We start from the raw sequence: 72089 nt of genomic DNA on the forward strand, positions 1-72089 counted from the left end.
CAAGTGTTGCAGGAGGATCGATTAGTAATTCGATTATGAATTCACTTAATTTGATTAAGCCAATGGGCTGAGATTAAGTCTAATTAAATATAATTTAATTAAATTTAGTTTAAGCTTGATTGGATCAAGTCTAATTGGTTTATTGGATAAGCCAAGTGCAAGAAAAAACTAGTCCTAGTTCAATTAGGACTTGGGTCAACCTAATTTCTAATTCGATTAGAAAATTAAATTAGATTTAAATTTAATGTAATCTAATTAAATTAGATTCTTAATTAGATTAAGATCTATTTTAATTGGGTTGATTTGCTTTTGATTTGATTTGGTATGAGAAACCAGATTGGAACAAGACATAGATTGAATCCTAGTAAGACTAGGATTCCACCTTGCGCCAATTTAGCCCCCACGCCCACTCTCTCTTATCCCACACCCACTCTCTCTTATTTTGTGTGACAAAACTTCTCTCCCAGATCTTCACACATGCCCAAAACTTCTCTCTCTTTCTCTCTTACATGGAAAGTGGTTGTGGATTAAGTCAAAGTAGGAATTAGTTTGGATTTCAAATTCTATGAGATAGAATTTTAGGGAACCAAAACTCTTTCATTATGGCACTGATTTTACCCAAATTTTTTCTTGGATTTTCATGGCTTTTATGGAACATAATATGTGCCCTTTTCTGGTGGTCCACACACAAAAAGAAAGAGGGGACGCCCAAGAGTTGGGCGCCCCTTGTCTTGCCATGTTTGGATAATCCTTGACTAGGTATTTGACCTAGACAAGGACTCTATCATATCTCTCTATTTAAAATGAATTTATTCATAAAATTTTCATAAAAAATAAAAAAAAAAGATATCTTTGGGGCATGCAAAAATCAAAGAGAAAGAAGGTTGGAGCATGGAGATACAATAGACACAAGACTAGATGTCTAGGTGAGAGCAAAGAGAAGAAGAAGAGGGTCTTCTTCTAAGGTTGCTGTGTTCACCACTTCTCTTCCTCCATCTTGAGTTTTCTAAGAGTGTCTCAGATATAAAACTCATTCTCCTACTTCTTATCTTTGGAAGAGTCCTAATCAAGAAGAAGGAGGTATCTGATCGACCATCGAAGAAGGATCAGTGCAGTACTAGCATTTTGTGCTGATTTTCTGGACCAAGACTTTTGATCGTGATTCGTAGGCTCGTGTGGATGACTCCTAGAGGCTGGACACATGTGTGGCTTGCAACATCATCCTCAAGCCTAGATCAGCAAAGTTAGAATGTCGAACTTGCAAGGTAATAGATCTGATCTATTATATTTTACATACATTAGATATAGTATAGAAACATGTTGATATGATCAACATGTAGTTCTTGCTTTTTATATTTTAATTTTTGATTTAATATCATGTAATAATCATGTAATAAAATCTTAGATCTAGGAATTCTCTAATTTTATAAGATAAATTTTGATTTATTTTAGTCTTTCGCTGCCTGATCTTGAAAAAGTTTCAAAATCTAACCCTGAAACCCTAGATCTGGTTCCTTCAATTGGTATCAGAGCCTAGGTTGTTTATTACATGATTATTTATACATGCTTAGATTATTTTTTAGATTAGATCTAATTTATAATCTGATTGTTAAATCTGAAATTAAAATTTTTAGATCAATCATGAACTGTAGGTTGTCCTGCTGTAAGGTTTTCCCCTTACAGTGCAAAGGTTGTCCTAGTTCGTGTAGATCTATCTTTAATCATAAATTTGCTAGATATGATCTAGATTAAATTTATAATTTATTAGATTGAAAAGGTATTTAAATCTAAAATAAAATCTTTTTGTTAATAATTCTCACGTAAAGAACCATCATATATTTGTCTGAAAAATTTGCACAGTTCAAAGTTGAAATTATTTCAATTACATGAACCTGTTTAGATTAGATCTAAAATAGTTTCATACTTATTTTACTTGTATTTTGATTATGAATCAAACATGCAACTTGGTTAGTAGAATCATGTTGTAAAAATATTTTACAAATATGAAAATTATTTTCGAAAAGCCGAACCCCAGCCCTCAGCCTAAAACTTAATTGAGAATTAAAAAGTTGTTTGATTAGGTTCTAGGATTATAAATTGAAGAACCTAAGACACAAACTATAACACATTGGGTTAATAGGTTAGTGAGAATTAGGTCCATTAATTGGGTTAGACCTAAGGTTAGATTAAAGATGGACTTAATTAGAGAATTGATAAAATCTAATCAATTGTTGTCTTAGATTAGGTCAAAGATTCTCTAGATCAATTATAATAGTTATAGTTGGTCAAGTTCATGTCTTTAATGAGAACCAAATGGATTTGATTCTTGGCTAAGCGGTCTAGCACGAACTGTTAGGTTGATCTAATCGAAACTAATTAAACCAGTTGGTGTCTAAGATAAACCAGACCGGTGGTTTCTAATTGGGAGCCCGCATACCTGACCATTTCTGATGGTGTCTAAGGCAAGCTTTGGCAGACCCTCCCACCGATCGAACTTACCTGGCCTCTTGGTGAAATTATATTTTGATCAGATTACTTGACTATTCGAGCTGACCCATGTCAGCTAGGTAAATCAGTGTGACTGATTTAGGTGCTCCTAGACCATCCCTTTTAATGGTCTCCCTTAAACTGATTTGGTAAAGCCAGTGGGAGGATCATGATAAGCTGGTTCATTTGACCTCCTCCTCTAAATCAATTAAATCCTCTAAAATTTTGAGATCCTTAAAATGAAATAGTTATGGTGATAACTAGATCATAGCCTCCCATTAAGTGGATGATAATGGGTCCATCAATTGGATAATCATTGGAGGCCCAATGGCCTGGTGCTTATCGGCTGATGGAATTATCATTTATAATATGATTTCTTGACTGCATCTTTTTAAATGGTAGTTAGGTTAGCCTACAAAAGTTGGGCCTAATCATTCATTGGCTAGATGGGCCAAGTATGGTTATGTTAATGGTTGGACCTAACCAGACCTTTTTAGTGGAGGCCAAAGCCTACTGATTAGGAACTGGAAAAAAATTAAATTACTAAAAATTATTTAGAGAAATAATTGGTTATGAACCTACCCATAGATGTACATGGGTTGGCCAACCAAAGTTGAGCTTATATGCAGTCTAAGTAGATTCTAGTACCCACTAAGGAATTAGGATAATTTCTCGAATTGGAGGTAGAGGCTACCAATTCGAATAAAATAGTGGGAGAAACCTTTTGATTAAAGTCCAAATCTCTAGGTTAAATGAATCAATTACTAATTAGGTTATGATTTTTTTTTGTGCAGATATGGCCACTTTTCTATCACTCCGATCATTGTTGGACAATGATAATTTGGTGGGATCCAACTTCAGTAGCTGGTATTGAAAGTTGAAGATAGTCCTGGAGCATGAACGGATCCTATATATCATAACGGATCCTGCACCTGAGGAGCCAGCTGCCAATGCATGTGGAACAGTCAAAGATACTTATCAGAAATGGCTCAGTGATCGGACCACGGTATGCTGCATCATGCTGGCTACCATGAGCAACGAGTTCAGTCGTAGATTTGAGATGGATCAGCCAAAGGACATGCTTCAAGTGTTGGAGGATGCCTTTGGCACACTCGATGACGAGGAGAGGTACAAGACTAATTATGCCATCTTCAATGCCAAAATATGAGATGGTGCCTCTATCACTGATCATGTATTGTACATGATCGAGCTCATGGAGCATTTGAGCAACCTCGACTTTCCCTTGCATGAGCAGCTTGAAAAAGATGCAATACTGAACTCGCTGACTAAGTCTTATCTCCCATTCCTCACTCATTATAGAATGTCAAAGCCTGAAGTAAACTACCATAGATTATTGAGGTTGCTTCAGAACTTTGAGAAGGATCACCAACTCCACAAGGAGTCGGTGAACTTAGTGGGGGGTTCGTCTTCTGGTTCTCAACCCTTTAAGAAAGCGAAGAGGAACAAGAAGAAGAAAGTGAAGAAGGTGCAAGTTCAAGCTAAGACATCTATGCAAGGTCAGACCAGAAAGATCAAGCCCGATAAGAGTCATGTTGAATGCTTCTTTTACAAAAAGCAGGGGCACTGAAAGAGAAACTGTCCTCAATACATTACCTCCCTGGATCCGAACAGACAGAGAAAGAAGCAAGCCATTGCTGGGCAAGGTATTTATATGATAACTCCTTGCAATTTCTTTATTTGTGATATAACTGACTGGGTATTGGATACCGATAGCCCTTACCATATTTGCAATTCGTTGCAGGGGTTGCAGGTCAGTAGGAGATTCGAGCAAGGCGAGAGGTTCCTGAATGTTGGCGATGGAAGACCTGTTTTAGTTCTAGTATTAAAAATCTTAAAACTTGTATTTAAGTCCCATACCGTTGTTCTTAATGATTGTCATTTCTGTCCCAGTTTCTTTTTAAATGTTATTTCTGTAGGCCTTCTGGTCAAAAATGATTATGAAATTTCAATAAAGAAACAAGTTTGTAATATCATTATGAATGGTGTTACTATATTTTGTGGATATTTGAACAATAGTATATATATGTTATCACAACCTGTTAACGTAGTCTATTCTATTGGCAAGCACCCTAGATTAGATAGTGTATCAGATATCTACTTATGGCACTGTAGGCTAGGTCATATAAACAAGAACAAGATAAACAGGTTAACTCAAGAGGGAATCCTCGAAGTCAGTGATTGTGAATCACTTCCAACTTGTGAGTTCTGTCTTCTTGATAAAATGATCAAGTCACCTTTTACAGAAAATGATGAGAGAGCTACTGAGCTCTTGGGCCTAGTACATACTGATGTATGCGGACCTATGAGCACAAGTGCTAGAGGTGGATATTTCTACTTCATCACTTTCATGGATGATCTATCCAGATATGGATATGTCATCTGATGAAACATAAGTCGGATTCATTTGAAATGTTCAAACAATTCCAAAGTGAAGTAGAAAAATAAATTGAGAAGAGTATTAAAACTCTTCGGTCTAACCAAGGAGGGGAATACCTTTCTGGTGAGTTTCTCACATATCTAGGAAAGGATGGGATTCTCTCCTAATGGACTCCTCCAGAAGCACCACAGCATAATGGTGTGTCTGAAAGGAGAAATCAGACTCTGTTAGACAATGTCCAATCCATGATGGATTTTGCTAGCTTGCCGATATTCTTCTGGGGATATGCACTCGAATCGACCTGTTATCTGTTAAATAAGATTCCAAGTAAGTCTGTAATTAAGACTCCATACGAGATATGGATAGGACGTAAGCCAGCACTTTCACACTTTAGGATCTAGGGGTGCCCGACCTATGTCAAATGGTTAGTTACAGATAAACTTGGACCTAGGTCTGACAAATGCACATTATTGATGAACAAAAGGTGTTCGTCAGTCTTAAGGCAACCTTTTTAGAAAAAGAGTTCCTTGGTGAAGGAACCGTTGCCTCTAAGGTTGAACTTAATGAAGTTCAATAGGTAAAAGGACCGACACCAATAGCTAAACCTGAGTTAGATTTGATTAGATCAGATTCGGAGCCCAATGTACCTACACCATTAAGGCGATCTGATAAAATACCACATCAGTTAGACAGATACTACAGTTTTTTGGATCGGGATGGTGATCCCATTGAACTCGATGAGAACGATGAGGATTTGATCACCTATATGGATGCAATGCAGAGATCTGATTCCAAGAAATGGCTTGAAGCCATGAAATTTGAAATGAAGTCCATAAAGATCAATGATGTATGGACATTGGTTGACCCACCTGAAGGGGTTAAACCCATTGGGTGTAAATGGGTCTTCAAAAGGAAGAGGGGCGCAGACAAAAAGGTGGAGATCGATAAAGCCCATCTGATTGCCAAGGGGTATCATCAACATTATGGTATTGACTATGACGAGATATTTTTCTCTGTGATAATGCTCAAATCCATTCGGATAATGCTTGCAATAGCTGCCCATCTAGATTATGAGATCTGGCAGATGGATGTAAAGACAGTTTTTCTGAATGGAGAGCTGATCGAAGAGGTGTATATGAAACAACCTAAGGGGTTTACATCCACAGATGAGTCCAAGGTGTGCAAGCTTCAGAGATCCATTTATGGATTGAAGCAAGCTTCTTGGAGTTAGAACATGCATTTTGATAAGGTGATCAAAATGTATGGCTTTGTTAAGAACGGAGAAGAGCCCTACATCTATAAATGGGCAAATGGTCCAGTTATGGTATTCTTTGTCTTGTACATGGATGATATTCTCTTAATCGAGAATGACATCCCCGCACTACAGAGAATAAAAGTTTGATTGTCATCGCAGTTCTTCATGAAGGACTTGGGTGAAGCATCCTACATCCTACGAATGAAGATCTATAGAGATAGATCTAAAAGGATGCTTGGGTTATCCCAGTCCACGTACATAGACACTGTGCTGAAGAGGTTCAGCATAAAAAATTTCAAGAAGGGCTATCTACCGATAGGCCATGAAATTTCTCTCTCTAAGAAGGATTATTCGACAACTCCTGAAGAGAGAGAGCGTATGAGTAGAGTCCCATATGCTTCGATTGTGAGATCTATCATGTACGTCATGACATGTACAAGGCCAGATGTGGCATACTAAGAACCAATGATTGGTTTATGACGAGTCAGATCTGAAACTTGTGGGGTTCACGGACTCTAACTTTCAATCTGATCATGATGATAGCAGAAGCATGTCGGATTATATCTTTACTTTGAATAGTGGAGCCATCTGCTAGAAGAGTTCAAGCAGCATACTATGGTAGACTCTATTTGTGAGGCAGAGTACATCACAGTATCGGATACCATGAAGAAAGCAGTGGCTGAGAAAATTCATCATCGAGCTCGGAGTAGCACCCTCCCTTGATGGTTCGGTCCTGCTCTACTGCGACAGCACTGGTGCCATAGCTCAGGCGAAGGAACCCAAAGCACACCAGCGGGCGAAGCACATTTTGCGCTGCTTCCACCTGGTCTGGGAGATTGTGGATCAAGGTGATGTTGACCTTCAGAAGATCGACGGAAAGGAGAACTTGGCCGATCCCTTCACTAAAGTCCTGGCAATAAAGGAGTTCGACAATCATAAGTCAAAGATGGGTATTAGATACTGTGCCGAGTGGCTTTAGGACAAGTGGGAGTTGTTGAAAAATATGTCCCAAAAGCCAATCGTCAACATGTTGACGGTTGAGCAATCTTGTATTGCAATTGATTTGTTAATAAATAAAATATATTTTTGATATTTTCATCAAAAGTTTTCATCTTCTAATGAACTCCGTTGTTGTGATGAAGTCCTTAGAACTATTTTGATTTGATAAAGAGAGGATTTATCGATTGGTCCTTAAAACTGTTCACGACCAAATGATAGGCTGTTAATAAGGACAACAACTTCTATCGAGCATAGGTCGTTATAGGCCATATAGGTTGGTTGTTCTCTTAACCAAGGAGTGTGGAGATACTGGTATGGCATACAAATGAGATATAAGGGTACATCATCATTGAATGTGACCAACTCTAGAGCATTCTACTGTCGAGAATGTCTCTAATGGGATATAGGTATAAGTATCCCTTAGACTTGAGATCGCCTCAGTGACTTGTAAGCAACTCACTGTGCTTTGGTACTGGACTAATTGAATTTCTAATTCAGTGACGGAAGGCTTCTGGGCATAGTCAAGTATTTGCGAAGTCAGAGTATGATCGAGATAGGATTAACCACTCTAAGAGTTGGAGAAGAATGAGTCGCTGTATTTCAATTTAGCAAAATCTTGGCCTGGATAATCCATCAGATGGATTTGATATATTGAAATACAATGTGGACAACCTGATCGGAGTTGACAGTTGAACTCTGAGGTATCCTATGAGCATTTTAGTCAAGGGGATGAATTATATGGAAACTATATCTTCATGGGTTCGAAGGATGTTGTTATACACATTCGATCTATCCGACCATCGGGTACCATTGCTAGATGGTCACTTCGACTGGTACAAAAATTTATTCTTGTACTACTGATTTAGGTTCGAACCTATGAGGTCACACACATTAGAGTTCATGATCTGATCGGATGGTTGATCAATGATTAAGAATCGTTCTAGGACTAAACGATCAATATGATTGACATTTAACCTAGTGCAAGTGTTGCAGGAGGATCGATTAGCAATTCAATTTCTAATTGACTTAATTTGATTAAACCAATGGGCTGAGATTAAGTTTAATTGAATATGATTTAATTAGATTTAGTTTGGGCTTGATTTGATCAAATCCAATTGATTTATTGGATAAGCCAAGTGCAAGGAAAAACTAGTCCTAGTTCAATTAAGACTTGGGTCAACCTAATTTTTAATTTGATTAAAAAATTAAATCAGATTTAAATTTAATTTAATCTAATTAAATTAAGTTTTTAATTGAGTTAAGACCTATTTTAATTGGATTGATTCGGTTTTGGTTTGATTTGGTTTGAGAAACCAGATTGGAACAAGACATAGATCGAATCCTAGTAAGACTAGGATTCCACCTTGCGCCAATTTAGCCCCCACACCCACTCTCTCTTATCCCATGCCCTATTGGGTGGATGTCTGGCCAGAACACCATCTCCCAAGATCTTTTCAGTACCACGCGATGCAGCAGGAAGAAAGAAGAAACAAAATAAAAGAAAAACAATCAAAATACATGGATCAGCCACAAAAGGGCTCGCCTCCATGGGGCATGCAAACTTCACTCTGAAAAAAAAAATTTACAAGAGGAGACCTCACCCTCAATCCTTGTACACCCAATTCTCTCTCACTAGAAGTTCCCCTCATAAAAGCTCTCTCTCTCTCGGAAGACCCCCCTGAACCCCTGAAGTGCCTGGCGAGCGCTGTCCAGGAGCCTCCTGCTCCTTCTCTCTAAGCGCTTCCGCCTCTCTCTCGTACGGACTTCGTACAGTGCAAGAATCCGAACCACCCCTCTCTCTGTTACCGATCAGGCCCTTTTAAAGGATTAAAAACTTGATTAGAGATGGATTAGGAGTCCTAAACAAAGCCAGATAACTCCTGGACCGTCAGATCAAGATCGGGAGCCACCCATGCCCTCAGATCACGCTCTGGTCCATGGAATAGTGCCATGGACCGTAAAAAATGCATGGGAAATGCCCACATGGTCCACAGGCCCGGCCGTGGACCGCTCGATCCACGGTGGACTGGGGCAAAGGGCCAGCAGGCCGCGCCTGCACCGGCCCGCTCCTGTGTGTGGGCCTGCGCGCGCCTGGGCTGTGCGCTCGCCTAGGCCACGCACCCGCCTAGGCCGCGCACCCGGCTGGGGTGCCCGACCGCATGGGTCACGCATCCCGTGCGGGCCTGGGTCGCTGTCCCACGCACCGCCGTTTGCGGCCGCACTGCTGCCGCCCGCCGTCGGTCGCCGATGGTCCTCCACCACCTCGAATCTCATGCTAACTTCAAAAGCTCGTATCTCCTCCATCCGAGCTTCATTTCAGGTGATCTTGGTCTCGTTGGACTCTGTTTTTCATTGCGAACCTCACTGTGGGCTCAATGTAGACTAAATCTTGAGGCATCAAATCCTAACAATCTTCACTTCAACTCGATATTCGGCCTCCTCCAAACTCTGAAAGCTTCTGGATCTCCTCGCCCCCATGCCCTGGAGCAATCGCCTGTTGATCATGGATGGGCAAACATGAGAGTCATGCCAGGCTGCTCGATCCCATCTCCATCGTATGCTGTGCTCCTCCTGACCTGAGACCTGCTCGGGGCATCATCCTGCGACAATAGGAATCTCACCTTACGACGTCGCCTCTCGTCCTCCCAAGTCTCCTGTCTTGTGCCTGATCCACCACCTGGAGCTCCACCTCGCTCTGGGCTCTACCTGGCCCCCGAAGCTCCACCTCGCACTGGGCTCCCTGTCAGGTAATAATGTCCTCTGCTCCCTTTCTTCCCTTCCAGCATAATTCTATCGCCGCATAACACCCTCAAATTCCTCCACCAACTACTATCCTGTAGCCTCTTGAATCCAGTCTACTAAGTGAGATAAGATTTTGTCTGAAATTGGATATGTATCAGACCTCCCCCAATCTCCTCACTGCACCATCATGTGTCCTCCACCTGACCGTCCCAATGCCTCTGATCGCATAGCTCGATCCATCCGGCAGATATACAGTGCCCTCACTATTCTCCTTGGAGTCAAACTGCTCCTCTCTGCAACACACATGATAGGGGCATGCAGAATCTAATATCCACTGCTGGGAAGAAGTAGATACCTCGTCAGATATCTCCAGGACATCTCCATCTAAATCACTGCCGGCCGTCGCTACAGCAGCCACCGTCCGATTTTTAAGTTGAGGGCAATCTCTGGCTAGATACCCCAACTCCTCACACCGGTAACACCTGATTTTGCTCAAGTCCCTCCTGGACTTAGACCGCCCTCATTGCGATCTCCTGTCGCTCCGTCTACCGCCTCCTGCTCTTCCAAAAGCCACCAAAGCTGAGCTACCGCCATCTGAGCTCGAAGCTGAGTTCTCCCTCCTGAGAACCTCGTTCTGGAGTATCGCCGCGGTGACCTCGTCCATCTTGATAGTGTTCTTCCCCACTAGAAGAGCAGTCACCAAGGACTCGTATGAAGGGAGAAGTGACGCCAGCAAAACCAGTGCCCTGGTCTTCTCCTCAATGTTCTCGCCAACGCTGAGGCAGTCGGTGAGGATCTTCTGGAAGTGGCTTAGATGCTCCTACACGCTCTGTCCCTCAGTCATCCACAGTTGGTAAAACTTCCTCCAGAGGAAAAGTATGTTAGTGAGAGACTTCGCCATGTACAACTCCTCGAGCTTCGACCACAGCACTATCGGGGAAGTCTCGCTCAGTACATGGATCACCACCTCATCTGTCAGGTAGGTACATATGGATGGTACTCACCGCCTGCATCTGTAGCTGTTTCTAATCCCGCACCTCTATGGTGGTCGACTTCTCATCGCACAAGAGAGCATCGATCAACCCCTGTTGGATGAGCACGTCCTTCACCCTTGCCTACCACAAGGAGAAATTGCTCTTACCATCAAACTTGTTGATCTCCATCTTGATTGTTCCTGTCTTCTCCATCTTCAATCTAGCTCACCACCGCTACAATCTGCATCCTTGTACCATCTTACTCTGATACCACTTGTTGGGTGGATGTCTGGCCAGGACACCACCTCCCAAGATCTTTTCAGTATCATGCGATGCAGCAGGAAGAAAGAAGAAACAAAAGAAAAGAAAAATAATCAAAATATGTGGATCAGCCATAAAAGGGCTCACCTCCATGGGGCATGCAAACTTCACTATGAAAAAAAAAATTTACAAGAGGAGACCTCACCCTCAACCCTTGTACACCCAATTCTCTCTCACTAGAAGTTTCTCTCATAAAAGCTCTCTCTCTCTTGGAAGACCCTGCTGAACCCCTGAAGTGCCTGGCGACCGCTGTCCAGGAGCCTCCTGCTCCTTCTCTCTAAGCGCTTCTACCTCTCTCTCATACGGGCTTCGTACGGTGTGAGAATCCGAACCACCCTTCTCTCTGTTACCGATCAGACCCTTTTAAAAGGTTAAAAACTTGATTAGAGATGGATTAGAAGTCCTAAACAAAGCCAGATAACCCCAGGACCGTCGGATCAAGACCGGGAGCCACCCATGCCCTCAGATCACACTCCGGTCCATGAAATAGTATCGTGGACCATGAGAAATGTATGGAAAACACCCACGCAGTCTACAGGCCCAGCCGTGGACCGCCCAGTCCATGGTGGACCGGGGCAAAGGGCCAGCAGGCCGCGCCTGCACTGGCCCGCTCCCGCGCGTGGGCTTGCGCACGCCTGGGCCACGTGCCAGGCTGGGCCGCGCGCCCGGATGGGTCGTGCGTCCCACACGCCGCCGCCTGCGGCCGCGCCACTGCCGCCCGCCGTCGGTCATCGGTGGTCTTCCACCGCCTCGAAGCTCGTGCCGACTTCAAAAGCTCGTATCTCCTCCATCCGAGCTCTGTTTCAGGTGATCTTGGTCTCGTTGGACTCCGTTTTTCACCACAAACCTCACTGTGGGCTCAATGTGGGCTGAATCTCGAGGCATCAAATCCTAACATGCCCACTCTCTCTTATTTTATGCAGTAAAACTTCTCTCTCAGGTCTTCATATATGCTTAAAACTTCCTTCTCTTTCTCTCTTACATGGAAAGTGGTTGTGGATCAAGTCAAAGTAAGAATTAGTTTGGATTTCAAATTCTATGAGATAGAGTTTTAGGAAACCAAAACTCTTTCCTTATGGTATTGATTTTATTCAGATTTTTTTTGAGATTTTCATGACTTTTATAGCACATAATATGCACCCTTTGCTGGTGGTCTATACACAAAAAGAAAGAGAGAGCACCCAAGAGTTGGGTGCCCCTTGTCTTGCCATGTTTGGATAATCCTTGACTAGATATTTGATCAAGAAAAAGACTCTATTATATCTCTCTATTTAAAATAAATTTTTATATAATTTTTTTGTAGAAAATAAAGAAAAGAGAGACCTTTGGGGTGTGCAAAAATTAGGAAGAAAGAAGGTTAGGGCATGGAGATACAATAGACACAAGACTAGGTGTCTAGGTGATAGCAAAGAGAAGAAGAAGCGGGTCTTCTTCTAGGGTTGGTGTGTTCACCTCTTTGCTTCCTCCATCTTGAGTTTTCTAAGAGTGTCTCAGATCTAAAACTCCTTCTCTTACTTCTTATCTTTGGAAGAGTCCTAATCAAGAAGAAGGAGGCATCTAATCGACCATCGAAGAAGGATCAGCGCGGTACTAGCATACTGTGCTGATTTTCTGGATCAGGACATCTGATCGTGATTTGTGGGGTTATGAGGATGACTCCTAGAGACCAAATGTATGTGTGGCTCATAATATCATCCTCAAGTCTAGATCAGCAAAGTTAGAATGTCTAACTTGCAAGGTAATAGATCTGATCTATTATATTTTACATACATTTGATATAGTATAGAAACATGTTGATATGATCAACATGTAGTTCTTGCTCTTTATATTTTAATTTTTGATTTAATACCATATAATAATTATGTAATAGGATCTTAGATCTAGAGATTCTCTAATTTTATAAGATAAATTTTGATTTATTTTAGTCTTCCACTGCCTGATCTTAAAAAAGTTTCAAGATCTAACCCTGAAACTCTAGATCTGGTTCCTTCACCTTGCACCTCCTTTATCTGCGCCCTCTTATTCTTCACATGAAAAATATTTTATATGATTTTTTCTCATACCTAGGAGTCTTTCCCATATCCTCATCTGAGTCCTTTTGAATTAGAAATTGGTTGGTTTAAATTTGAGTTCAAATTATTTTGAATTTGAATGAAAATCTGGAGTCTAAATTGAGTTGGACTCTCCTCTTCACGCCACCACTTTCTTCATGCACAAAGTATTTTTGCATAAGATTTTTTGCACTATTATGATGTTTGTCAATCCCTCTTTGAGTTCTTAAGGTAAGAATAAAGTTTGGTTTAAAATTTAATTCAAATTTGATTTGAATTGGTGATAAGGATCAACCAATACTTGAATTTAAACCGAAACTACCTTATTCTTATCCTTATCTTCCATGGGGTGCCAACCTTAAAAGGAGATTAGTTTTGTGCAAGATTAGAAGTAATTTTTGGCATGAGAAATCTGAGAGAGGGGACTTAAAAAGTTGAGACTGGGTTGGGTTTTCGTGCATGAGAAATAGAGGAAGTGTTCTTCCTCTCGGGCATAAGCTATGAGTTTTAGGGTTTCATCTCTAGTTTTTATGAGAAGAAAAATACAAGAGTGAGTCTTGTCCAATCTTCCACACCACCACATCCTTATAAAGCTTCATCTTTTGATCTAGAGGAGTCTGGAAGATCCAAAGAAAGGAGCTTGGATCAGCCATCTGAGCCTTCGACATGAGCTAGCACTCCCATGAAGGAAGATCCGATCAGAGCTTCGAGTAGATGATCTGTAGAGGCTGGATGACCTGTACGACTGCTCAGCATCAGTGAGAGCTTCATACCATACTTACCAATAGTGGAGATCATTGACCCATGAAAAGGTGATGAGTTCTGAACTCTACCGATATAATCTAAAAGTTAGATCAAATTCAGAGCATCAATGTGATCGATGCAGTTTTCTATTTTATATCAGAATTTATATATAAATTTTTTATATCATAAATCCTTAATGATAGTTTAGATCTGATCTCAGATATATTTAAAAGATTAAAATATTTAATCTTTTATTATTCTACTATAAAATTGTAAAAATATATGCTTTGAACTATTCATTTTTTCTTCACTGTCCACGTATTATAGTAACACCATTCAAAATGATATTACAAAAACTTTTTTTATTAAAGTTTTATAATTTATTTTGGCCAAAAGGCCTACAAAAATGATATTCAAAAGAAAATTAGAATAGTAATGATATTCATTAAGAGCAATAAACTGAGAATTGAATACAAGCTTGATAATTTCTAAAGCTAGAATTGGAATTGATCTTCCATCTCTAACGTTTAGAAATCTCTCATCGTCTCCAAATCTCCTACTGATCTAAAGACCATATAACAAATTGTAAATATTAATAGGGCTACTGGTATCCAATACCCAGTTCATTGTATCAAAAATTGAGAAGTTACAAGGTGTTATCATATAATTATCTTATCCAGTAACCAATTGCTTCTTCTTCTTTGGCCTATTTAGGACAAGGAAAGCTATATATTGAGGATAGTTCCTCTTTCAGTGACCCTGCTTCTTATAGTAGAAGTACTCTACCTAACTTTGATCACTTTGAACTTGGGCTTTTGGATTTGACTCTCAACACTTTGCACCTTCTTATTCTTTTTTTTCTTTTCTTTCTTAAAGGGATGATACCCACCTGAAAAAGATCCTCCCACTACATTCACCATCTTCTTGTGGAGCTGGTAACCCTTCTCAAAAGTCTGTAGCAATTCCAATAGACCGTGGTAGTTGACTACATGCTTCATCATTCTAAAATGACTGAGAAATGTGAGGTAGGATTTGGGTAGGAAGTTTAGGATCGCATCCTTCCCCAGCTGTTTATGCAAGGAGAAGTCGAGCTTGCTCAGTCGCCCGATCTGTTCGATCATATACAATACATGATCGATGATTGATACTTTTTTCTTCATCTGAGTATTAAAAATGGTACAACTAGTCTTGTACCATTCAACATCATCGAGAGTACCAAAAGACTCTCCCAACACTTTGAGCATGTTCTCTGGCTGAGCTTCTTTAAACTTTCGATTGAACTCGTCATTCATTGCAGCCCACATTATACAATGCACTGTGGTGTGATCGTTAAGCCACTTCAAATAAGTATCTCGAACTATGCCACAGGCATTTGGAGCAGGCTTCTCAAGTGTTGGATCTGTAATGACATATAAAATCCGCTCATGCTCTAAGACGATTTTAAATTTTTGATGCCAATTATCAAAATTAGATCCCATCAACTTCTCACTGTTTAATAGTGATCAAGAGTGATAAGTTTGAGGCTATATCTGTACAAAAGAAATAATCAAAACCTAATCTGTATATGAATTAAGTAATCCTAAAGATATGGACTTTAGTCTAAAGGTTCTTCTATTATTTTGTATGAATTGGTAGCCTCCACCTCCAATTCAAGGAATAACTTTAATTCCTTAATGGCTACTAGAGTCCACACAGACTGCACACAAGTTCGACTTTGGCCGGTTCACCCATGTACATCTATGGGTAGGTTTATTAATCAATTATTTTATCAAATAATTTTTAGTAATTGATTCAGCCCCAGATAACTTTTCAGTTGACTTTGGTCTTCTCCACAAGTCCTAATTAGGTCCAACCATTAATATGATCATACTTACAAATCTAATTATCAAATGATCAGGCCCGACTTTGGTCGGCTAACCTGACCACTAGCTAGAGAGACTCGACTAAGTCATCATATTATGAATGATAATTTTAATAGCAGATGAGCACCAGGCCTTTGGGCCTCCAATGATCATTATACTATTGGACCTATTATCATCCAACTTAATGGAAGGTTATGATTTAGTTATCACCATAACTATCTCATTTTAAGGATCTAATAATTTAAAAGATTTAATTTATAAATTAAGAGAAGAAAAAAAAAGAGATCAACCAGTAAACCATAATCCTCCCACTGACTTCATCAAGTTATTGAATCGGATTAAGGTCATGCTAGTCGAACTGGCACCTAGATCAATCACACTGATCAATTTTAATTGCATGGGTTAACTCGAATGACTTAGCAATTTAATCAAAACATAATTCACCAAATTAGTCAGGTAAGTGAGATTGGTGGGAGGATCTGCTAAGCTTGCCTTAGACACCATCAAAATGTTAAATGTATGTCTTAGAAGCCAATATAGCTGATATATTGTAATAAATCTAGGATACAATTTTATACTTAATATATTAATTTGATCAATAAAAGAGGTAAGTTTATTTTTCATTCAAATGTGATGTGTATTTGAATCATCCATGGAATTAACTTTTCGATACATATTCTCAGAGTGTTGAGAATTGAAGAATGTATTTAATTTTTAAATACTTTCGATCATAGTATCATCATGAGGATAGTGATCGATCTGGATAGACCAACGCACAGATCACTTTCTTCAGTGTAGATGAGTCTCTGATCTATAGTGTAGAAACATTGAGCGACGAGTGCAGATAGTTATTAGAGAACAACTAGTACTGGGTGTGACCATATGAAAGATCACTTGAATTTTTACTCAATCATCAGTGATTGTCTTGATGCTGTAGTTGTGTGAATAGTTCTTTGATCTAAGATGGTATGACTACTCATAGTGAGGCTACTGGAGTTTGAGTGACACAAAAATATGATCTCAATGAGTCCTTATAGTGGATGTTGGCGACAGTTGGTCCACTGTAGGAGTAGGATATGCATCAAAATGGGATCTATCGACCTTGATAGAGAGGAGTAGTTTTATAAAATTTAAGAGGCTAAGTTTGAGAGTCTGTAGCCACAACATAATGATTGATAAAAAAGAATTTTCATAAGATTCATAATTAGACTTGAGCTGATCGAATTTATCATATGACTGATGATGAGATTTGACGATTTATCCATGACCTACCATCTAGTCGGGACTCATGATAGAAGAACTGAATCACATGTTAACTATACCTTAAGATTCATTTCAGTTCTATTAGATTGCCACTATGTACTGCTAGGTGTCACTGGTGGATTGTGAGAGCTCACTAGGATTATTCAGGATCGACAATCCTTGATAGGTGTTGGGTATAAAATACCCTCGGTCGAAGTTCTTGGCGGGATTGACCCTCGCAAGTCTCTTCCGACTTTCGACTGCTGTTGGTGAACTCCCATCGCTCCACTCGGACTCCTACAGGAGCCGGGCTTCATCCTCGACTCCAACGATTGTAGACAGATTTCATCCGGACTCCTACGGGAGCCAGACTCCGCCCACGACTTCGACCGCAAGTAGACTTCGCCCGGACTCCTATGGGAGTCGGGCCCCGTCCTCAACTTCAACTGCTAGTAAGCCTTGTCCGGACTCCTACGGGAGCCAGACTTCGCCTTTGACTTTAATTGCAGAAAGACTCTACCCGGACCCCTACGGGAGCTGGGCTTCGTCCTCGACTCCAACGGCTACAGACAGATTTCATCCGGACTCCTACGGGAGCCGGACTCCGCCCATGACTTCAACTGCAAGTAGACTCCGCCCGGACTCCTACGGGAGCCGGGCCCCGTCCTCAACTTCAACTGCTGGTAAGCCTTGTCTGGACTCCTACGGGAGCTGGACTTCGCCTTTGACTTTAATTGCAGGAAGACTCCACCCGAACTCCTACGGGAGTCAGGCTTCGTCCTCGACTCCAACGGCTGCAGACAGATTTCGTCCGGACTCCACCGAGAGCCGGACTCCGCCCATGACTTCAACCGCAGATAGACTCTGCCCGGACTCCTACGGGAGCCGGGCCCCATCCTCAACTTCGACTGCTGGTAAGCCTTGTCCGGACTCCCACGAGAGCCGGACTTCACCTTTGACTTTAATTGCAGGAAGACTCCGCCCGGAATCCTACGAGGGTCGGGCTCCGTCCTCGACTCCAACGGCTGCAGACAGATTTCGTCCGGACTCCTACGGGAGCCAGACTCCGCCCACGACTTCAACCGCAAGTAGACTCCGCCCGGACTCCTACGGGAGCCGGGCCCCATCCTCAACTTCGACTGCTGGTATGCCTTGTCCGGACTCCTAAGGGAGCCGGACTTCACCTTTGACTTTAATTGCAGGAAGACTCCGCCCGGATTCCTACGGGGGTCGGGCTCCGTCCTCGACTCCAACGGCTGCAGACATACTTCGTCCGGACTCCTACTTGAGTCGGACTCCGCCCATGACTCCAACTGCAAGTAGACTTCGTCCAGACTCCTACGGAAGCCAGACTTCATCTTCTATTCCGACTGCGAGAAGACCTCGCCCAAACTCCTACGGGTACCGGACCTCGCTACCGACTCCAACCGAACTTCAGCCGACAAGTCTGGACCCCCTGGCAGGCCACAGTAACGGACAACACTGCTCCACTCCCTGCGGTGGACCCTACGCAGCTCCATTACTCCCTGGCAGGCCATATTAACGGCCACGATTCTGCTCCACTCCCTGCGGCGGATCCTGTGCAATTCCACCACTCCCTAACGAGTCACGACAGCGGATGCCGCTCCACTCTCCATAACTGATTCCACGTGGCGAGCCACGGTGATAGCCACGATCCCACTTCACTACCCTCTGCAATAAATTCCTCCTGACTCTGGGCGGCCCACTACCAGACGGTTACAGACATCGCTATCAATTCGTTGCCCCCTCCGTCTATAAAAGGGGAACCCCAGATACGTTATTCTATAAGCTCTCATTTTTACCTAGAAACTCTGCTAAAATTTTTATTCGAGCACTCCATTCCTGTTGAGGCAGAGAACTGACTTGAGCGTCAGAGGGTCTTGTCGGAGCAACCCCACCTCCGGTTTAGACGTCTTTTGTAGGTCCCGGTGGCGACCGCGACTCCAGCTTCTCCGACGTAAGCGGATTTTTGCACCAATAGGATTGGCACTAGAGGAAGGGGTGAACCTTCGCGCGGTACCCTTGTTCTTAAAGGAGCACTCAACGGAGCCACCTTCGGTCATCTTCTCCGACACCCGCTCCTCCTTTCCCCCACTGGATCCTCGCCCGATGTCTTCTCGCGAAGCATCCACACGGCTACCCACGGCCTCCACAGCCATATCTCGGGCCCCGATCTTGCCTCTGGTTTTTCGGGCCCTGCATCCTCCGGCAATGGTCACCGGCATGGAGTGGTCGGACAATCGGCCTCCGACGGATTTCGCCAACACCATCTCGGGAGGATCCCGACGGAAGCAACCAACGCACCGGCCATACCCCCCAAGTGGCAAAAGATTGAAGAGCCCATAACCTTTACTGAAGAAGACGCTCAGGGAGTCCAAGTCCCTCATAACGACGCGGTCGTGTTTCCATGAATATAGCAAATTACGACGTCCGTCGCATTCTTGTCGACAATGGAAGCTCGGCCGACATCTTGTTCTACGATGCCTTTTCAAGAATGTCCATCCTTGACGGCCATTTGAGACCGATTAGCTCCCCTCTGGTAGGGTTTACCGGCAATGCTGTTCTGACGGAAGGAATAATAACTTTGACTGTGGCCGTAGGTCGATATCCAAGGCAATCCAGGGCTCTGGTGAATTTCTTGGTGGTGAAGGCGCCGTCAGCCTACAATGCAATCCTCGGCCGACCTGGCCTCAATGCTCTCCAAGCCGTCGTATCAACCTACCATTTGAAGTTGAAATTCCCCACCAACCAGGGGATCGAAGAGGTCCGGGGAGACCAAGCCCTAGCCAGACACTACTACAACATAGCCTTGCAAAGAAGCGACCAATCTGACCCCTGTCCCATCGATGGACTGGATGCTCGCGATGACCTCACCGAAGAGAGGGGCATCCCAATTGAAGATCTGGTACCAATCCCTTTGAATGACGGAAATGCGGAGCATGTAGCGATGATCAGCTCCAACCTGGGAGAGGAGGTGCGGACGCGTCTCATTGATTTTCTATGAAGGAATGTGGATGTTTTCGCTTGGGTTCCAGCAGACATGCCATGGATTGACACGGAAGTCATGGAGCATCGCCTGGCCGTCGATCCAAAGCATCGACTGACGAAAGAAAAAATTCGAGGTCACGCATCGGAGAGGCAGAAAGCGATAGCCGAGGAAGTAGACAAGCTCCTTAAAGCCGGATTCATTAAGGAAGTCAATTATCCTGATTGGATTTCCAACATTGTCCTAGTCAAAAAAGCAAACGGCTAGTGGAGGATGTGCATAGACTTCAAAAAGCTGAATAAGTTCTATCCAAAGGATAGCTACCCCCTTTCCAGAATCGATCAACTGGTGGATGCGACCTCAGGCCATGAGCTCCTCACCTTCATGGATGCGTTCTCCGGCTATAATCAAATCAGAATGGCACCGGAAGATGAAGAAAAAATAGCTTTCATCACTAATCATGGCCTTTACCGTTACAGGGTCATGCCTTTCGACCTCAAAAATGTGGGCGCAACCTACCAACGGTTGGTGAACAAAATCTTCAAGAAGCAGATTGGCCGTAACATGGAGGTCTACGTGGACGATATGCTCATAAAAAGCAAATCTTCCAGAGATCACGTCGCCGACCTCGAGGAGACCTTCGATGCTCTCTGGAAATATAGAATGAAGCTGAACCCAACTAAATGCACTTTCAGAGTAACCTCGGGAAAGTTTCTGGGCTTCATGGTGTCGGGGTGCGGGATCGAGGCCAATCCAAAGAAAATTTGCGCCATCCAGGAAATGGCTGTCCCAAAGTCGATAAAAGAGGTTCAGCGCCTCAAGGGGAGGATAGCGGCCCTGAATCGCTTCGTCGCAAGGTCAGTCGAACGGTGCTTACCCTTCTTTCAAACCCTCAAGCAGCCGAAGAACTTCTGTTGGACCTCTGAGTGCCAATAGGCATTCGAAGAACTAAGGAGCTATCTCGGCTCACCCCCGCTGTTGGCAAAGTCGGAGCCTGGGGAGGAACTATTTTTATACCTGGCGGTCTCTCCCATGGCTCTCGCGGCCGTCCTTGTCAAAGAAGAAGCGAAAGTCCAACAGCCAATCTACTACGTCAGTCGCGCGTTGAGGGACGCCGAGACTAGGTACACAAAATTAGAAAAACTGACTTACGCCTTGTTGATTGCAGCTCGGAGGCTCCGGCTCTACTTTCAAGGGCACACCGTGACGCTGCTCACCGATCAATCGATCAAAGCGATTTTGCACCGGGCGGACACCTCTGGGAGGATGGCAAAGTGGGCGATCGAGCTCACAGAGTTCGACATCAACTATCAACCCAGGCCAGTAGTGAAGGCCCAAATACTGACAGATTTCATAGTGGAGTGTACTATCCCAGAGGAGGCTGAACCTGAACAAAGCAAAATTGACGACCTGAAGTCCCGACCGAACTCCCCCAAAGAAGAAGCAGATCCCTCTTATCGCTTTTGGGTCCTCTATGTGGACGGGTCTTCCAACATGTCAGGCGCAGGTGCAGGCCTGATCTTGGTTAGTCCGGAGGGAATCGTCGTGGATTACGCTCTGCATTTTGAGTTCCCCACAAGAAACAATGGAGCGGAATATGAAGCTCTGATCGCAGGACTAAGGATCGCCAAAGAGCTGGGAATAGATCAGCTCTGGGTCCACAGCGACTCTCAACTAGTAGTGGGACAAGTCAGCGAAAGTTACGAAGCGTGGGAGGACAGTATGGCCAAATACCTTGAAAGAGTAAAGGAGCTCGTCCCCACCTTTAGCAGCTTCAACATCAGACTGATCCCAAGGTTGAAAAATACCAGGGCTGACCTTATCTCCAAGCTGGCAACGCTGGCTCCGGCCGAACTGCCCAAAGGCATTCTCTTTGAAGTTCTAAAGCGTCCGAGTACAGAAGAGTCACGGCCCATGATGGAAATTGACCACGAGCCCAGCTGGGTCGACCCACTGATAATCTATCTCAGAGATGGAGTTCTCCCCCAGGATGCGAAAGAAGCTCGAAAGCTCTGAAATCAAGCCTCCCGATACATCCTTTATGAGGGCAAATCGTACAAGAAATCATACTCCTTGCCCCTGTTAAAATGTCTCCGACCTTCGGAAGCTGACTACGCCTTGTGGGAAGTGCATTAAGGAATCTGCGAAAACTATTTGGGGACTAGATCTTTATCCCACAAGTTGCTCCCACCAAGGATATTACTGGCCGACAATGCATCATGATTTGATTGAATATGTCAGAAAGTGTGATCGATGCCAGAGATATGCCAACATCCAGAGACAGCCTGCCATCGAGCTCACACCTTTGAGTGCCCCATGGCCTTTTGCGCAATGGGGGATGGACATCCTTGGCCCCTTTCACATGGTATCTGGGCAGAGGAAGTTTCTCCTTGTAGCGATCGACTATTTCACCAAATGGGTTGAAGCTGAACCACTAACAAAAATCACAGAAGCAAAAGTGCAAGATTTCGTCTGGAAGTCGATCGTGTGTAGGTTTGGTCTGTCTAGGACCCTAATCACTGATAATGGATGGTAATTTGCAGGAGCGAAGTTCGCCGAATTCTGTGAAGATCTAAACATCTCCCACAACTTCACATCGGTAGCCCATCCTCAGGCGAACGGCGAAGCTGAGGTGACTAACAGAACCCTTTTGCAGGAGATTAAGACAAGGCTCGAAAAAGCGAAGGGAACTTGGGCGGACGAACTTTATCATGTGTTGTGGGCGTATCGAACTACCCAGAAGCTGCCCACAGGGGAGACCCCCTTTGCTTTGGCCTTTGGTACAGAGGCCGTCATCCCAATTGAGCTTAAACTCCCGTCAGTGCGAGTTGTGGCATTCGACGAACATCAAAATTCACAAAGTCTTAAAGCCAACCTCGACTTGCTGGAAGAAAGACGGGAGATAGCTCAGGTTCGAATGGCAGCCTACAGACAGAAAGTCACTCGGTATTATAACGCCCGGGTCAAGAACAAAGTCTTTAGAGCAGGAGATCTAGTGCTTCGACGAGCCACTGTCTCGCAACCTCAGGATCGAGGGAAACTCGCCCCAAACTGGGAAGGCCCGTATGAGGTCAAAGAAGTAGTCCGGCCCGGAACTTATTATCTTAAGGAGCTCGGAGGGGCCGACCTCCCGCGACCATGGAGATCAAAAAACTTACGGATGTACTACCAATAACTTCATTTTAATTAAAAATTATATATCTGCATGTCTTTGGCACTATCCTACATCTACGGGACAATCCAAACAAATTGTATCAGAAGCGAGAGGGGAACCTCGTCTCGATAAAATCAAAGGCCCGATTTCCTTTAGACCGGATGGGGGGAGAGGCCCTGCAACGCCCATATGTGCCCCCACAGCCCTGTTAGGGACAGGAGGAGAACCTCGCCCTAACTTGAGCAAAGTCGAAGGCCCGGTTTTCTTTAGACCGGATGGGGGGAGAGGCCCTGCAATGCCCAAATGCGCCCCCACAGCCCTGTTAGGGACAGGAGGAGAACCTCGTCCTAACTTGAGCAAAGTCGAAGGCCCGGTTTCCTTTAGGCCGGATGGGGGGAGAGACCCTGCAACGCCCAAATGCTCCCCCACAGCCCTGTTAGGGATAGGAGGAGAACCTCGCCCTAACTTGAGCAAAGTCGAAGGCCCGGTTCCCTTTAGACCGGATGGGGGGAGAGGCCCTGCAATGCCTAAATGCGTCCCCACAGCCCTGTTAGGGACAGGAGGAGAACCTTGCCCTAACTTGAGCAAAGTCGAAGGCCCGATTTCCTTTAGACCGGATGGGGGGAGAGGCCCTGCAATGCCCAAATGCGCCCCCACAGCCCTGTTAGGGACGGGAGGAGAACCTCGCCCTAACTTGAGCAAAGTTGAAGGCCCGATTTCCTTTAGATCGGATGGGGGGAGAGGCCCTGCAATGCCCATATGCGCCCCCACAGCCCTGTTAGGGACAGGAGGAGAACCTCACCCTAACTTGAGCAAAGTCGAAGGTCCGGTTTCCTTTAGGCCGGATGTGGGGAGAGGCCCAACAACACCCATTTGCGCCCCCATAGCCCTGTTAGGGATAGAAGGAGAACCTCGCCCTAACTCGAGCAAAGTCGAAGGCCCGGCTCTCTTTAGGCCGGAAGGTGGGAAGGGCCCAACAACGCCCATATGTACGCCCACGGTCGTGTTAGAAACAAGAGGAGGACCTCGTCCTAACCAGAGCTGAAACCTGTTACGACAGAAATGGGGGAAGAACCTCATCCCGACATCAATTAAAAGTCTGGTCGTTCAAAGACCAGAAGAGAAAAAGGGGGGGACTTTCCCCAACGGCCCCCTCGCAATAAAATTTCGTCTGGGCTCCTACGGGAGCCAGACTTTGTCCCTAACGTTGACTGCAGGTGGACTCTGCCCGGACTCCCACGGGAGCCAGACTTCACCCCGACTTCACTTACGAGAGCCGAACTCCCATAGCCTCACCAAGAGCGGAGGAAAAACTCCAAGCGAAAAAGAAAAAGGAAGGCGATGGATCATGTCAGCGACGAATGGAAAACAAACAGCGTCCAAGATGCAGAGAACCCTGTCTCGGCAAGGATTGGGGCTCTCATCAAGAACCTCAGCTTTCAAGGAAGCTTTCAACACAAGCCCAAGGTAAGACAACTTCCTCAGGGTGACAGAAGCTCAGACCTCCGAGCTCGAGCCCTGATGGGGGCACCAAACCCAAATGGCCCCAGACGACTTTACGGCCACAGACGAAAAAGATAGGTCAATACGATAGCAATCGGGTACCTCCGAATGACACAAAGGCCGAAAAGAAGCTCGGCAAATGATAATTCAACACATGAGTAAAAGAGGAAGTGAAAAATTATCTTCTTGTATGCATTATAGAGCCATTGAGGTTGAAGGAAAGGGATAACTAAAAGGCGAGCCGGCGTGGCAACCACCGGTAACCTAAGGACGATGTCAAAAAAAAAAAAAAAGAGAAGAAAAAGAAAAGAAGAGAAAATGAAAAAGGGAATACAACAACAACAATGGCAAAGGAAAGAAGTTCGGCAGACAACAATTCGATGCAAAGTACGGACGAGGTAATAAAATCTCCTTCTCATTTTTCAATCAACAAGATGTAACGACTCGGAGGGCCAGAAAAGAATACACTATTACAAGTTTCGAATACACGACTTGAAAGAGATACATCGGAGGCCACTTCAGGCTGTAAACTTCTCTTCCCAGTTCTGTCCAACCGCATCTTTCCTAGGGGGAAAAGAATGGGATAGAGTTCAGGAGGCAGCAAAGGCAACGGCAGCGACGATGATGACCTGTTTTAAGAAGAACCGGGGTTACCCCGGGGACAGCGATGGCGTCGAAGATATGCGCCATCACCGAATGCCCCATGACAACCGCCATCCTAGGCGTTCCGGCAAGGTCAGCATGCGCTACTTCCACCATCCTCGCAACAAGTTTTACTGCCCCACCATCGACGCCGACCGCTTTTGGTCCCTCAGCTCCGACGACATCAAGGATCCCACCACGGCTTGTGACGACGACTCTGCCCCGTTGACCGACGTCGCCTCGATCAGCTACTCCAAAATTTTCAGGCGGAACGCCTTCACCGGTTGTCCCCGTTATTAAACCTCTGTTGTTGAAGGGATTCTCCCTCGAGCCCTCTTCAAAGCGACGGGAACCCACTGCAGTACGACCGGAGAACTCGCAGACTGCTGTTCTCCTCCTTGCACCCTTTCAAGACCGTGGCATCCTCTTGAGATTGGCCTCCAGGGCGGAGGTCCTGACGGGGGAACCCCTTAAAGAGAATCGGGGGACTGAAAATGGCGGAGAGCCAGTGGAGATGGCAAAAATCGGCGCAAAGGATGCTCGGAGTCGGAAGGGGCACCGATGGAGTGGCTGAATGGCTGAGCTCTCTGGCGAAAGGAAGATATCGTCCCTCAGGCGAAGTGAAGCCCCCCGAGGAAGGGTGGGGGGTTTAAATAGGCAACGGAGCCTAGCGCAATTATGGTGGCGAGTGTCCCTAGGCCAACCGGTGCTCACCATGTGTCCCGCATGTCCCATTCGCCGCTACCTGGGGTTGACTGTTCGCAAACTTTCATGGCACGATGCTTGGGATCACGTCCCGATGGGAGTTCTGAAAAGACTCTTCGGGTCGCCCTAATCGAAAAAAGGGCTCCGGCATGTGCGCATTAAATGCCAACATATCTGAGGACGGTTGCATGCGGGCGTCAGGGGGAGAACTTCGACTGCGACGACCTCTCTGTACTTCCTTCATTCGAAATTCAAACTTGAAAGTAGGGGGACTGGTGTTGGGTATAAAATACCCTCGGCCGAAGTTCTTGGCAGGATTGACCCTCGCAAGTCTCTTCCAACTTTCGACTGCTGTTGGTGAACTCCCATCGCTCCGCCTGGACTCCTACGGGGGTCGGGCTTCATCCTCGACTCCAACGGTTGCAGACAGACTTCGTCCGGACTCCTACAGGAGCCGGACTCCACCCACGACTTCGACCGCAAGTAGACTCCGCCCGGACTCCTACAGGAGCCGGGTCCCATCCTCAACTTCAACTGCTGGTAAGCTTTGTCCGGACTCCTACGGGAGCTGGACTTCGCCTTTGACTTTAATTACAGGAAGACTCCACCCCGACTCCTACAGGAGTCGAGCTTCATCCTTGACTCCAAAGGCTGCAGACAGATTTCATCCGGACTCCTACGGGAGCCGGACTCTGCCCACGACTTCAACCGCAAGTAGACTCCGCCCGAACTCCTACGGGAGCCGGGCTCCGTCCTCAACTTCAACTGCTGGTAAGCCTTGTCCGGACTCCTACGGGAGCTGGACTTCGCCTTTGACTTTAATTGCAGGAAGACTCCACTCGGACTCCTACGGGAGTCGGGCTTCATCCTCGACTCCAACGGCTGCAGACAGATTTCGTCCGGACTCCTATGGGAGCCGGACTCTACCCACGACTTCAACCGCAAGTAGCTCCGCCCGGACTCCTATGGGAGCCGGGCCCCGTCCTCAACTTCGACTGCTGGTAAGCCTTGTTTGGACTCCTACGGGAGTCGGACTTCACCTTTGACTTTAATTGCAGGAAGACTCCGCCCGGATTCCTATGGGGGCTGGGCTCCATCCTTGACTCCAACGGCTGCAGACAGACTTCGTCCGGACTCCTACGGGAGCCGGACTCCGCCCACGACCCCAACTGCAAGTAGACTTCGTCCGGACTCCTACGAAAGCCAGATTTCATCTTCTATTCCGACTGTGGGAAGACCTCACCCAAACACCTACGGGTACCGAACCTCGCTACCGACTCCAACCGAACTTCAGCCGATAAGTCTGGACCCCCTGGCAGGCCACAGTAACGGACAACACTGCTCCACTCCCTGCGGCGGACCCTACGCAGCTCCATTACTCCCTGGCAGGCCATATTAATAGCCACGATTCTGCTCCACTCCCTGTGGCGGATCCTGTGCGATTCCACCACTCCCTGACGAGTCACGACAGCGAACACCGCTCCACTCCCTGTAACTGATTTCATGTGGTGAGCCACGACGATAGCCACGATCCCACTCCACTACCCTCCGTAATAAATTCCTCCTGACTCTGGGCGGCCCACTACTAGACGGTTGCAGGCGTCGCTATCAATTCGTTGCCCCCTCCATCTATAAAAGGAGAACCGCATATACGTTATTCTATAAGCTCTCATTTTTATCTAGAAACTCTGCTAAAATTTTTGTTCGAGCACTCCATTCCTGTTGAGGCAGAGAACTAACTTGAGCGTCGGAGGGTCTTGCCAGAGCAACCCCACCTCCGGTTTAGACTTCTTTTGCAGGTCCTAGCGGCGACCACAACTCCAGCTTCTCCGGCATAAGCGAATTTTTGCACCAATAATAAGTTAGAGTGAAATTGTTCCGACTCATTGAAAAGAGTTTCAATGACACTATGATAGAGATCATTGTATATCTCACTATCAGATAGAATTGAATCTGTAGGATCACACAACAAAGAGATTAGATTTGGAATAAGCAATTGGGCTTATGAAGTCTCAATTGGGTTTAGAGATACCCTATTGGGTTCTAGGTAACCTTACTAGCATATGGTTGGATCCAATATCCTCTTTATATTTGAATTTTTTATTTAATAAGATAATTTAAATTTAATTATCTACTAATAATCTAAAAGAATTAGATTTATTGACTCCAATTATTGGGTGCCTAAAGTTTTGGATCAAATGAATTAAGGGTGTAGATCCTTAATTTATTTCCTTGATAGTTTTGATGGGGCGCCACTTGATTTGATCAACTCAGGTATGTCCCACCTTTAGAGGGCTTGTGGAACCTTGATGGGGTATCCCTTGGGTGCGAAAGGGAGTATGATTTTATGGGTGCAAGGGCTCCAAGAGTTGGCGCCTAATAGGTTCCTAAAGAAAGTTGAATAACTTAAGTTATTAGGAAACCTAATGCAAGTAGGACTTGTATTAAGAGCTTGTTTGATTTTGAATAGGATTCAAATCTTATACCTATTTAAAGGAACCTCTCCTAAGGTCCCTAGGCACTCAAACCAGAAGCCCCATACCCACCAAGGAGAGCTGCATGCCCTCTCTTCTTCTCTCCCTCTCTTCTCCCTTGGATGTCCAAACGCCCCACCCCTTTGGGCATCCCTTCTTCCTCCACATCCCAAGGCTTTGGGCATCCACTTGTGTGTTGGTTTTTGGTCCATGATAGCAGCATAATCAAAGGAAGAAAATTAAGAGAAGAATAGAAGAAGAAGATTAAGGAAAGGATCAAAAAGGTGATCGCGATCCAAGCTTCGTTCAAATTCGCATGCTGATTTTTTTTGAAGAAAAAAAATCAATTTTAAGAGGGCTGCTCGAGGTTGATTCTGAGTTGATACTCATAGAGATTAGATATTTATGCAGCTAAGAGAGAGCCTCTTCTCTTTATGATTCAGATTTGAAGAAAGAAATTGAGATACTGGTATGTGATCCGATTATATGATCAATTTCAGTATATATTCAATTTCAACATATGAAGTAGATCCTTATGGTTTATATTTTATACATGCATGATATAGATTAAAAAAAATTTTAATCTTCTATTCTACTGTCATATTTAGAAAAAAAAAAATTTGAAACATACATGCATGCCCTAACATAGAAATTCCAACAGTGGTATCAGAGCCATGGGTTTCATATGCATGAAATTGACATACATATTTTGAAAAAAAAATTAAAATCTAATTTTTTCTTGATACATGAGATGTATAGATAAATATTTTAAATTTTAAATTTTATTTTAGATTTAATTTTTGAATATATAGTTGATATGTTAAAGCATGCATAGATCTGAATTTGATCTAGAACAATTTTTAGTTCATATTCATGTAATATGTAAATTGAAGGAACCATATCTAGGATTTCAGGATTAGATCTTGAAACTTTTTCAAGATCAGGCAGTGGAAGACTAAAATAAATTAAAATTTATCTTATAAAATTAGAGAATCTCTAGATCTAAGATCTTATTATAAGATTATTACATGACATTAAATCAAAAATTAAAATATAAAGAGCAAGAACTACATGTTGATCATATCAACATGTTTCTATACTACATCTAATGTATGTAAAATATAATAGATCAGATCTATTACCTTGCAAGTTAGACGTTCTAACTTTGCTGATCCGAGTTTGAGGATGATGTTGCGAGCTGTACACATTTTCAACCTCTAGGAGTCGCCCACACGAGCCCATGAATCATGATCAGAAGTCCTGGTCCAGAAAATCAGCACAGTATGCTAGTATTGTGTTGATCCTTCTTCAATAGTCGATCAGATGCCCCCTTCTTTTTGATTTAGACTCTTCCAAAGATGAAAAGTAGGAGAAGGAGTTTTAGATGTAAGACACTCTCAAAAAACTCACAAATGGAGGAAGGGAAGAGGTGAACTCAGCAATCCTAGAAGAAGACCCTCTTCTTCTTCTCTTTGCTCTAACCCAGATACTTAGTTTTGTGTTTATTATATCTCCACACCCCAACACTCTTTCTCTCTAATTTTTATATATCCCAAAGGTCTCTCAATGCTCTATAATTCACAAAAATGTTAAGAAAAAATTCATCTTAAATCAAGAGATATAAAGAATCCTTGTCTAGGTCAAATACCTAGTCAAGGAAAATCCAAATAGGGCAAGACAAGTGGTGCCCAACTCTTGGGCGCCCCCTCCTTCTTTTTCTGCCATGGACCACCAGCAAAGGGTACACAATATGTACCATAAAAGTCATAAAAATCTCAAAAAAAATTTGGATAAAATCAGTGCCATAAGGAAAGAGTTTTGGTTTCCTAAACGTCTATTTTATAGAATTTGAAATCCACACTAATTCCTACTTTGACTTGGTCCACAACCACAATCCATGTAAGAAAGAAAAAGTGAAAAGCTTTGGGCATGTGTGAAGGCCTGGTAGAGAAAGTTTTTTCACACAAAATAAGAGAGAGTGGGCGTGGGGGGCTAAGGTGGCGCAAGGTGGAATCCTAGTCTTACTAGGATTCAATCTATAACTTGTTCAAATTTGATTTCTCAAACCAAATCAAACCAAAACTAAATCAACCCAATTAAAATAGATCTTAACCTAATTAAGAATTTAATTTAATCAGATTAAATTAGATTTAAATCTAATTAATTTTTTTAATCAAATTAGAAATTAGGTTGACCCAAGTCCTAATTAGACTAGGACTAGTTTTTTCTTGCACTTGGCTTATCCAATAAACCAATTGAACTTGATCCAATCAAGTCCAAACTAAATCTAATTAAATCATATTTAATTAAACTTAATCTTAGCCCATTGGTTTAATCAAATTAAGTCAATTACCAATCGAATTACTAATCGATCCTCCTACAATACTTGCACTAGGTTAAATGTTAATCGTATTGATCATTTAACCCTAGAACGATTCTTAATCATTGATCAACCATCCGATCGGATCATGAACTCTAATATGTGTGATCTCATAGGTCCGAACCTAAGTCAGTAGCATAGGAATAAATTTTTGTGCCAATCAAAGTGACCATCTAGCAAGGGTACCCGACGGCCGGATAGGTCAAATGTGTGTAACAACATCCTTAGAACCTATGCGGATATAGTTTCCATATAATTCATCTTCTTAACCAAAATGCTTATAGGACACCTCAGAGTTCAACTGTCAGCTCTGATCATGTTGTCCACATTATATTTCAAAATATCAAATCCATCTGATGGATTATCCTGGCCAAGGTTTTGCTAAATTGAAATATAGCAACTCATTCTTCTCCAACTCTTGGAGTGGTCAATCCCATCTTGATCACACTCCGACTTTGCAAGTACTTGACTATGCCCAGAAGCCTTCCATCACTGAATTAAAAATTTAGTTAGTCCAGTACCAAAGCATAGCGAGTTATTTGTAAGTCACTAAGGCGATCTTAGGTCTAAGGGACACCTATACCTATATCCCATCAGAGACATTCTCGACAGTAGAATACTCTAGAGTTGGTCACGTTCAATGATGATGTACCCTTACATCTCACCTGTATGCCATACCAGTGTCTCCACACTCCTTGGTTAAGAGGACAACCAACTCATATGGTCTACAACGACTATGCTCGATAAGAGCTATCATCCTTATTAAAAGCCTATCATTTGGTCATGAACAGTTTTAAAGACAAATCGATAAATCCTCTCTTTATCGAACCTAAATAGTCTTGAAGATTTCATCATAGCAACAGAGTTCAATAGAAGATGAAAACTTATGATGAAAATACCAAAAATATATTTTATTTATTAATAAATTAATTATAATACAAGGTTGCTCAACCATCAACAGGCTGACGATTGACTTTTGGGACATATTTTCCAACAACTCCCACTTGTCCTAAAGCCACTCAGCACAGTATCTAATACCCATCTTCCACTTATGGTTGTCGAACTCCTTTATCGCCAGGGCTTTAGTGAAGGGGTCGGCCAGCTTCTCCTTTCCATCGATCTTTTGAATGTCGACGTCACCTCGATCCATGATCTCCTAGACTAGATGGAAGCGGTGCAAAATATGCTTCGTCCGCTGGTGTGCTTTGGGTTCCTTTGCCTGAGCAATGGTACCAGTACTGTTGCAGTAGGGCAGGACCAGACTATCGAGGGAGGGTGCTACTCCAAGCTCGATGATGAATTTTCTCAGCCACACAACTTTCTTCGCGGCATCCGATGCTGTGGTGTACTCTACCTCATAAATAGAGTATGCCACAGTATGCTGCTTAGAACTCTTCCAGCAGATGGCTCCACCATTCAGAGTAAAGATATAACCTGACACACTTCTACTGTCATCATGGTCAGATTGAAAGATGGAGTCTGTGAAGCCCACAAGTTTCAGATCTGACTCACCATAAACCAACCATTGGTCTTTAGTATTTCTCAAATACTTAAGGACGGCTTTAACCACTTTTTAGTGGTTTTCTCCAGGATCAGATTGGTATCTACTCGCTACTCCTAGTGAGTATGCCACATCTGGCCTTGTACATATCATGGCATACATGATAGATCTCACGACTGAAGCATATGAGACTCTACTCATATGCTCTCTCTCTTCAGGAGTTGTCAGACAATCCTTCTTAGAGAGAAAAATTTTATGGCCTATCGGTAGATAGCCCTTCTTAGAATTCTCCATGCTGAACCTCTTCAACATAGTGTCTATGTACGTAGATTGGGATAATCCAAGCCTCCTTTTAGATCTATCCCTATAGATCTTCATCCCTAGAATGTAGGATGCTTCACCCAAGTCCTTCATAGAGAACTGTGATGACAACCAAACTTTTATTCCCTGTAGTGCGAGGATGTCATTCTCGATTAAGAGAATATCATCCACGTACAAGATAAGAAATATCACAACTAGACCATTTGTCCATTTATAGATGCAGGACTCTTCTCCATTCTTAATGAAGCCAGACGTTTTGATCACCTTATCAAAATGCATGTTTCAACTCCAAGAAGCTTGCTTCAATCCATAAATGGATCTCTGAAGCTTGCACACCTTGGACTCATTTGTGGATGTAAACCCCTCAAGTTGTATCATATACACCTCTCGGTCAGCTCTCCATTTAGGAAAGTTATCTTTACATCCATCTGCCAGATCTCATAATCCAGATGGGCAGCTATTGCAAGCATTATCCGAATGAATTTGAGCATTGCCATCGGGAAGAACGTCTCGTTATAGTCAATACCATAATGTTGATGATACCCCTTGGCAACTAGACAGGCTTTACAGGTCTCCACCTTTTCATCTCTGTCCCTCTTCCTTTTGAAGACCCATTTACACCCAATGGATTTAACCCCTTCAGGTGGGTCAACCAATGTCCATACATCATTGACTTTCATGGACTCTATTTCAAATTTCATGGCTTCAAGCCATTTCTTGAAATCAGGTCTTTACATTGCATTCATATGGGTGATCGGATCTTCATCATTCTTATCGAGTTCGATGGGATCACCATCTCGAACCAAGAAATCATAGTATCTGTCTAGCTGACGTGGTACTCTACCGAATCGCCTTAATGGTGCAGGTACATTGGGCTCCAGATCCGATCTAATCAAATTTGACTCAGATTTAGCTATTGGTGTCGGTCCTTCTATCTGTTAAACTTCATCAAGTTCAACCTTAGAGGCAACGGTTCCTTCACCAAGGAACTCCTTTTCTAAAAAGGTTGCCTTAAGACTGACGAACACCTTTTGTTCATTAGCATGGTAGAAAAAATATCCTTTGATCTCTTTGGGGTACCCTATGAATGTGTATTTGTCAGACCTAGGTCCAAGTTTATCTGTAACTAACCGTTTGACATAGGTCGGGTACCCCCAGACCCTAAGGTATGAAAGTGCTGGCTTACGTCCTGTCCATATCTCATATGGGTCTTAATTACAGACTTTTTTTGAAATCCTATTTAACAGATAACAGATCGATTCGAGAGCATATCCCCAAAAGGATATCAGCAAGCTGGCAAAACCCATCATGGATCAGACCATGTCTAATAGAGTCTGATTTCTCCTTTCAGACACACCATTATGCTGTGGTGTTCCTGGAGGAGTCTATTGGAAGAGAATCTCATTCTCTCTTAGATATGTGAGAAACTCACCAGAAAAGTATTTTCCTCTTTGGTCAGACCGAAGAGTTTTAATACTTTTTTCAATTTATTTTTCTACTTTACTTCGGAATCATTTGAACATTTCAAATGAATCTGACTTATGTTTCATCAGATAGATATATCTATATTTGGATAGATCATCCATGAAAGTGATGAAGTAGAAATATCCACCTCTAGCACTTGTGCTCATAGGCCCATATACATCAGTATGTACTAGGCCCAAGAGCTCAGTAGCTCTCTCATCTTTTTCAGTAAAAGGTGACCTGATCATTTTACCAAGAAGACAGGACTCATAGATTGAAAGTGATTCACAATCACTGACTTCGAGGATTCCTTCTTGAGTCAACATGTTCATCCTGTACTTATTTATATGACTTAGCCTACAGTGCCATAAGTAGATATCTGATACACTATCTAATCTAGGGTGCTTGCCAGTAGAATAGACTACGTTAACAGGTTATGATAACATATACACACCATTGTTCAAATATCCACAAAAAATAGTAATACCATTCATAATGATATTACAAACTTATTTCTTTATTGAAATTTTATAATCATTTTTGGTCAGAAGGCCTACAGAAATAACATTTAAAAAGAAACTGAGACAGAAATAACAATCATTAAAAACAACGGTATGAGATTCAAATACAAATTTCAAGATTGCTAATGCTAGAACTGGAACTGGTCTTCCATCTCCAACATTCAGGAACCTCTCGTCTTGCTCGAATCTCCTACTGACCTGCAACCCCTGCAATGAATTGCAAATATGGTAAGGGCTACCAGTATCCAATATCCAATCAGTTATATCACAAATAGAGAAATTGCATGGAGTTATCATATAAATACCTTGCCCAGCAATAGCTTGCTTCTTTCTCTACTTGTTCGGATCTAAGAAGGCAATGTACTGAGGACAGTTCCTCTTCTAGTGCCCCCACTTCTTGCAAAAGAAGCATTCAGCTTGACTCTTATCGAGCTTGATCTTTCTGGTCTGGCCCTGCACTAATGTCCCAGCCTGAACTTGCACCTTCTTCACTTTCTTCTTCTTGTTCTTCTTTCCTTTCTCAAAGGGTCGAGAACCAGAAGACAAACCTCCTACTAAGTTCATCGACTTCTTGTGGAGTTGGTGGTCCTTCTCAAAGTTCTGAAGCAACCCCAGTAACCCATGGTAGTTTACTTCAGGCTTTCTCATTCTATAATAAGTGAGGAATGGGAGATAAGATTTGGACAGCGAGTTCAGTATTGTATCTTTCCTAAGCTGCTTATGCAAGAAAAAGCCGAGCTTGCTCAAATGCTCCATCAGCTCGATCATGTACAATACATGATCAGTGACAGAGGCACCATCCCGTATTTTGGTGTTGAAGATGGCACAACTAGTCTTGTGCCTATCTGCATCATCGGGTGTGCCAAAGGCATCCTTCAACACATGAAGCATGTCCTTTGGCTGAACCATCTCAAATCTGTGATTGAACTCATTGCTTATGGCAGCCAGCATGATGCAGCACACCATGATCCGATCACTGAGCTACTTCTGATAAGTATCTCTGACTGTTCCACATGCATTGGCAGCTAGCTTCTCAGGTGCAGGATCCGTTATCACATATAGGATCCGTTCATGCTCCAGGACTATCTTCAACTTTCGGTACCAGCTATCGAAGTTGGTTCCCACCAACTTATCATTGTCCAACAATGATCGGAGTGATAGAAAAGTGGCCATATCTGCATAAAGAAAAATCATAACCTAATTAGTAATTGATTCATTAAACCTAAAGATTTGGACTTTAATCAAAAGGTTTCTCTGACTATTTTATTCGAATTGGTAGCTTCTACCTCCAATTCGAGAAATTACCCTAATTCCTTAGTGGGTACTAGAATCCACTTAGACTGCACACAAGTTCAACTTTGATTGGCCAACCCATGTACATCTAAGAGTAGGTTCATAATCAATTATTTCTCTAAATAATTTCTAGTAATTTTAATTTTATCCTAGTCCCTAATCAGTAGGTTTTGGCCTCTACTGAAAAGGTCTAGTTAGGTCCAACCATTAACATGACCATACTTGATCCATCTAACCAATGAATGATTAGGTCCAACTTTGGTTGGCTAATCTAACCACTATTTAGAAAGATGTAGTCAAGAAATCATATTATGAATGATAATTCCATCAGCCGATAAGCATCAGGCTTTTGGGCCTCCAATGATTATCCAACTGATGGACCCATTATCATTCACTTAATGGGAGGCTATGATCTAGTTATCACCATAATTATTTTATTTTAAGGATATAATAATTTTAGAGAATTTAATTGATTTAGAGAAAGAGGTCAGATGAACCAGCTTATCATGATCCTCCCACTGGTTTCACCAAGTTAGCTTAAGGGAGAACATTAAAAGGGCTGGTCTAGGAGCACCTAAATTAGTCACACTGATTTACCTAGCTGACATGGGTCAGCTCGAATAGTCAAATGATCCAATCAAAATATAATTTCACCAAGAGATCAGGTAAGTTCGATCGGTGGGAGGGTCTGCTAAAGCTTGCCTTAGACACCATCAGAAATGGCCAGATAAGCAGGCTGCCAATTAAAAACCACCGATCTGGTTTACCTTAGACACCAATTGGTTTAATTAGTTTTGATTAGATCAACCTAACAGTTCGTGCTAGACCACTTAGCCAAGAATCAAGTCCATTTGGTTCTCGTTAAAGATATGGACTTGACCAACTACAACTATTGTAATTGATCTAGAGAATCCTTGACCTAATCTAAGATAATAATTGATTAGATTTAGTAAATTCTCTAATTAAGTCCATCTTTAATCTAACCTTAGGTCTAACCCAATTAATGGACCTAATTCTCACTAACTCATTAACCCAATGTGTTATGGTTTGTGTCTTAGGTTCTTCAATTTATAATCCTAAAACCTAATCAAACAACTTCTTAATTCTCAATTAAGTTTTGGGTTGAGGGTTAGGGTTCGGCTTTTCGAAAATAATTTTCATGTTTGTAAAATATTTTTACAATATGGTTCTACTAACCAAGTTGCATCATGTTTGATTCATAATCAAAATGCAAGTGAAATAAGCATGAAACTACTTTAGATCTAATCTAAATAGGTTCATGTAATTGAAACAATTTCAACTTTAAACTGCGTAAATTTTTTAGATAAATATATGATGGTTCTTTGTGCAAAAATTATTAACAATAAGATTTTGTTTTAGATTTAAATATCTTTTAAATCTAATAAATCATAAATTTAATCTAGATCATATCTAACAAATTTATGATTAAAGATAGATCTACACGAACTAGGATAACCTTTGTACTGTAAGGGTAAACCTTACAGCAAGACAACCTACAGTTCGTGATTGATCTAAAAATTTTAATTTTAGATTTAATAATCAGATTTTACATTTGATCTAATCTAAGAAATAATCTAAGCATGTATAAATAATCATGTAATAAATAATCTAATCATGTACAAATAATCTAATCATGTACAAATAATCTAAGCATGTGCAGTTGGTATCAGAGTCAGGATCAAAAAGTTGATCGCGATCCAGGCTTCGTTCAAATTCGCATGCTGATTTTTCTTGAAGAAAAAAAATTAATTTTAAGAGGGCTGCTCAAGGTTGATTTTGAGTTGATACTCATAGAGGTTAGATATTTATGCAGCTAAGAGAGAGCCTCTTCTCTTTAAGATTCAGATTTGAAGAAAGAAATTGAGATATTGGTATGTAATCCGATTATATGATCAATTTCAGTATATGTTCAATTTCAGCATATGAAGTAGATTCTTATGGTTTATATTTTATACATGCATGATATAGATTAAAAAGAGTTTTAATCTTATATTCTACTATCATATTTAGAAAAAAAAAATTTTGAAACATACATGCATGCCCTGACATAAAAATTCCAATAGTGGTATCAGAGCTACGGGTTTTATATGCATAAAATTGACATACATATTTTGAAAAAATTTTAAAATTTGATTTTTTTTTGATACATGAGATGTATAGATGAATATTTTAAATCTAAAATTTTATTTTAGATTTAATTTTAGAATATATAGTTGATATGTTAAAGCATGCAGAGATCTGAATTTGATCTAGAACGATTTCTAGTTCATATTCATGTAATATGTAAATGCATGCATAAATCTAAAATTTTATTTGATCTAATTCATGATTTATGTATGAGATATATGATTACATATTTAGCTCACAAAATTTTTTTCAATCTGATTCATGATTTGTATATGAGATATATGATATCATGTGTTGATCTAAATTTTTCTTAGATCTGAATTTTACATACATATTTGAGATACATGTTTGTATGTTAAATTTAAAAATTATTTTATAATTTAAAATTTATCTTTCATGTAAAAAATTTAGATCTAAAATTTAATTTTAAAATCTAAAATTTATATTTGTGCATGAGGATTTTGGTTATAAGAAAGTCAAAAGTTAGGTCATGTAATTGGATTGCATCGAAGGTTTATGATTTGAATATTATGGGTCTAATTTGATTAAGTAATTAATCAAACTGAGTCAAGTATTGATTAGGATTAGATTAATTAAGTTAAATAATCATACAATTAGTGTTGATCAAATCGATTGAATCCTATATGTAGAATCGATTAACCTAAGGACCTAATTTGGCTCGATAGTTTGAGCCTAATTCATTTGAGTTAACCTATTTGGACCAATTGATCTATTGGTATCTAAGGAAAGTAATTGAGACATAGTTATTTAATTAGTTTTGTTAGCTGATCTGACCAATTTATTGATATCTAAGGAAAGCAATGAGGGACCCCCATCGATCTCTACTTATCTGGCTAATTTGGAAGATTGAGTCTTCAATTGGGTTGCTTGGCATTTTTGGTTTAGCCTATACCAATTAGATCAGTCATATGATGATTGATTAGATGAGACCTAAACCTAAATCTCTCCATAAATATTAAGTCCATAGGTCTTCCTACATTGTAAATGTGCAGACGTGCTACTGGTATTGATTGTTCTTGACTAGTTACAGTGGTTCAGTTGTGCCGGCAACATGCAACCACTCTATTAGCCAAGAGTTGCTCCAGGATAAGGAAGGGGTTGGGCCCAATAACTATTAGGTGAGGGACCTAATGACAGCCTTACACTTACTTGTGAACGGTGGGTCGGGCTTAACTAAGGAGTGTAGTCAATAACTGTTAGATGAGCCCATATGACTTAAAGACCAAGTCGCTGCAACATGCTTAGAGAAGGATCTAGGCAAAGAGTTGTCCACGCATCAGTATGCATGTTATCAATAACTATTAGGTGAGGTCCATGGCATCGATGGAACTACACCACCCACTAGGAATCCTTTTGTCACGTTAGGATTTCTATTTTTCACTCGAAAAGTGGAGAGATTCAAAAAATTAATGAAAGTCATTGTTTGCATCATAAAGTTCCTAGAAGTAAATATAACTTTAAAGTATAAAAGTCTAACTTAAATCTCTACTCTTGTAGTTAAACTTTGTCGGTCTCAAACCCTCTAGCCCACATCCTTGAAACCAACTGTTTGACTGGAACTAATTATAAAGACTGACTTAGAAACCTCAGAATTATCTTGATCTCAAAAAAATTAGGTCATGTACTCGATCAAAAATTCATAGTGTTACCAAACCATCCTACTGCTGAGCAAAGAGTAGTCATTGAAAAGTGAACAGATGAAGACAATCGGGTCAAGTGCTATGTGCTGGCATCTATATCAAACGAGTTGTAAAACCAGCATAAGCATATGCTCACTGTCGGGGCTATGATAACTCACCTGCAAGAGTTGTATGGTGAGCAGAACCATACAGCACACTTCAAAGTATCCAAAAAACTCTTCAATTTGAAAATGCATGAAGGACAGTCTGTCTATGAGCACTATATGACAGTGATCAAGGACATTGAGGAGCTTGAGAAGCTTGGGCTTGAAATGCAAAAAGAATTACAGATGGATTTGATCTTTCAATCTCTTACGAGTTTATATAGTCAATTTATTATAAATTTTTATATGAACAAACTCGATTGTATTATACTCGAACTGGTCAACATGTTGGTCACTATGAAAGAAATCTTAAAGAGTTCAAGGGACACTGTTCTTGTTGTGGAGCAGACTTCTTTCAAGAGAAAGTCTATTGGGAAGAAGACTAAATCCATTAAGAAGCAGAAGAAAGAGAGCAAGCCAAAGAAGGACATTCCAAAAAGGGCTGAAGCAAAGAGAAAGTATTTTCACTGTGATGCTGAAGGCCATTGGAGAAGGAACTGTCTACTCTACCTAGAGAGCTTAAAGATAAAAAAAGATGATAAACCTTCAGAAGGTATGCTCGTAATTGAATCTAACCTTACGATTTTTTCTACTTCTAGTTGAATATTAGACTCTAGTTTGAGTACTGATATATGTACCTCAATACTGGATCTAATAGAAAGTAGAAGGTTGAGAGAAGGTGACATGATCCTTCAAATCGATAATGGAGCAAAAATTACTGTAGAAGCTATTGGTACTTATCCTCTTTGATTACTGTCAGATTTTAGATTAGATTTAAAAGATTATTATTTTATTCCTGTAACTAGTCAGAATTTGATTTATGTGTCTGTGCTAGCACAGGAAGGTTTTAAAATTAATTTTAATAAAGATTTTTATTCTATTTATTTATAAAATAAATTGGTTACACGAGATCTTTTAATTGACAGTTTATATCACTGGCATGTTGATGCGAATGTAAATTTGAATGAGCAAATAGTAAGTGACGTAAATCAAAAGAGATCTAGAGATGAAATTAACCAGAAGTACTTGTGGCATCATAGACTAGGCCATATTAAAGAGGACAGAATAAATAAACTGGAAAGGAATGAGATCCTTGGCTCTCTCAACCCAGAGTCGTATCCAACTTGCGAATCTTACCTTCGAGAAAAAATGGTCAAGTTATCCTTTGTAGGATATGAAAAAAAGGCCACTGAGTTATTTGCCCTGGTACACATCGATATGTGTGGGCCATTTGATATGCAAGCCAGGGGTGGTTACAGCTACTTCATTATCTTTACTGATGATCTGTTTAGGTACGGATATGTATATCTGATGAAACATAAGTCTAAAGCTTTTGCAAAGTTCAAAAAATTCAGATATGAAGTAGAAAAATAAACAGGCAAGTCTATTAAGATTTTTCAGTTTGATTGAGGAGATAAATACCTTAGTCAAAAATTATTAAAATATTTTAAAGACAATGGCATAATCTCTCAATAGACTCCTCCCGAAATATCTTAGCTCAATGGAGTATCCGAAAGGAGGAATAGGACCCTATTAGATATGGACAGATCCATAATGAGCTTCACTGATCTACCCTTATGTCTTTGGGGACATGTCTTATTAACCGTCATTCACTTATTGAATAGGGTTCCATCAAAATATGTTCCTACCACATCGTATGAGATATGGTATGGTAAGAAGTCGAGTCTAGATTATCTTAAGACTTGGAGATGTCTGACCTATGTCAAGAGACAGATGGCTGATAAACTAAAGGATAGATCAGTAACAGCTCATTTTATAGGGTATTCAAAAGAATTCATGGGATACTACTTCTACTTTCCATAAGATCACAATGTGATTGTGAGTTAGAATGTCATATTTCTAAAAAAATAGTTTATCCAGGATGGTGGAAGTGAAAGGTTAGTTGAGCCCGAGGAGAAGGTCTTTGAAGAGCAAAGAGCAATAGATCCTCAGGAACCCATTATTCATGAGCTAGTAGTTGACGTTTCTCTACCACCTCATAGATCTAGCAAGGTCTCCCAACCTCCTAAAACATACATGGGTATGCTTATGGAGGAAGTAAAGAAAATATTCCTTATGGGAGATAAAAGTCATAGTGATGATCTTAATACCTTTGACGAGGTGATGTCTGACATCGATTCTAAAAAATAGTTAGATGCAATGAAGTTAGAAATTATACACTTGAACCAAGTATAGACCTTAGTGAATCCACTTGAGGGTATTGTACATATTGGGTGTAAATGGATTTACAAAAAAAAAATATGTGCTGATGGTAAGGTGGAGACCTATAAAGCTAAGCTTGGGGCAAAAGGTTATAGTCAGTGTGAGGACATTGACTATCAAAAAACTTTCTCGTCCGTAACCATGCTGAAATCCATTCGCACTGTATTTGTTGTTGTAGCTTATTATAAAATCTGACAGATGGATGTGAAAACTACTTTTCTGAATGGATATCTTGAGGAAGATATCTATATGGAGCAGTCTTTGGGTTTTATGTTTGGTGATGGTAATCACAGAGTCTGTAAGCTGTAAAAGTCTATATACGAATTAAAACAAGCTTCTCGAAGTTAGAATCATCATTTTGATAATGCAATCAAATCATTTGATTTCATCAAAAATAAAGAAGAATCATGTGTATATAATAAGGTCAGTAGGAGCGCAATAATATTTCTCATATTGTACGTGAATGATATTCTCTTTATTGAGAATGATATTTTCATATTGACCATGGTCAAAAGATGGTTGTCTAAAAAATTCTTCATGAAAGACCTAGAGGAAGCATCTTATATTCTTGGAATAAAGGTCTATAGGGATAGATCTAAAAAGATGCTAGGTCTATCACAAAAGCTGTACATAGAGAAGGTACTGAAGAGGTTCAGCATGAAAAACTTTAAAAGAGGACTATTACATCTTAGGCATAGTATTAATCTTTTCAAGATGATGTATCCGACCACATCTGAGAAAGTTTAACATATGAGTAGGATTTCTTATATCTCAGCAATAGGGAGCCTCATATATGCCATGCTATGTACTCGATCTGATATTATCCTTGCTGTGAGTGTCACGAGTAAGTATCAATCAAATCCAAGCGAGAAGTACTAGATAGCTGTGAAGAACATCCTTAAATACTTGAGAAGAACTAAAGATTTATTCTTGATCTTTGGAGGAGATTTTGAGTTGCGAGTCGAGGGTATACTGATTCAGACTTCATATCTGGTCTTGATGATAGAAAGTCTACATCAGGATATGTGTTCATTTACAATGGTAGCGCAATCACCTGAAAGAGTTTCAAGCAACCTATCATAGCAGTTTCGATCACAAAGGCTGAGTATGTCGCTACTTCGGATGCTACAAAGGAAAGCTTCTGGATCAAAAAATTTATCGCGAAACTTAGGGTTATGACATCGGATGCCATACTACTTTACTGCGATAACAATGGAGCCATAGTACTTGCTAAGGAGTCAAGATCTCATCAGAAATCAAAGCACAGAGTGATGGTATCATATCATACGTGACTACCTCGAAAAAAAATATATCGAGGTATGAAGAATAGACTCCACGGACAACATGGCAAACCCACTGACAAAACAATTGAGCCAGCTGAAAATGGAAGTCCACCTTGAGAAGATGGGACTTAGATTAGTGGCCAATTGACTTTAGTCTAGGTGGAAGATTATTAGATGTATGTCCTAGAAGTCAATATGGCTGACACATTATAATAAATCTAGGACATAATTTTATACTTAATATATTGATTTGATCAACAGAAGGGGCAAGTTCATTTTTCATTCAAGTGTGATGTGTCCTTGAATCATCCATGGAATTAACTTTTCGATACATATTCTCAAAGTGTTGAAAATTAGATATATGTATTTAATTCCTAAATACTCTCGATCATAGTATCATCATGAGGACGGTGATCAATCTGAATAGATCAATACATAAATTACTTTCTTCGGGATAGATGAGTCTCTGATTTATAGTGTAAAGACACTAAGCAACGAGTGCGGATAGTTGTTAGAGAACAACTTGTCTTAGTGTGACCATACGAGAGATCATTTGGATTTCTATTCGATCATCAATGATTGTCTCGATGCTGTAGTTATGTGAATGATCCTTTGATCTAAGATGGTATGACTGCTCGTAGTGAGGCTACTGGAATTTGACTGATATATAAACATGATCTCAATGAGCCTTTGTAGTGGATGTTGGCAACAGTTGATCCACTGTAGGAGTAGGATATGCATCAAGATGGGATCTATCGATCTTGATAGAGAGGAGTAGTCCTATAAAATTTGAGAGGCTAAGTTTGAGAGTCTGTGGCCACAGCAGTATGATTGATAGAAAAAAAATTTCATAAGAATCACAATTGGACTTGAGCTGATCAAACTTATCATATGACCGATGATGAGGTTTGACGATTTATTCATGACTTGCCATCTAATTAGGACTCACGATAGAGGGACTGAATCACACGTTAACTACACCTTGAGGTTTGTTTTTGGTTCTATTGGGTTGCCACTACATACTACTAGGTATCACTGGTGGATTGTGAGAGCTTACTAAGGTTGCTCAGGATCGACAACCCTTGATGAGTTAGAGTGGAATTATTTCAATCCATTGAAAAGAGTTTCAATGATACTATAATAGAGGTCATTGTATATCTCACTACTAGATAGAATAGAACTTATGGGGTCACATAACAAAAGAATTAGATCTGAAATAAGCAATTAGACTTATGAAGTCTCAATTGGATTTAGAAAAATCCTATTTGATTCATGGTAACCTTGCTAGCACATGGTTGGATCCAATATCCTCTTTATATTTGAATTTTTTATTTGATAAGATAATTCAAACATAATTACTTGCTCATAACCTAAATGAATTAGATTTATTGGGCTCCAATTATTGGGTGCCTAAGGTTTTGGATCAAATGAATTAAGGGTGCAAGGCCTTAATTTATTTTTTTGATAGTTTTGATAAGGTGCCACTTGATTTGATCAAGTTGGGCGTGTCCCACCTTTAGAAGGCTTGTGGATTCTTGATGGGGCATCCCTTGGGTGCAAAAGGAGGTGTGATTTTGTGGGTATAAAGGCTCCAAGAGTTGGCACCTAATAGGTTTCCTAAAGGAAGTTGAATAACTTAAGTTATTAGAAAACCTAATGCAAGTAAGACTTGTTTTAAAAGCTTGTTTGATTTTGAATAGGATTGAAACCTTATACCTATTTAAAGGAGCCTCTCTAAGAGCCCTAGGCACTCAAACCAGCAGCCCCATGCCCACCAAGGAGAGCCTCACACCCTCTCTTCCTCTCTCCCTCTCTCCCTCTCTTCTCTCGTGGACATCCAAACACCCCACCCCTTTGGATGTCCCTTCTTCCTCCACGTCCCAAGGCTTTGGGCATCCCCTTGTGTGCTGGTTTCTAGTCTATGATAGCAGCATAATCAAGGAAAGAAAAGTAAGAGAAGAATAAAAGAAGAAGATCAAGAAAAGGATCAAAGAGTTGATCGCGATCTAAGCTTCATTCAGATTCGCAGACAGATTTTTTTTTAAGAAAAAAAATTAATTTTAAGAGGACTGTTCCAGGCTGATTCTGAGTAGATACCCATAGTGGTCAGATACTTGCATGGCTAAAAGAGAGACTCTTTTCTTTCAGATCCAGATTTGAAGAAAAAATCATGATACAAGTATGTGATTGGATCACATGATCAATTTCAGCATATGTTCAATTTTAGCATATGAAGTAGATCTTTGTGGTTTATATTTTATACATGCATGATATAGATTAAAAAAGAGTTTGAATTTTCTATTCTACTATCATATTTAGAAAAAAAAAATTTAAAATATACATGCATGGCCCGATATAGAAATTCCAATACAAAATGATCAGATAAGCCACTCCTAATTAAAAACCACCGATCGAAATGCTAACATTACCTTAGATACCAATTGGTTAATTAGTTTCGATTTGACTAACCTAATGATTCGAGTTCAACCACTGAGCCAATCAAGGTTCATTTGGTCTAATCAAAGATATGGACTTGACCATCTACAACTATTGTATTAGAGAAATCCTGATTTAATCTAATTCAATATTTGCTTAGATTTAATCAAATTTTCTACATAGTCCATTAATTCTTTGATTCTAACCTTAGGTCTAACCCAATTAAGAGGATCTGATTTGAGCTAACCCATACTCCATATTTTATGCAATGTCATTAGATCTTAAATTATAATTCTAAATTTTTTCTTAATTCTTAATTAAGTTTAGCATTAACATGATTTAGGTTTTAAAATTATTTCTCATGTAAATTTTTTACATTAAATCATAAAATTCTTTTAGAATATATCTAATTTTTTATAATTTTGAATTAAAATAATTTTAATTATTAAGATTAGATGTAATAATTTTCTTTTTGCAACTTGCATCACATAAAATAAATCTTAAGATTTCAAGATTTAAGGTTTTGCAAGAAAGTAAGTTTTTCTTTTCACTTTCTTCTTCATAGGACCTCACAGTGGCACCCCTACATGTCATAGAGCACCTCATTGAATGGAAGGAGAGGGTCATGTAACCCTACTTGCTCTTATAATCGGACGGTCTGGTGATTATCCAATTCGAGTACTTTGTTACTCAGATCATCTAATCTAACATGTAGATGTTAGAGGTATGTCCTAAAAGCCAATATGGCTAATACATTATAATAATTTTAGGATATAATTTTATACTTAATATATTAATACGATCAATAAAAGGATAATTTTATTTTCATTCAAGTATGATATGTTCTTGAATCATCCATGAAATTAATTTCGATACATATTCTCAAAGTATTAAGAATTAGAGACATATATTTAATTTTTAAATACTTCTGATCATAGGATTATCATGAGAATGGTGATAGATCCAGATAGATTGATGCATAAATTACTCCCTTCGAGATAGATGAGTCTCTGGTCTACTGTGTAGAGACACAGGGTGATGAGTGTGGGTGGTTGTTAGAGAACAACTAATATTGAGCGTGATCATATGAGAGATCACTTAAATTTTTATTTAATCGTCAGTGATTGTCTCGATACTGTAGTTATATGACTAGTCTTTTAACTTGAGATGGTACTGCTGCTTGTAGTGAGACTGCTGAAGTTTGACTGATACATAAATATGGATCTCAATGAGCCCTTATAGTGGATGTTGGCGACAGTTGGTCTACTGTAGGAGTGGGGTGTGCATCAAGATAGGATCTATCGACCTTGATAGAGAGGAGTAGTCCTATGAGATTTGAAAGGCTAAGTCCAAGAATCTATGGTTATAGTAGTGTGATTGATGAAAAAAAATTTTCATAGAAGTCACAATTGGACTTGAGCTAATCGAATCTATCATATGACTGATATTGAGGTTTGACAATTTATCCATGACCTGCTATCTAGTCAAAACTCATGATAGAGGGACTGAATCACACGTTAACTATACTTAAAGGTTTATTTCAGTTCTACTGAGTTGTCACTACATACTGCTAGGTGTCACTGATGGATTGTGAGAGCTCATTAGGATCATTCTGGATCAACAATCCTTACTGAGTTAAAAGTGAAATTATTTCGATCCATTGAAAAGAGTTTCAATAATATAATGATAAAGATCATTGTATATCTTACTACCAGATAGAATCAAACCTATGGGGTCACACTGAAGTGAATTTCAGTGCAGGGGTAAAATGGTAATTTTAAAATATTTTCACAATTACAATTTTATAGTGAAAATTATTAATTAATCTAATTAATTATATGTATTAACCCTATATAAGGATCTAAATATGATATATATAGCATGCATTTAAATTTAAAATTTAAACTTCTACAGTAAACGTTTTACTATTATGTGTTCAGAACACATTATCTTCGTGCAGGTAGTCGATCGCTGCAGTCTGATCACCGTCGAAAAGATTTGATCATTACAATATAGCCACATAGTATGTCTAACCTCTGTAGATCATCCACACGAAGCTTCCGATCTGATCGGCTCCTCATGAATGCTAGTTCATTGTAGAACCCTTTCGACGGCTGATGCTGATCGAACTCCTTCAATCGATGTCTGTCGATTTTTTGGATGCTCTAGATCATCAGCAGAGATAGTAGAGAAGTTGATGAAGCTCTCTCTAAAGTTTGGTGGACTCACGACACTTGTAGCTCACCTTCTCACTTCCCGAACCCTAGGCAAAAACCCTAGGGTACTCTCAGAAAAACCCTGTGCTCTTTTTGTTTCTTTTCTTTTCTCTTCTTTTCTTTTCTTTTCTCATGCAGAAGGCCTTTCTCATGCCACCCTTTCTCTCTTAGATCAGATATTGCATGCCCCACCTTCTCATTTCTTTTAAAACAGTGCAAGATACGTCTTTATAGTGTTTTTACAACGTGAGAGGATAAAGCTAGGTGGTTGCTCACTTGAATTCAAATCGAATTTGAATTCAAATGCCAACCAACCAATCTTTATCCACTCTAGACGTGAGAAGAGAGGGGCGTGGGTTTCTTTGTGCATGGAGAGTTTTCACGAGAAACTTTTTCTCGTGTAGAATAAGTGGTGCACAAAAGAAAGGGGTGGCGCATGGGATTTGTTGCCCATTCAAATTCAAACATCCTTTGAATTTGAATGGATGGCCAACCAACCTTATCATTATCCTCTTAGATGGCGCACATAGGTGGGGCGTGGGAAGGCTTCTGCATGGGAGAAAATTCATGAGAACTTATTTTTCGTGAATTCAAATAGGCACAGGTGAGGTCAGGTGGCGCAGGGAGATAAGTCAAAGTGGTTTCAAACATTAAATCAACCTAATTGAACCAACCTTATTAAAATAGGTTAGGCACAATTAGACTAAATTAAACTCAACATAATTAGGCTTAATTAGGCTCAATAAAATCTTAATCAAATCAGAAATTGACTAAACCCAACCCTTGATCAGATCAGGGACCAAACCACCTTGGCGATTAGGTCAACTCTTAACCTAATCGGGTCAAACCCAACTGAATCCAATTCAATTGAACTTGATCCAAAAATAATTACTCAATCAAATTGAATTAATTAATAATCAAATCACTAGTTAAATCTCTCATAAATACTGAGTCCAAATTCGATGGGCAATCGGGCATCAAAGTCCATCGATATGAAACCTTGATCGAAGAGTCCCAAACCAGTGGGACTCTTGACCCCGGTACCCAAAATTTGTGGAACTCATGATCAGAGAATCCTGATTCTTGATCACAAAGTCCCAGACATGTAGGACTCAGAGTCCTTGAGTATTAGGACTCTTGATCGAAGAGTTCCAGTCTAGTGGGACTCTTCACCAGCCATCTAATCAGATAGGAACCTCTAATGTGTGTGACCCCACAGGTTCGAACCTAAACCGGTAGCACAAGAACCAATTCTTGTACTAATCGAAGTGACCATCTAGCAATAGTATCCGACATCCGGATAGGTCGAATAGTCATAATTGCAATATTCAGAACCTACGCGAATATGGTTACTATGTAATTCATCCCTTTTGACCCCTGTGCATAGGACGACTCAGGGTTAAACTATCAACCCTGATTAGATCATCCGAATCATGCTCAACTCAAACAGTCCTGTGACTCCTCACTAGAACTACCCTGGCCAAGATTTTGCTAAATTGAAACACGACTGTACACAGCTTCTGAACTGGAGTGGTCAATCGCATCTTGACACACACACCAATAAGTCAAGTACTTGACTACACCCAGCAGCCTTTCGTCATTGAATTAGAAATTCAGGTAGTCTAGTGCCTAAGTGCAATGAGTTGCTTGCAAGTCATCATGGTGGTCTCAGGTCGGAGGGACAGTTATACTTATATCCCATCGGAATAAATCTTGACAGCAGAAAAAGCTCCAGAGTCGGTCACGTTCAGTGTAGATGTACCCTTACATCTCACCTGTATGCCATACCAGTGTCTCCACACTCCTTGGTTAAGAGAACAACCAATCCATATGGCACACAATGACCTATGCTTGATAAACATTGTTGTCCTTGGTAACAACGTATCATTTGGTCGCGAACAGGTTTAAGGACTAAACGACAAATCCTCCTTTGTCGAGTCTAAATAGTCCTAAGGACTTCACCACAACACAGGAGTTCATTAGAAGATGAAATAATTTATGATGAAAAATATTAAAATAATTTTTATTAATTTATAATTCATATACTAATACAAGAATGAGCATAACTATCAATAGGCTGACGATTGGCTTTGGGACACTATTTCCAACAATCTTCCACTTGGCTTAAAGCCAATCGGTGCAGTATCTAATACCCATCTTTGACTTGAAGTCGTCGAACTCCACCACAATAGCTTTAGTGAATGGGTCGGTCAGGTTCTCCTTGCCATCGATCTTCTGAAGGTCGACGTCACCTCTATCCATGATTTTTCGGATGAGATGGTAGCGGCGCAGAATATACTTAGTCCGCTGGTGTGCCTTCGGTTCCTTCGCCTGAGCAATGGCTCCAGAGCTGTCACAGTAGAGCAAAACTGGACCAACAAGGAAGGGTGCTACTCTAAGCTCGGTGATGAATTTTCTCAGCCACATCACTTCTTTGGCAGCATCTGATGCAGCGACAAACTCTGCCTCGCAAACTGAATCAGCCACTGTGTGCTACTTGGAACTCTTCCAGCAGACAGCCCCACCATTAAGGGTAAAAATAAATCCCGACACACTCTTGTTGTCATCATGATCAGACTAAAAATTAGAGTCTGTAAACCCTATAAGTCTCAAGTCTGATTCACCATAAACAAGCCACTGGTCCTTAGTATTTCTTAAATACTTCAGGATGGTTTTAACAACCTTCCAGTGATTCTCTCCTGGATCAGAATGGTATCTACTCACTACCCCTAGTGAGTATGTCACATCTAGTCGTATACATGTCATGGCATACATGATAGATCCCACTACCAAAGCATATGAAATTCTACCCATACGCTCTATCTCTTGAGGTGTTGTCGGACAATCCCTCTTCGAGAGAGAAATTCTATGGCCTATCGGTAGACAGCCTTTCTTGAAATTCTCCATACTGAACCTCTTCAGCATAGTATCAATGTATGTGGACTGGGATAAGCCAAGCAACCTTTTTGATCTATCTCTATAGATCTTCATCCCTAGGATGTAGGAAGCTTCTCCCAGATCCCTCATGGAGAACTGTGACGACAGCCAAATCTTTATTCCCTGTAATGTAGGGACATCATTCCAAATTAAGAGAATGTCACCACATACAATACAAGAAATACCACTACTGGACCATTAGCCCACTTATAAATGCAGGGCTCTTCTCCGTTCTTAATGAAGCCATACATCTTGATCATCCTATCAAAATGTATGTTTCAACTCTGGGGAGCCTGCTTAAGTCCATAAATGGACCTCTGTAGCCTACACACCTTAGACTCATCTGTGGATATGAACCCTTCAGGTTGTATCATATACACCTCTTCGTCCAGCTCTCCGTTTAGGAAAGCTGTCTTCACATCCATCTGCTAGATTTCATAGTCTAGATGGGTAGCTATCGCAAGCATAATCCGAATGGAGTTGAGCATTGCCACAGGAGAAAATGTCTCGTCATAGTCTATACCATAACGTTGACGATATCCCTTGGCAATCAGATGGGCTTTATAGGTCTCTACCTTTCCGTCTGTGCCCCTCTTCCTCTTGAAGACCCACTTACACCCTATGGGTTTTACTCCTTCGGATGGGTCAACCAATGTCCACACATCGTTGACTTTCATGGACTCCAATTCGGATTTCATGACCTCTAGCCATTTCTCAGAGTCAGGTCTCTGCATTGCATCCATGTAGGTGATCAGATCCTCATCATTTTCATCAAGTTCTACAGGATCGCCGTCCCGAACCAAGAAATCATAGTATCTGTCCGGTTGACGTGGTACTCTACCAGACTGCCTTAAGGGTGTAGGAACAATGGGCTCCGGATCTGATCTAACCAAATCTAGTTCAGGTTCAGCAACTTGTGTCGATTTTTCTACCTGTCGAACTCTTCAAGTTCGACCTTAGAGGCAACAGTCCCTTCACTAAGAAACTCCTTTTCCAAAAAGATTGCCTTAAGGCTGACAAACACCTTTTGCTCATCAGCTAGGTAGAAATAATACCCTTTGGTCTCTTTTGGGTACCCTATGAAATAACACTTGTCAGACCTAGGTCCAAGCTTGTCCGTAATTAAACGTTTAACATAAGCTGGACACCCCCAAACCCTAAGGTACGAGAGTACTGGCTTACGTCCTATCCATATCCATATGATGTTTTGGTTACAGACTTATTTAGAACCCTATTTAGAAGATAACAAGCTGATTCGAGCGCATATCCCCAGAGGAAGATCGACAGACCAACAAATCCTATCATGGATCGAACCATGTCCAACAAGGTTTGATTCCTCTTTTCAGACATACCATTATGCTGTGGTGTTCTAGGAGGAGTCCACTGAGAGAGAATTCCATTCTCTCCAAGATATGTCAGAAACTCATTGAAAAGGTATTCACCTCCTCCATCAGATCGAAGAGTTTTAATACACTTTCTAGTTTATTTTTCTACCTCATTTCAGAATAGTTTGAACATTTCAAATGACTCCGACTTATACTTCATTAAATACACATACCCATACCTCGATAGGTGATCTGTGAAGGTTATGAAGTAGAAATATCCACCTCATGCACTTGAGCTCATGGGTCCACATACATCAGAATGTATCAGACCCAAGAGTTCACTAGCTCGCTCACCTTTTCCAGTAAAAGGTGATTTGGTCATCTTCCCAAGAAGACAGGACTTACAGGTTGGAAGTGATTCACAATCATCAATTTTAAGAATTCCTTCTTGAGCCAACCTGTTTATCCTGTTCTTATTGATATGACCTAGCATACAGTGCCAAAGGTAGACTTCTGACATATTTTCCATTCTAAGGTGTTTACCACAGGTTTGAACCACATTAACAGGCATGATAGTAAGTAAATTTTATTATTTAGTTATCCAACAAATATTGTAACACCATTCAAAATGATATTACAAATATTTTCTTTTATTAAAAATTCAAAACTATTCATGGCCAAAAGGCCTACAGAAATAATATTTAATAAAAAACTTGGACAATAGTGACATTCACTCAGAATTACATTACGAGAGTTGATTATAAGGTTCATGATTCCTAAAGCTAGAACTGGAACTTTGCTTCCATCTCCAACGTTCAAGAACCTCTCGCCTTCATCAAATCTCCTACTGACCTGCAGACCCTGCATCAAATTACAGATATGATAAGGGCTTCCGGTATCCAATACCCAGGTAGTAGTATCACAAATGGAAAAATTGCAAGGTGTTATCATATAATTACCTTGCATCTTCTTCAGCCTGTTCAGGTCCAGAGAGGCAATGTATAGAGGATAGCTCCTCTTCCAATGCCCCTGCTTCTTGCAAAAGAAGCACTCTGCCTGGCTCTGGTTGGGCTTGCACTTCTTGGTCTGACCCTGTACAGATGTTCCAGCATGCGGCTGCACCTTCTTATTCTTCTTCTTCTTGTTCTTCTTTCCTTTCTTAAAAGGTCGACGACCAGAAGAAGACCCTCCCACAACATTCACCGACTCTTTATGGAGCTGGTGGTCCTTCTCAAAGTTCTGCAGCAACCCCAACAAGCCGTGGTAATTCACTGCAGGCTTTGTCATCCGAAAATGAGTAAGGAAGGGGAGAGGAAGGACTTGGGCAAAGAATTAAGGATCGCATCCTTACCGAGCTGCTCGTGCAAGGGAAAGCCCAGTTTACTTAGGCGCTCAATCATTTCGATCATGTACAGTACATGATCAGTGATTGAGGCCCCATCCCTCATCCAAGCATTAAAAATGGCATAACTAGTTTTGTGCCTTTCAATGTCATCAGGCGTGCCAAAGGAGTCGTTCAACATTGGAAGCATCTCCTGTGGCTGGGCATTCTCGAACCTGTGGCTGAACTCATCATTCATTGCCACCAGCATTATGCACCGAATGGTAGTGCGGTCGTTGAGCCACTTCTGATAAGTGTCTCCGACCGTCCCTCTAGCATTCGGGGCTAGCTCCTCAAGTGTCGGATCCATTACTACATAAAGGATCCATTCATGCTCAAGGATGATTTTCAATTTTTGATACCAGCTATCGAAATTAGGTCCCATGAGCTTATCATTATCTAATAATGACTGGAGTGACAAGGTAGTGGCCATAGCTGCATAAAGAAAAACCAGACCTTTATTAGTATATAAATTATTAATACTAAAGACTTGGATTTTAGTCTAAAATTTTTCCCAGTACTTTTATGAACTGGTAGCCTCAACCTTCAATTCGAGAAATTATTTTAATTTCTTAGTGGGTATTAGAATCCACACAGACTACACATGAGCCCAACTTTGGTTGGTCAACCCATGTGCATCTATGGGTAGGTTCATAACCAGTTGTTTCTCTAAACAACTTCTAGTAATTAATTTTACCCCAGAACCTAATTAGTAGGCTTTGGCCTCCACTGAAAAGATTTGGTTAGGTCCAACCATTAACATGACTTGATTTGGTGAATCGGACCAATAAATGATCAGGCCCGACTTTGGCTGGCCAACCTGACCACCGTCAGAAAGACTTAACCAAATGATCTTATTATGAATGATAATTCTATTAGTCAATAAGCACCAGACCTTTGGACCTCCAGTGATTATTAAACTAATGGACTCATTATCACTCACTTAATGGGAGGCTATGACTTAGTTATCACTATAACTTAATCAATTTTAGGGACCTAATAATTTTTAAAGATTTTATTAAAGGATAGAAGAGAAGAAATTAACCAGCCAATTTCAATCCTCCCACTGACTTCACCAAGTTAGATTAAAAAAGAATTTAATTAAAGCCGGCATTAGGAGCACCTAAATCAGTCACACTGATTTACCTAATGACATGGGTGAGCCCTAATCACCAAGTGATCTAATCAAAACCTAACTCACCAGGTTGGTCAGGTAAGTGAGATCAGTGGTGAGGATATGCCATTAACTCCTCAGAGATCGAATCAATGCGAGTAGCTCCCACTTAAAAACCACTGGTCAGGCTGTCAAACTTACCTTAGACACCAACTGGTTTATTATTTTTAATTTGATCAACTTAGTAAATAGGGTTTCACCATGTAGCCATGAATTAAGTCCATCTTGGTCTAGTTAAAGACATGGACCCATTCAACTACAACTATTGGAGTTGAATCTAGAGTATCCTTGACCTAATCTAATTCAACTTTTGATTAGATTTGATCAATTACTCTAATTTAGTCCATTTCTTTAAGCTAACCTTAGGTCTAACCCAATTATGAACCTAATCCATCTAACCCATTGACCCACAAGTTTATGCAATTGTCTTAGGTCTTAATTCACAATTCTAAACCAACTAGACAACACTTAATTCTTTTAATTAAGTATTTGGGCTGATAGATCAGGGTTTGGCATTTCAAAAATAATTTTCAAATTTGAAAGGTTTTATTTTCTGTTCACCAAATGTGTTGACTCATTTCACAAATGGATCAGCACATTTCATAAACAGTAATCTTATTGCTAATTACATAATAGAAAATAACTCAATCAAAATAAATCATGAATATTCTTTTAGATCTAATCTAACATATTCATGATAAATTTTACAATTGAACCTTTACAATTAAGTCTTTTTGCTGCTTCGTCTGTATGGAATATAATCGCATCGGCACTCCTACTGCCATAGAAGAACCCCATCGAATGGGAGGAGAGGGCCTTTAAACCCTTCTTTTCTCCTATGACCGGACAACTATGGCAACCAACCCAATTAGATGACTTGCTACTTGGATCAAGTATATCTAAATATACCAATTTCAAAATTCAAAATTCAAATTTTAAATTTTAAATTTTGAATTTCAAATTTCAAACAAATTTCAAATTTTTGAATTTCAAATTTTTGAATTTCAAATTTCAAATTTTAAATTTTAAATTTTAAATTTTAAATTTTAAATTTTAAATTTGAAATTTCAACCAAATTTCAAATTTCAAATTTTAAATTTTGAATTTTAAATTTTTAAATTTTGAATTTTGAATTTCAAATTTTAAAATTTAAATTTTGAATTTTGAATTTCAAAATTCAAATTTAAATTTCAAATTTAAACTTTTAGATTACTACTTAATCTACGTATGCAAATGTATATTATATTTTAAAACCTGCTCTGATATCATTTGAAGTGAATTTTAGTGCATGGGTAAAATGATAATTTTAAAATTTTTTTAAAATTATAATTTTACAGCAAAAATTATTAATTAATTTAATTAATTAATATATATTAACTCTATATGAGGATCTAAATATGATATATATAGTACATATTTAAATTTAAAATTTAAACTTCTACAGTAAATATTTTACTGCTATATGTTCAGAACACATTACCTTCATGTAGGTAGTCGATCGCTGCAGTCTGATCACCGTCGGAAAGGTCTGATCATTGCAATACAATCACACAGTATGTCTGACCTCCATGGATCATCCACATGAAGCTTTCGATCTGATCGGCTCCTCACGAATGCTAGTTCATTGCAGAATCTTTTTGACGGCTGATGCTGATCAAACTCCTTCGATCGATGTCTGTCGATTCTTTGGATGCTCCAGATCGTTAGTAGAGATAGTAGAGAGGTTGATGAAGCTCTCTCTAAAGTTTGGTGGACTAACGACACTCATAGCTCACCTTCTCACTTTTCGAACCCTAGGTAGAAACCCTAGGATACTCTCAGAAAAATCCTGTGCCCTTTCTGTTTCTTTTCTTCTCTCTTCTTTTCTTTTCTTTTCTCATGCAGAAGGCCTTTCTCATGCCACCCTTTCTCTCTCGGATCAGATATTGCATGCCCCACCTTTTCAATTCTTTTAAAATAGTACAAGATGTATCTTTAAAGCATTTTTACAGTGTGAGAGGATAAAGCTAAGTGGTTGCTCACTTGAATTCAAATCGAATTTGAATTCAAATGCCAACCAACCAATCTTTATCCACTCTAGACATGAGAAGAGAGGGGCGTGGGCTTCTTTATGCATGGAGAGTTTTCATGAGAAACCTTTTCTTATGTAGAATAAGTGGTGCACAAAAGAAAGTGGTGGCGCATGGGATTTGTTGCCCATTCAAATTCAAACATCTTTTGAATTTTAATGGCCAACCAACCTCATCATTATCCACTCAGATGGTGCACACAGGTGGGGTGTGGGAAGGCTTCTACATGGGAGAAAATTTATGAAAACTTGTTTCTCATGAATTCAAATAGGCACAGGTGAGGTGAGGTGGCGCAGGGAGATAAGTCAAGGTGGTTTCAAACATTAAATCAACCTAATTGAACCAACCTTATTAAAATAGGTTAGGCATAATTAGACTAAATTAAACCCAACAAAATTAGGCTTAATTAGGCTCAATAAAATCTTAATCAAATCAAGAATTGACTAAGCCCAACCCCTGATCAGATCAGAGACCAAACCACCTTGGCGATTAGGTCAACTCTTAACCTAATCGGGTCAAATCCAACTGAATCCAATTCAATTGAACTTGATCCAAAAATAATTACTCAATTAAATTGAGTTAATTAGTGATTAAATTACTAATTAAACCTCTCACAAATACTGAGTCTAAATCCGATGGGCAATCGGGCATCAATGTCCATCGATATGAAACCTTGATCGAAGAGTCCCAAACCAGTGAGACTCTTGACCCCGATACCCAAAATGTGTGGAACTCATGATCAGAGAATCTTGATTCTTGATCACAGAGTCCCAAATATGTAGGACTCAGAGTCCCCAAGTATTAGGACTCAGAGTCGAAGAGTCCCAGTCCAGTGGGACTCTTCACCAGCCATCAGATTTGATAGGAACCTCTAATGTGTGTGACCCCGTAGGTTCGAACCTAAACCGGTAGCATAGGAACCAATTTCTGTACTAATCAAAGTGACCATCTAGCAATAGTACCCGATATCCAAATAGATCGAGTAGTCGCAATCGCAACATTCAGAACCTACGCGAATATGGTTACTGTACAATTCATCCCTTTTGACCCCTGTGTATAGGATGACTCAGGGTTAAACTGTCAACCCTGATTAGATCATCCGAATCATGCTCAACTCAAACAGTCCTGTGACTCCTCACTAGAACTACCCTAGCCAAGATTTTGCTAAATTGAAACACGACTGTACATAGCTTCTGAACTGGAGTGGTCAATCCCATCTTGACACACGCACCGATAAGTCAAGTACTTGACTACACCAAGCAGCCTTCCATCACTGAATTAGAAATTCAGGTAGTTCAGTGTCTAAGTGCAGTGAGTTGCTTGCAAGTCACCGTGGCGGTCTCAGGTTGGAGGGACAGTTATATCCATATCCCATCGGAGCAAATCTTAACAGCAGAAAAAGCTCCGGAGTCGGTCACGTTCAGTGCAGATGTATCCTTACATCTCACCTGTATGCCATACCAGTGTCTCCACACTCGTTGGTTAAGAGGACAACCAACCCATATGGCACACAACGACCTATGCTTGATAAACGTTGTTGTCCTTGGTAACAACGTATTATTTGATCGCGAACAGGTTTAAGGACTAAATGACAAATCCTCCTTTGTCGAGTCTAAATAGTCCTAAGGACTTCACTACAACACAAGAGTTCATTAGAAGATGAAATAATTTATGATGAAAAATACCAAAATAACTTTTATTAATTAATAATTCATATACTAATACAAAAATGAGCACAACCGTCAACAGGCTGACGATTGGCTTTGGGATACTATTCTCAACAACAACAAAGAGATTAAGCCTGGAATAAGTAATTAAGCTTATGAAGTATCAATTGGGTTTAGAGAAATCTATTGGGTTCATGATGACTTTGCTAGCACATGATTGGACCCAATTTCTCTTTCCGTTGGGATTACTTATTAAATAAGATAATTTTAACTTAATTATCTACTAATAATCTATATGAATTATATTTATGAGACTCTAATTGTTGGATATCTAAGGTTACGGATCATATTAATTAAGGGTGCAAGTCCCTAGTTAATTTTCTTGATAGTTATTTTTGGGCACCACCTTGATTTGATCAAGTTGGGCATATCCATTGATTAGAGAGCTTTTAGTTCTCCTATGGGGCATCTCTTGAGTATGTATTGGGGTGTCTAATTATGGGTGCAAGAGCTTCAATTGTTGGCGCCCAATAGGCTTCCTAATGTAAGTTGGATAACTTAAGTTAATAGAAATCCTAATGTAAGTAGGACTTGTATTATGAGATTGAATAGGATTCAATCCTCATGCCTATTTAAAAGGACCTCCTCTAGGATCCCTAGAGCATCCAAACCAGCAGTTTCTCACATCCAAAGGCTCTCCCCACGCCCTCTTTTTTTCTCCCTTTCTCTTCTCTTGGGCGTTCAACATGCCCATCCCTTGAGATGCGAGTCCCAAGAAGTTCCACACCCAAGGTGTTGGGCATCCCATAATTTACTGATTGCTGATATTTTGTAGCAGCACAAAGCAAGAAGAAACTCTAGAGAAGAGGAGAAGAAGAAGATAAAAAAAAAGATCATATATTGATCGCGATCCAGGCTTCGTTCAGATTCAGCAGGATGAATTTTGGAGAACCAAAATTCAGAATAAAGAGGACTATTTTGAGCTGATCCTAAGTGGATACTAATAGAAATCAAAAATTTATGTGGCTAAGAGAGAATCTCTTCTCTTTCAGATCCAGATTCAAAGAAAAAGATTGCGAAACAAGTATGTGATTTGATCATAATTTGAATTCAGCATCCATCAATTTCAGCATATAAGATTGATCTATATGATTTTATATTTTTATGCATACATAATTTAGATTAAAAATATTTTAATCTTATTTTTTATTATGATATTTAGAAAATAAAATTTTTAAAATATATATGTATGCACCAAATCTCAAATTTCAACAGTGGTATCAGAACCACGGATTTTCATATGCTGAATTTTGATATATATATTTTTGAAAAAATTTTAAAATTAGATTTTTTCTTGATACATGAGATATATAGATGGATCTTCTAATCTAAAATTTAATTTTATATTTAATTTTAGAATATATAATCAATATGTAATTGCATACATAGATCTAAAGTTTGATCTAGAAAGAGTTTTAGTTCATATTCATATGATACATAAATGCATACATAAAATCTCAAATTTTTATATAATCTAAATTTTAATTCATATATGTGATATATGATTATATATTTAGATCATAAATTTTTTTTTTAATCTGATCCATAATTAGTATATGAGATATATAATACCATGCTTAGATCTAAAATTTGGTTTAGATTTGATTTTACATGCATATATGTGATATATATTTGTATGATAAAATTTGAAATTTCTTTTATATTTTAAAACTGACTTTCATGCAATAAATTTAGATTTAAAATATGATTTCAAAATCTAAAATTTGTATTTGTACATAAGGATTTTGATCATGAAAAAATCATAAATTAGGTCATGTAATAGGATTGCATTTAAAATTTTTGATTTGAGTCATATAGGTCTAACTCGATTAAGTAATTGACTAAACCAAGTAAAGTGTTGATAAAGGTCTGATCAATTAAGTTTATGATCATACAATTATTGTTGAGCAAATTATTTGAATATCATATATAGAATCAATTAACCTAAGGACCTAATTTGGCTCGCTGGTTTGAGCCCGATTCGCTAGAGCTAACCAATTCTGATCAATTGATCTATTGGTGTCTAAGGTAAGTTAATGAGATATGGTTATTTAATTAGTTCTGTTAACCGATCTGGCCAATTTATTAGTGTCTTAGGAAGGCAACGGGGGTACCCCCACCGATCTTCACTTAGCTGGCCAATTTGAAAGATTGGATCTTGAATTAAGTTGCTTAATGATCTGGTTTAGCCCATATCAGTTAGATTGGTCATATGATGACTGATTAGATGAGACCTAAATCTAATCTCTCCATAAATATTAAGTTCATAGGTCTTCCACCATTGTAGATGTGCGGGCATGCTACCAGCATTGATTGTTCTCGACTAGTTACAGTGGTTCAGTTGCATCGAAAACACGGAACCAATCTATTAGCAAAGAGTTGCTCTAGGGTAAAGATGGGTTTAGGCCCAATAACTATTAGGAGAGGGACCCAATGATGGCCTTGCACCTGCTTGTAAATAGTGGGTCGAGCTTAACTAAGAAGTGTGTGCAATAACTGTTAGGTGAGCCCACATGACTTAGAGACCAAGTCGCTGCAACATGCTTAGTGAAGAATTTGGGCAAAGAGTTGCCTACGTATCGATGTGCATGTTACTAATAACTATTAGGTGAAGTGCATGTCATCGATGGAACTGCAGCACCCACTAGGAATCTTTTGTCGCATCAGGGTTTCCTTTTTTTTCCCAGGGAGTGGAGAGATTCGATAAATTAGTGGAAGTCATTGTTTGCATCTTAAAGTTCCTAGAAGCAAATATAAATATTAAGTATAAAAGTATAACTTAAATCTTTACTCTCACAGCTAAACCATCATGTCAGCCTCAAACCCTCTAGCCCGCATCATTGAAATCAATCGTTCGATTGGTACCATTACAAAGACTGGCTGTCACGCCCCCGATCCGAGATTGTGAATCGAGGATCATGGCAACCACCGTATACTTATGAAGAACTCTCTCCATAAGCATGCAAGGCATCTCATCACGATATCAATGCATCACAGCGAAATAAATTCAAATAAATTATTATTATTCAACTTTAATTCAAGTAATTAAAATAAATATCTTACATCCAATAAAATTTTACTAACAATAAAAAAATAGATCTAAGTTCAATGAAGTTGACAATGCTAAATCTTGCCTCTAAAAGCTCTATACCAATTATTTCTTCCCACGCTCGAAATTAATTATCTGAATCTGAAAAATAGAAAGAAAGATAATGAGCTAGACAGCCCAGTAAGTAACAAATATCTCAACTAGATAATTCAGATATTATCTAATTTCTAAGAGCAATATTACAATTAAACATAAAAATATATTTCATGCTGATTTAATGCAAATCCAATATTTTCAAATATTCACATATAATATAATCATAAAATCGATTCGATTCAAAACACTCGAAACTCAACCGCCTCGACTATGACCAACGTTTAACCCCCATTGGCGGGGTCTACAGAATACCAGTGCACAACCCCCACTGGCAGGGTCCACAAACACCAGCGCACAACCCCCACTGGCAGGGTCCACTGAGTACCAACGTATAATCCCCATTGACGGGGCCCACTGAAACATAGTTAGGCTGAGAGCATAAATTCGATCTGTATCAAAATACTTTGTATCATAATATACCATAATTTTTCACTGAACGTGTTCATAATCGACATACCATAATATTTCAAAAGCACTTTTCTTTCAAAACATAATTTCATAAATCATGCATAATTTCAGAGAATAATTATTTATTTTCAAAATAAATATAGAATATCTCGAGAAGATGATTCATTACTTACCTTTCACGGAGCACTGAATGAATAGATCGACTAACTTCTAGGAGATTCTTCAATGCCTATTATCCAAAATTATATTTTTTTACATTAATTTTAATTCAAAATTCAATCTAAACAAATCCCAAATCAAAACCTCACTTAAAATCAGACTCTTCCCTAAACTCGATCAAAATCATCAAAATAAAGTCTTACACTACGCTAATTCTAGAGGAATAACTTTAGAGAGAGAAATCCATCAAGAGAGAGAAATAACCTAGAGAGAGAAAATTCTAGAGAGAGAAAGTAGAGAGAGAATATCCAATTCCAGAGAGAGAAAGTAAGGGTTCAGACTGAAAGAAGAGAGAGAAGAGAGAGAAACTCTCTCTCTCATTCTTTTTTTTTTCATTTATTTATTTATTTATCTATATATATATTTATATATATATATTATATATATATTTATTTATTTTATTTATTTATTTTTCTCCTTTTCTTTTCTCTTTTCTTCTTTTTCTTCTTTTTCTTTTCTTTTTCTCTTTTTCTTCTTTTTTTTTTCTTCTTCTTCTCTTGGCTCCTTCCAGGCCGAACAGGGGACCAGTGGGTCTCCTGTCTGGATCGGCCGTTCAGGCCACGACCGGCACGGTGGTCCCAACGGCAGGGGAGGGCCACTCTCCCGGGTTCGGAGGGGCAAGGCTAGCGGTTGGTTGCGATCGCCGGTGCCGAAAAATTCACGGGAAAAAGAGACCAAAATAGAGGTCTCTTTTCCGACCAAGAATCGGTGACTCCCGTCGCCGACAGTCGCGCACAAGGGCATGGGAGGAAGGGGAAGGAAGAGAGGAAGAGAAGGGGAACTCACCTCAGCCTCCGGTGACTCCACCGGTGGGCAATCATGGCGAGATATCAAAACGGTGTCCGCAGCTCCGATCGGGAAAAATAGGGAGAAAGAGAGAGGAAGGGGGCCGATGATCGGCTCCAAGGAAGGGAAGGATCCTTTTATAGAGAACCCTAGGACTCTGAGAGGTCCTAAGATTCTGATCTCGCCCGGGTCTCGTCGGAGACGGAGTCTTCTTCCCAATTTTTTCCTCTATTTTTTTTTTTAAATGGGCTTGGATCTTAGATAGTTGGGCTTGGGCTATAACATTCTTCACCCCTAAAAGAAATTTCATCCTCGAAATTTTTCATACCTGTCACCATTGTATTGGAAGCTTGTGCATTCTGTTGAGTAAGCACATAAACTCTTCCCTGGGTTTTAGAAATCTGTCCACCCCCCTTATGTTGTCCTTCATAAGTTCTTTGGCCAACTTGATTTTCAGTATTTAGCGGGCAGCTAGCAATTTTATGATCCATCTGACCACATTTGAAACAAGCACCTGTATTCCAATAGCAATCCTTATCTGCATGATTTTTGCCACATCTGGAGCACTGCTCACCATCAATCTGTTGAGTCTTATTGTCTATTGCTCCCTTAGCTGATCTTTTGATGTTTTTATTATTCTGCCCTTGTGTATCATTTGATTTTGCTCTCTTTCTTTGCTTTCTTTCTCTTTCCATGCATTCTTCATTGACTTCTCTTTCAATTATCAGTGCTTTGTTTACCACATCTGCATAAGTTGTCAATTCATATGGAACCACTTATTTTCGAATCTCAGTTCTCAGTCCCATCTCAAACTTGTGAACATGTTCTTGCTCACCATCCACTAATCTCGAAGTAAATTTTACTAACTCTATAAATTTTACTTCATATTCAGTCACACTCATACCCTTTTGCTTCAAATAAAAAACTCTTGTTCTTTCTGGATCCTTATACTCTGAGAAAAATACTGATCATAGAATGCAATCCAAAATCTGTCCCAGGTAAGTATTTTGCCGTCTTGTTCATGCTTGCGCTGTAGTCGCTGACACCAGTTGTATGCTTCTCCTTGTAGTAAATAAGTTGCATATCGAATCTTTTCTTCATCAAGATACTCTTGGACAGCGAAGGCCTTCTCCATCTCCATTATCCAATTATCAGCCACCAAAGGTTCAGTAGTCCCCTTGAAAGCTGGAGGAGCAAGCTTTTTAAATTCTGAAATGTTGTTCTGTTGTACTGGTTGCTCTCCATGTTGTGGTGGTGGATGCTGATGTTGTTGTGTATCTCGTTGTATCTGCTGTTGTTCAAACATTTGCTGCTGTATTTGTTATTGTGCTTGTACCATTTTGATTAGGGTCTGCATTAACTGAGCCATATCTGGTTCTTGACGTGCTCTCGAAGTACTCCCATTAGGATTTACGACTCCCTCCTCCTGAGGGGTGCCACTGGTCAGATGGGGAGTGCTACCATCCCATGGTTGTGATGTCTCTCTTGCAATTCCTTAAGTAGTTCTTGTCATTCTACGGGGAGGCATGGTAACCTTGTAGTAGTAAAACCTTATTAGATTCAGTTATCTATTTGTTAGGATGGGTTTATTATGATGCTCATACTTTATCGTCCCAATATTTCTAATGTTTACCCACCTACACTCATACTATGTCAAATTCTATGTGTCATAATTTATCCACTTATGCTCTGATACCATATTAATTATCACACCTCCGACCCGAGATTGTGAATCGAGGATCATGGCAACCGCTGCATACTTATGAAGAACTCTCTCCATAAGCATGCAAGGCATCTCATCACGATATCAATGCATCACAGTGGAATAAATTCAAATAAATTATTATTATTCAACTTTAATTCAAGTAATTAAAATAAATATCTTACATCCAATAAAATTTTACTAACAATAAAAAAATAGATCTAAGTTCAATGAAGTTGACAATGCTAAATCTCGCCTCTAAAAGCTCTATCCCAATTATTTCTTCCCACGCTCGAAATTAATTATCTGAATCTGAAAAATAGAAAGAAAGGTAATGAGCTAGACAGCCCAGTAAGTAACAAATATCTCAACTAGATAATGTAGATATTATCTAATTTCTAAGAGCAATATTGCAATTAAACATAAAAATATATTTCATGCTGATTTAATGCAAATCTAATATTTTTAAATATTCACATATAATATAATCATAAAACTGATTCGATTCAAAACACTCGAAACTCAACAGCCTCGACTATGACCAACGTTTAACCCCCATTGGCGGGGTCCGCAGAATATCAGTGTACAATCCCCACTGGCAGGGTCCACAAACACCAGCGCACAACCCCTACTGGCAGGGTCCACTGAGTACCAACGTATAATCTCCATTGGTGGGGCCCACTGAAACATTGTTAGGCTGAGAGCATAAATTCGATCTGTATCAAAATACTTTGTATCATAATATACCATAATTTTTCACTGAACGTGTTCATAATCAACATACCATAATATTTCAAAAGTACTTTTCTTTCAAAACATAATTTCATAAATTATGCATAATTTCAGAGAATAATTATTTATTTTCAAAATAAATATGAAATATCTCGAGAAGATGATTCATTACTTACCTTTCACGGAGCACTGAATGAATAGATCGACTAACTTCTAGGAGATTCTTCAGTGCCTATTATCCAAAATTATATTTTTTTATATTAATTTTAATTCAAAATTTAATCTAAACAAATCCCAAATCAAAACCTCACTTAAAATCAGATTCTTCCCTAAACTCGATCAAAATCATCAAAATGAAGTCTTACACTATGCTAATTCTAGAGGAATAACTTTAGAGAGAGAAATCCATCAAGAGAGAAAAATAATCTAGAGAGAGAAAATTCTAGAGAGAGAATGTAAAGAGAGAAAATCCAATTCCAGAGAGAGAAAGTAAGGGTTCAGACTGAAAGAAGAGAGAGAAGAGAGAGAAACTCTCTCTCTCATTCATTTATTTATTTATTTATTTATCTATATATATATTTATATATATATATATATATATTATATATGTATATTTATTTTATTTATTTATTTATTTATTTTTTCTCTTTTTCTTCTTTTTCTTTTCTTTTTCTTTTCTTTTTCTCTTTTTCTTCTTTTTTTTTTTTCTTCTTCTTCTCTTGGCTCCTTCCAGGCCGAACAGGGGACCAGCGGGTCTCCTGTCTGGATCGACCGTTCAGGCCACGGCCGGCACGGCGGTCCTGACGGCAGGGGAGGGCCACCCTCCCAGGTTCGGAGGGGCAAGGCCGGCGGTCGGTTGCGATCGCCGGCGTCGGAAAATCTATGGGAAAAAGAGACCAAAATAGAGGTCTCTTTTCCGACCAAGAATCGGCGACTCCCATCGTCGGCAGCCGCGCACAAGGGCATGGGAGGAAGGGGAAGGAAGAGAGGAAGAGAGGAAGAGAAGGGGAACTCACCTCGACCTCCGGTGACCCCACCAACGGGCAATCATGGTGAGAAATCAAAATGGTGTCCGCGGCTCCGATCAAAAAAATAGGGAGAAAGAGAGAGGAAGGGGGCCGATGATTGGCTCCAAGGAAGGGAAGGGTCCTTTTATAGAGAACCCTAGGACTCCGAGAGGTCCTAGGATTCCGATCTCACCCGGGTCTTGCCGGAGAAGAAGACTCCTATCGAGGGTCTTCTTCCTAATTTTTTCCTCTATTTTTTTTTTTTTTAAATGGGCTTGGGTCTTAGATAGTTGGGCTTGGGCTATAACACTGGCTAAACCTCAGGATTGTCCTGACCTTAGAAAAATTAAGTCATGTTCTCGATCAAGATCTCATAGTACTATCAAACCATCCTACTGTTGAGCAAAGAGCTGCTTTTGAGAAGTGGATGAATGAAGACAATCGTGTTAAGTGTTATATGCTAGCATCTATGTCAAACAAGTTACAAAGCCAGCACGAGCATATGCCCACTACCCGGACCATGATCACTGACCTACAAGAGTTGTATGGTGAGTAGAGCCATACTACATGCTTCGAAGTATCCAAAAGACTCTTTAATCTGAAGATGCATGAAGGACAGTTTGTCCATGAGTACTGTATGACAGTGATCAAAGACATTGAGAAGCTTGAAATGCTCGAGCTAGAAATACAAAAAGAATTGCAGATGGATCTGATCCTTCAATTCCTTACCAATTCATATAGTCAATTTATTATAAATTTTTGTATGAACAAACTTGACCACATTATTTTTGAACTCGTCAACAAGTGGGTCACTACGGAGGGTACCTTGAAGAGTTTAAGGGACATTGTTCTCACTGTGGAGTGGACCTCTTTCTCTAAGAAAAAATCTACTAGAAGGAAGAAGGTTAAATCCGTGAAGAAGCAAAAGAAAGAGAGCAAGCCGAAGAAGGATGGTTCAAAAGTGTGGTAACGGGAAAGTATTTCTACTGTCATGCTGAAAGCCACTGGAGGAGGAACTATCCTAAATACCTGAAGAGCCTAAAGATCAAAAAAAGTGATAAGCTTTCTGAAGGTATGCTCGTAATTGAATCTAACCTTATGATTTCTTCTACTTATAGTTGGGTATTGGACTTTGGCTTAAGTGCTCATATTTGTACCTCAATGCAGGGTCTGATAGAAAGTAGGAGGTTGAGAGAAGGTGACATGATCCTTCAGATCAACAATGAAGCAAAGATTGCTGCAAAGACTGTTGGCACTTATCCTCTTCAATTACCGTCTGATATTAGATTAGATTTAAAAGACTGTTATTATATTCCTGTAGCTAGTCGAAATTTAATTACTGTGTCTGTGCTAGCATAGGAAGGTTTTGAAATTTATTTCAATAAAGATATTTGTTTCATGTATTTATGAAATAAATTGGTTGTATGAGATCTTTTAATTGATAATTTTTATCACTTGCATGTTGATGCGAATGTGAACCTAAATGAGCAAATAGTGAGTACCGTAAGCTAAAAGAGATCCAAAGATGAAATTAACCAAAAGTACTAGTGGCACCATAGACTAGGCCACTTGGAGAGGACAGGATAAATAGACTGGAGAAGGATGGGATCCTTGGCTCTCTTAACTCAGAGTGGTATCCAGCTTGCGAATCCTGCTTTCGAGAAAAGATGATCAAGTTGCCCTTTGTAGGATATGGGGAAAGGGCCATAGAGCTACTTGCCCTGGTACACATTGATGTGTGTGGATCATTTGATGTGCAGATCAGGGATGGTTATACCTACTTCATTATCTTTACCAATGATCTGTCTAGGTATGGATATATGTATCTCATGAAATACAAGTCTGAGATATTTAAAAAGTTCAAAGAATTCAGGCATGAAGTAGAAAAGCAGACAGGCAAATCTATTAAGATTCTTCGATCTTATCGAGGAGATGAATACCTTAGTCGAGAATTTTTAAGATATCTTAAGGACAACAGTATAGTCTCTCAATGGACCTCTCCTAGAATGTCTCAGCTCAATGGGATATTCGAAAGGAGAAATAAAATTCTATTGGATATGGTCTGATCCATGATGAGCTTCACTGATCCATCCTTATTTCTTTAGAGACATGCCTTGTTAACTACCATTTACTTGTTGAATAGGGTTTCATCAAACTCCGTTCCTACCACACCGTATGAGATATGTCTCGGTAAAAAGCTGAGTCTAGATTATCTCAAGACTTGAGGATGTCCGGCTTATGTCAAGAAACAGATGGCGAATAAGCTAGAGGATAGATCTATTATAGCTCACTTTATAGGGTATCCAAAATAATTCATGGGATACTACTACTTTTCACAAGATCACAATGTGATTGTGAGTCGAAACATCGTATTTCAAGAAAAATAATTTATCCAGAATGATGGCAGTGGGATGCTAGTGGAGCTTGAAGAGAAAGTCTTTGAAGAGCCCAAAGCTATAGATCCTCAGAAACCCATAGTCCATGAGCTAGTAGTTTATGTTCTTCTACCACCTTGTAGAACCAGCAGAGTCTCCCAACCTCCTGAAAGGTACATGGGTATGCTTATGGAAGAAGTAAAGAAAATATTTCTTATGAGAGATAGAGGTCATAGTGATGACCCTAATACTTTTGATGAGGTGATGTCAGATATCGATTTAGAAAAATAGTTAAATGCTATGAAGTCAGAAATTGACTCGATGCACTCGAACCAAGTCTGGACTTTAGTGAATCCACTTGAGGGTATCATACCCATTGGGTGTAAATGGATCTATAAAAGAAAGATAGGTATCGATGGTAAGGTAGAGACTTATAAAGCTAGGCTTGTGGCTAAAAATTATAGTCAGCGTGAGGCCATTGACTATCCGAAAATCTTCTCGTCCGTAGCCATGCTGAAATCCATCCACACTTTGCTTACTATTGTGGCTTACTATGATTATGAAATCTAGTAGATGGATGTGAAAACTACTTTCCTGAATAGATATCTTGAGAAAGATATCTATATAGAGCAGTCTATGGATTTCACGTCCGGTGATGGTAATCATAGAGTCTGCAAGCTGCAAAGGTCCATATACAGATTAAAGCGGGCTTCTCGAAGTTGGAACCATTATTTTGATGAGATAATCAAATCATTTGATTTCATCAAAAATGAAGAAAAATTTTGTGTGTACAAGAGGGTCAGTGAGAATGCGATCACCTTCCTTATATTGTACGTAGATGATATTCTCCTTATTGAGAATGTCATTCTCATGTTGACCATGGTCAAAAAATGGTTGTCCAATGAATTCTTCATGAAAGACCTCGGGGAAGCATCCTATATTCTCAAAATAAAGGTCTGTAAGGATAGACCTAAATGGATACTTGGCCTCTCACAAAAGCTGTACATAGAGAAGATACTGAAGAGGTTCAGTATGAAAATCTCCAAGAGAGGTCTCTTACCTCTTAGGTATGGTATTAGTCTCTCCAAGATGATGTGTCCAACCACATCTGAGGAGGTACAGTGCATGAGTAGGATTCTTTATGCTTTAGTGATAGGAAGCCTCATGTATGCCATGCTATGTACTCGACCTGATATTGCCCTTGCCATAAGTGTCACGAGCAGGTATCAATCGAATCTAGGAGAAGAGCATAGGATAGCTGTGAAGAACATTGTTAAGTACTTAAGAAAGACTAAAGATTTGTTATTGATCTTTGGAGGTGATTCTGAGTTGCGAGTCGAGGGGTGTACTGACTCAAACTTCATGTCTGATCCTGGTGATAGAAAGTCTACATCAGGGTACGTGTTTATTTGCAATAGTGGCACAGTTAGCTGGAAGAGTTCTAAGCAACCCATTATAGTGGATTCAACCACGGAGATTGAGTATGTCGCTGCTTCAGATACTGTAAAGGAAGGCTTCTGGTTCAAAAAATTTATTGCGAAACTTAGAGTTATGACATCGGATGCCATACTGTATATTGTGACAACAATGGAACCATAGCACTTGCTAAGGAGCCAAGGTCTCATCAAAAATCTAAGCACATCGAGCGATATTTTTATATCATATGCAACTACCTCGAAAAAAATCATGTCAAAATGCGAAGAGTAGACTCCACGGACAACGTGGCAGACCCACTGACTAAGCAGTTGAGCCAACCAAAAATAGAAGTCCACCTTGAGAAGATAGGACTTAGATTTGTAGCCAATTGGTTTTAGTCCAAGTGGGAGATTGTTAGATATATGTTCTAGAAGTCAATATGGCTGACACATTGTAATAAATCTAGGATATAATTTTGTACTTAATATATTGATATGATTAATAAAAGAGTATTTTTTTTTCATTCAAGTGTGATGTATCCTTGAATCATCCATGAAATTAGTTTCGATATATATTCTCAAAGTATGGAAAATTAGAGATATGTATTTAATTCTTAAATACTCCCGATCATAAGATCATCATGAGGACAGTGATAGATTCGGATAGACTGATGCATAAATCACTCTCTTCAGGATAGATGAGTCTTTAATCTACTGTGTAGAGACACAGGATGACGAGTGTAGATGGTTGTTAGAGAACAACTAGTACTGAGCATGACCATACGAGAGATCACTTGGATTTCTATTCAATCATCAGTGATTATCTCGATGCTGTAGTTGTATGACGAGTCCTTTGACTTGAGATGGTATTGTTGCTTGCAGTGAGACTGCTAAAGTTTGACTGATACATAAACATGGGTCTCAATGAGCCCATATAGTGGTGTTGGCGATAGTTAATCTACTGTAGGAGTGGGGTATGCATCAAGATAGGATCTATCAACTTTGATAGAGAGGAGTAGTCCTATAAAATTTGAAAGGCTAAGTCCAAGAATCTATGACCATAGTAGCGTGATTGATGAAAAAAAAATTTCATAGAAGTCACAACTAGACTTGAGCTAATCGAATTATCATATGACTAATGTTGAGGTTTGATGATTTATCTATGACCTACCATCTAATCAGAACTCACGATAGATGGATTGAATCACACATTAACTACACCTAAAGATTTATTTCAATTCTATTGGATTGCCACTACATACTGTTAGGTGTCACTGATGGATTGTGAAAGCTCATTAGGATCATTTTAGATCAACAATCCTTGCTGAGTTACAAGTGGAATTGTTCCGATCTATTGAAAAGAGTTTCAATGATACAATGATAGAGATCATTGTATATCTTACTACCAGATAGAATTGAACCTATGGGGTCATACAACAAAGTGATTAGGCCTGAAATAAATAATTGAGCTTATGAA

This window comes from Elaeis guineensis, chromosome 6 (assembly GCF_000442705.2).
Source record: "Elaeis guineensis isolate ETL-2024a chromosome 6, EG11, whole genome shotgun sequence".
NCBI lineage: Eukaryota > Viridiplantae > Streptophyta > Magnoliopsida > Arecales > Arecaceae > Elaeis > Elaeis guineensis.